This window comes from Onychomys torridus, chromosome 1 (genome assembly GCF_903995425.1).
Source record: "Onychomys torridus chromosome 1, mOncTor1.1, whole genome shotgun sequence".
Classification (NCBI taxonomy): Eukaryota; Metazoa; Chordata; class Mammalia; order Rodentia; family Cricetidae; genus Onychomys; species Onychomys torridus.
In genome coordinates, this window is record NC_050443.1 from 86,475,726 (window position 1) to 86,547,814 (window position 72,089).

A 72,089-nucleotide genomic window follows, 5' to 3' on the forward strand; every position below is an offset into this window, starting at 1 on the left:
ATGACTGCTCTTTCATGAACAAATACCATTAACCATTTTCCTAATTGATGCATTATTATAATTGACATTCATTTAAACTTTGCATCTGAAAGGTTTCTACAGAAAGCTGGCTGCTAGCTTTGGCAGGGAAAATAATAAATAAAAATATTATTTATTATAACAACTCTCAAATAAAACAGAATGACAGGAACAAGAGAAAAGACAGTCAGAGCAAAACAAAAGGCTTCTATGGGGATTAGGAGATGGGCCTGGCTCTCCCAGCTCCTTGCCAGACGTGAGACAATTGAGGTCATGGAACATCTTGAGCTTAGGTTTGCAAACCACTGGAGCCTGACTGAGTCACAACACCCAGTGCATCATCTGCAGTAAGGAGTGGAAACTGCAAGCTGATTGGTGTCCAGGGCCAGTGGTCAACACACTCAAACAAGGAATGGAAGCTTGTGGGAATAAAATTTTATTTTTTCAGATCAGGGAGAAAATCTTTTGGAAACTCTTCAAAGGCATAAAACAACTCGTATCATACAAATCCTTTCTCCAACTTGACCTATCTTACATGAGATAGAAATTCTGATTATTCATAAAATGTTCACATTTTTTTTTTATAGCAACCTGGATGGAAGAGCAGGATAAGTCTGTCACTGTCTCAGGAACCTGAACTCCCTAAGTTCTAAGCTCCTTGACTTCCTACCTCTGGTGGATGCACTGCTTAGTTGCAGGCAGATCCAGTTATCACATTGAGGTGCTAGTTCTTTCTTGCTCTGCCAGAGATGTACTTCCAGGACTCAGATGATAATATGGGCAGAGAACTTGAACATATAAATGTGTTAGAACTCGCACAGGTCAACTAATATGAAGGAAAGCAGAAAAGAGAAGTTGTTGACATTTTTGTGTTTCTTTTCTGTGCTTAACTTAAATAATAATTTTAATGTATTTCCAGGCATGGCAAATCAATGGAGAAGTAAATGTTGATAAATAAGAAAAACTACCTTTACTGAAAAGTTTAGTAATTTACGTGGGAAGGAGCAAGCATTCATATTTACACGAGCAGATGTAACACATCAGTTACAGGTTAGACAAGTCAGAGAAAGATGCTTATGTGGTAAATGGTGATAAATAAAAGTCATTTCAGAAGTACCATGAGAAAAAATGAACTTATATTTTGTCTATGTATATAAGAGCATTTTTTGTTTTCACTTTCAAGGAAATATTACACTCTTAAAATTCCAGGCAATTTCTGTCACCTTGGTAACATTTCTATTTTCAGAAGATATTTACTTGGGGCTTAGTGCAGTCTGGAGAGGTTTCAGGACATATCTGCAGTTTTCTTAGAACTTGTTTACACAGGATATTGCTTTGAAAAGATGAGTATAATTAATTTTCTGAGAGGCATGTATTAAAACATGTGATAAATACTTTTTTGCAGGTTAAATTGATTTGAAGATAGTTTGAAGGGAAAAATAACGTAGGAAATAAATGTAGCGTTTCCACCCTGCTGTTCATCTTTATTCCCACAAGTCAGGTCTTTCTTCAGCAAAGGCTCCTTGTGTGTCAAGGTTCATTGCTAGAAGCATCTCCTGGACCATGGTCCCAACATCAGCTTCTTGAGAGCTTCCTTCTCTGTGGTCAAGTTGTGTTGTTAACCATTTATGTCTTAATGTCTTTCAGACATTAGTCTTTCTGGGGATATTGAAGACCAGTCTTCCTGACTGAACTCCAACAACATCCTTTTCCATCTCAATTCCCGACCATGGACCTTTCTTTAGATTCAGGAAGACGTGCAGAACAGCTCAGGTGTACTTGTTCCTAGCCAGGAGCTGTGGTAGGGATGGGGGTGAAAAGTGAAGATTGCCCACCGCCTGTCTTCCAGGAGCTCCTGGCCTTCCACCCAGGCTCCTGTCACATTTCAGAACCACCAGGTGAGCCTTCTTGCTCCCTCCTTGTCGGCCTCTGTGCAGCCTCTCCCACCTGGTTGTGTCCTGCCCTTTCTCCTTGTGTTCTTTGTCATGTCAGTGTTTTTCTTTGTAACTAGCCAACACGTTCTCTACACTTAGGAATACAAGTAGACTTCTGAATTAAAGAAAAGCAATTTAAAATACTCAATTTTATTTTCCTAAATTACTCTGTCACAAGTAACAGTGGAACAGAGATCACATATACATATTAGTATCTGAGTGGTTAATTTGGGCACAACTAGGACCCCTTAGTTGCTTGATTAATTTAAACAATCACTTATAATTAATTGGTGAGTTATTTTTAACCTTGAAAGTTACATAATCATAATCATCTTTGAAAGCAGCACAGGGGACCATCTACAGGTTTGTGACAGATTTATGTGTCTTAAGAATTGTTTTGGAACAAGTATTAATGAAACTTAGAGCAATCATATTCTTGCCTAAGGAAAAAAAAGTTTTTTCACCTACCCCTAGAAACACCAAGGTTTCTTACAGTTTATCTGTAAAAAATTGGAATTTCATATCTGTGGAAAGAAAGAATACAGAAAATGTCATAAAAGTAAAATATTTTTCTTGATTAATACAATGATTTTATTCCTCAGAAACATGCACACCATAATGTAGTTTCATCAGGGAACTCTGCTTTTCTCTTTATCCATAATCCCTGACTCCCAAAGAAGGAAAGAAATCTAGAAAGAAAGTAAGGAAGAAAGAATGATAAAAGGAAAGAAAAATCTACTGTAGATGTGCTTTCAAGACACAAGAAAAATTAAACATTTATTTTTAAATAATGACTACTGTTAATAGCTTAAAAAGTACCTCAGTCCCCACCCTTATCTGCTCTAACTAAACTGCTTTTCCCAAACACATTCCACAATTGGCTGGGCCCTATCTTTCCTTTCCTTAGTAATACACTGATATTTTTAATAGCTTGTTTAAAGCACAGAGGATTGCAACTACATTTGGATTAAATAAGATTTTTTTTCTGAGATGTTCTTTGTAATTTAACCACCACCTACAGCAGTGTGTCATGAAAGAGTGCTTTTTAAGACTAACAAAGAGCTTGCTCAGATATAGACTGCATGAAACTAGAAAATGCTTGATAACAAGATGCTCATGTGGGGAGTTTACATCCATCATCATTAATGTACAGTTTTACTCAGAATATGGGCTTTGAGGATTTTATGACTGTAGATCTCAATTTGCTCTGAAGTGTTAGTCAGCCTTTCATCTTTAACTTATTGGCATAGTCGTCTTATTCATCTCTGATCGGCGCTGGCCAAATAAATTCTCTCTTAAGACTGGGACCTGGAATCGCATGACGACTCAAGTGTTCATGAAATCTTAAATATGCCAAACGTACTAGAGAAACTAGGTTAACATTTGAATCAGGTGGTATCGTTGATTCTTGGGTTACCTGAAAAGTCCATCAACCCTTCAAATTTAAACTAGTTCGCGTAACTCGAGACTACTGCAGTTAGACCACTGTCTACCGATATCTATCCTGTCTTAGGTGTTCGCTGTTAAACACTCTAGTGCATCCCACTATCACACTGATGAAGACTTTTGCTTCCTCTTACGATTTTTTTCCCGAGGGTATCTTATTTACTCTGTGTTTCTCAGGCTCACTAGAATGAGAGGGTTAAGTTCATAGGAACTATCGAGAGACTATAGAGACTGAGCCAACTGAGAGCATCACAATTTGACGCTATAGCACTTGGCGCTCTCCGTCATTCCCACTCGAATTTCTCACGCCAGTTCACTTTTAACGGCTTGCTGCCAAGTACATCTGCAATAGAAATATAAAATGTTCTGTAGAACGATGTGTGAGACGCATCGGAGTGATGGTGAGAAGGCAACACGCCGCATAGAGAATACTCTTGACCAATCTTCTTGCCTCTTGGCAGAGGACTGCAATTTTTATCATAAGTTAGACTGACAAGCTTGAGGGCAGATTGTCATGGTTAGATCGTTAGGGACTGGTCAGGCAGTGCTGTTATCCTGGTTTGAGATTCACGACCATGCACCGAGAAGGCCATCTACGCGCAGCTGCCTCTCTTTCCGACTTTGTGGTGCTCCAGATGCCATTGAGGAGTGCTGGAGGATGAGGTGGGGGCGAGGGCACAGTTAGACAGTTGGTCGGATCCACAGGTTGGCACCTGCTCGTGCCAACCCCAGACCATATGTAACAACGCTGTGTTATATAGTCATGAACTGGCCATCGGTGTAAGTTCCCAACAGAGCTTCAGGAATGCCATTCAGGTCGTACGACTCCTACCATCCAACATACCTTACAAACTGCTGTGTCACGGGAATGTGCTTGTGTAATCGGGAGGAGGAGTGCAGATGGGCGCACTGTAACGGTCATCTTAGAGTCCATTGGTAGCCGTGAGGAATGCATTTGGAGCTCAGTCCGGGAAGAGCTATCTTGGACAAGCTACCAGCGCCTAAGCGAACAATCGCGAACGGCTCTGATAAGGAGATGGTTTTTTTACTTCACCTAAGAATTTTTGCAGCATTTTTCGGTTGACTCTCATATAGGAACATCGTAAATATGACAGAATGACATCTTAATGAAAGCTCTAGGTGACTTGATGAAACATTGAGACTACAGCACTGTGGCTGCTGTGATAGCAACGTGAGTCTGCCTTGATGAGCAGGTTATCTATGCCCTCAATGTCTTCTTGTTTTTCCCTCTACCATAGGGTTTGCTTGAGAATATAATCACTCCATGTGTAATTATCATTCAAAGATGTTTGGTAGTCTGAAGGTTCAGCGGCGTGAAGGTCTCGTGAATCCACTCTGTAGGACTAAAACTCTGATCACACAGGTGAGGCTACGCGGGAGTTACCTTCGGTGCTATTTCTCGCTTCTTTTATTATCACCTGGTGAGGTAAGAAATATGACTTGATAAATGATTTAGATAACTTTGAAAGAACACATACATTATTTGTCTCTCAGGCCATATTTTACTTTTACATTTTCTGTTTCTTTCTTTCCACAGATATGATCCAATTTTACAAAAAAACTGTAAGAAACCTTGGTGTTTCTAGGGGTAGGTGAAAAAACTTTTTTTCCTTAGGCAAGAATATAATTGCTCTAAGTTTCATCTCTAATACATTGTTCCAAAACAATTCTTAAGACACATAAATCTGTCACAAACCTGTAGATGGTCCCCTGTGCTGCTTTCAAAAATGATTATGATTATGTCTTCTTTCAATAATAAATTAATTATAATATGATTGTTTAAATTAATCAAGCAACTAAGGGTCCTAGTTGTGCCCAAATTAACCACTCAGATACTAATATGTGATCTCTGTTCCTGTTACTTGTGACAGAGTAAATTTAGGAAAATAAAATTGGTATTTTAAATTGCTTTTCTTTAATTCAGAAGTCTACTTGTATTCCTAAGTGTAGAGAACGTGTTGGCTAGTTACAAGAAAAACACTGACATGACAAAGAACACAGAAGAAAGGGCAGGACACAACCAGGTGGGAGAGGCTGCACAGAGGCCGACAAGGAGGGAGCAAGAAGGTCACCTGGTGGTTCTGAAATGTGACAGGAGCCTGGGTGGAAAGGAGGAGCTCCTGGAAGACAGGCGGTGGGCAATCTTCACTTTATCACTACCGCATCTAGGAACAATACACCTGAGCTGTTCTGCACGTTTCATCATAAAGAAGAGGTCATGGGAATTGAGAGGAAAAGGATGTTGTTGAGTTCAGTCAGGAAGACTGGTCTTCAATATCCCAGAAAGACTAATGTCTGAAAGACTTAAGACATAAATGGTTAACAACACAACTTGACCACAGAGAAGGAAGCTCTCAAGAAGCTAGAGTGTGTGGGACCATGGTACCAGGAGATTCTAGGAATGACCTTAGAACAAAGGAGCCTTTGCTGAAGAAAGACCTGACTTGTGGGGATAAAGATGGGTGGAAACGCTACATTATATACGTTTTTTCCTTCAAACTATCTTCAAAATTTAACCTGCAAGATATTTATCACATGTTTTAATACATGCCTCTCAGAAAATTAATTATATCATTTTTCAAAGCAATATCCTGTGTAAACAAGTTCTAAGAAACTGCAGATATGTCCTGAAACCTCTCCAGACTGACTAAGCCCCAAGTAAATATCTTCTGAAAATAGAAATGTTACCAAGGTGACAGAAATTGCCTGGAATTTTAAGAGTGTAATATTTCCTTGAAAGTGAACAAAAAATGCTCTTATATACATAGACAAAATATAGTTCATTTTTTCTCATGGTACTTCTGAAATGACTTTTATTTATCACCATTTACCACATAAGCATCTTTCTCTGACTTGTCTAACCTGTAACTGATGTGTTACATCTGCTCGTGTAAATATGAATGCTTGCTCCTTCCCACGTAAATTACTAAACTTTTCAGTAAAGGTAGTTTTTCTTATTTATCAACATTTACTTCTCCATTGATTTGCCATGCCTGGAAATACATTAAAATTATTATTTAAGTTAAGCACAGAAAAGAAACACAAAAATGTCAACAACTTCTCTTTTCTGCTTTCCTTCATATTAGTTGACCTGTGCGAGTTCTAACACATTTATAGTTCAAGTTCTCTGCCCATATTATCATCTGAGTCCTGGAAGTACATCTCTGGCAGAGCAAGAAAGAACTAGCACCTCAATGTGATAACTGGATCTGCCTGCAACTAAGCAGTGCATCACCAGAGGTAGGAAGTCAAGGAGCTTAGAACTTAGGGAGTTCAGGTTCCTGAGACAGTGACAGACTTATCCTGCTCTTCCATCCAGGTTGCTATAAAAAAAAAAATGTGAACATTTTTATGAATAATCAGAATTTCTATCTCATGTAAGATAGGTCAAGTTGGAGAAAGGATTTGTATGATACGAGTTGTTTTATGCCTTTGAAGAGTTTCCAAAAGATTTTCTCCCTGATCTGAAAAAATAAAATTTTATTCCACAAGCTTCCATTCCTTGTTTGAGTGTGTTGACCACTGGCCCTGGACACCAATCAGCTTGCAGTTTCCACTCCTTACTGCAGATGATGCACTGGGTGTTGTGACTCAGTCAGGCTCCAGTGGTTTGCAAACCTAAGCTCAAGATGTTCCATGACCTCAATTGTCTCACGTCTGGCAAGGAGCTGGGAGAGCCAGGCCCATCTCCTAATCCCCATAGAAGCCTTTTGTTTTGCTCTGACTGTCTTTTCTCTTGTTCCTGTCATTCTGTTTTATTTGAGAGTTGTTATAATAAATAATATTTTTATTTATTATTTTCCCTGCCAAAGCTAGCAGCCAGCTTTCTGTAGAAACCTTTCAGATGCAAAGTTTAAATGAATGTCAATTATAATAATGCATCAATTAGGAAAATGGTTAATGGTATTTGTTCATGAAAGAGCAGTCATTTATATGGAGAAAGGTTGAAATTCACTTTTTAAAATGTGAGATTATCTTTCCTTCTTACATTTACTACAAATCATAAATGAGTCCAGAAGTGGCCACAGCACAAGCTAGCCGCTCTATCAACTTTAGTCTAGGGGTACAGTTCTTTGCTCTGTTTGAACTAATTGTCAAAACACTGGTAGATTTTTTGCTTCCTATGCACATTGCCCTGTACATTCAACCATTATCTTTATCAAGTGTCTAATACGCTCTCACCTAGTTCTCCATAGTCTACCAACCGAGTATTGACTTAACCTAGATTAGTCACATTGTGCCTATACAAAGAACCCATGGTTGGAACAATCGATTGTTATTTCTTTGAGAAGTTGTTGGGATACCAGTAATAGTAAGGCAATGAGACAGATCTCCACCTCGGCCATGCGAACTTAATCCAAGTCTCATAACAGCTACATAATATTTCTCAAAGTTTAAAATTCTAGGTTGATCGTGCCAACCATAAGGCCCTAGCAGAACACACAGAACATATTTGCTGGACGAGGAGAGAGTATGAGTTAAAGCATCTCACTCTCTTGCCAATAAATTGAGACATACTATATAAAAGCTTTTGCTGTGTGGCAACAGCTGGAAGGGAGCTGGGGAGACTGCTAACAATGGAGAGTAAAGAGAGAAATGTAAAGAAACTAGAGGGTTTGTATCGCATGGGCCTTCCTCAGATGATGCCACAGCACCTTGAAGTGGAGTAATCTTGTCGTCGTACCCATAACTTATCATGGCGCAAGGCATGATTGCAATCGGCATGTCTGAGTCTGTGAGCTAGTTCGGTTGGCAGGACACAGAACGCGCATAGGTAATAATATCGCTCCACTTTGATTTTTACCATGAAGCACAAATGCCCTCACTCACCCCACCTCCTTACATGGTTAGGAATTGATGAGCGCAACAACTTGAACACTTACAGGAACTGATAAACTATTAATATTGCCTAGAGGACCATTGTAGATAAGACAGACAAACAAGAAAATAAAAAGCTATTTAATCTAGCTTTCTGAGAGGCGTCGAGCCTCTGATACACAGGCAAGGCTAAGGAAATTATAGGACATAATGTATTGTTATATATATATAAATAATTAGAAGTCTCCACGAGAATTACTGTCAGGTCGCATTCGCGATTCCAAGTGTTTGTCATGATTTTTTTACGATTAACAATAGCCTGAGGGTCATTAAGAGGCTATAAGTAATTAATATACATGAATTAAAGGCTAAACATGACACAAGAGTGGAAGAATGAGTGGATGCTTAACAAAGAGAGAAGACTTTTTATCTTATTCTCCAGTGGCGTCTTAAAGGGGTACTGACAAGAATTCCTCATTCCACAGCTCCATTAAAGAAAGGTAAAGCGGCACGAGCAACTACAAAAATGGACCCTATGACCGTGCGCCCACAAGCTCATTGGAATTAGTATTTGTGTTACGTAATAGATCCGCATGTGCCTCGCATGAGCTTGTTTCTCAGTCTTGACTTTCCTTATACCATGGACCATGCATTCAGCTCCACTGTCGGCCACAAAACCGCCAATAAGTAGTTTGGTCTACTTGACCTGAGAAGTGGGGAACTTTGGCTCATTCACCACCAATATCTCTACATGAGCGGACTCCTATTATTCATCTTGAGAACGACATGTCATCAGGTAAGCTCTAAACTGAAAGACAAGAGAAATATGTGTAGCCTCTCTGACGAGATCGCAAACCAAACTGAGCCTACATGGACTGAGAAGTGTTGTGTCCAAAGTGGGTCGGAGTGAGGAGAGACTTCCTCGAATGTAAGATGACACAAAGACTACATATAGTCGGAGGCGCTGCAAAGCTATTTTACGCCCATTCCGGTACCTGTGACTAATTATAAACATTGAAACATTGGTGACTAAGCGTCTGCTGGCTCTTACATAAGGCAGAGCACCGGGCTTGATAGCCTATGAGGCTACGAGAAGATAGAGCAGAGGTAGGCACACAAAATAGCGCACCCAGAATAAACACAGAACCAAGGTCTGTTCTTTGTAAGCCATCTATGAAAGAGGTGATAACTCATCAAAAATCTCACTTTCATACCTCGACATCTGCTTTCTATCGTTGTGTGGCATTTATGCATGCTAGCGAGCACTAGAGCTGCATATACTAACTGTGAACGCGCTAATAGGAACACGTGCGATACTCACAAAATGACCACCCCTGTTTCCTTACCACACTCCAAATTGCGCTTCTCTTTCTATGCAATTCACAGCTCTGCTCGATACCTTTTATGAGTCCCTGGGCACAGAATGGCGCTGTAGTATACCTTTCATGAAACGCCCACACTGCATCGCATTCTGATGATTTTATTGACTATAGTCGAGCGCTCTGGCTTAATTACGGGAAGCACCTAGATAAGTGGGATTTTTTCCCAGTCTGGGCAAAGAGGATAAGGTTATCAGAGCTTACAGGAGAGTGACCAAGAGGAGGTATCATTGAAGAAGGCACACTTCTCGGTTGAGCTCTTCTAACACCTAGGATCGATGTGCATGCACCTAGAGCAGTGGGGATCACGTAGAAACTCGTTTTAAAATATTTGCTATAATGGTAGACAGAACGTAAAAATCTGCTCATCCTTTATTCCCACTATTGTTGATGATGACGTTTCCATAATACAGAGAATGAAATGGCAGATGTTCCCCACATTATTATATTATAGTTTATTCAGATGGAAGTTATAGCTCTTCATGTGCTAACTAAATATAATAAAAGCTTTATAACTACCTTTTATTGTTAATTCAGTTTATTTTTACTGCCATCTCTCTACTAATCTCTCCATGTTAAATTTTACACACTTGAGTGCCTTCTATTTAAGCCAAATCAATTTCATCCACTCTACATTTCAATGTGTAATTCTATCTCGCAGATTTGTAATCTATGAGACCCACGTGCACTCTTATAAATTACTAGGCACTTACTGCTTACTTGACTAGATATTATCATAAATATGAGTCAGTAATATTTATATTCTTCTTTGCGTCGGTTTATTGGGAGCGGGGTGAATAGGATTGGTGATTTTTAAGTCACGGAGAAGGTGTAGTGAAGCAAGGGATCTTATCGTATAAGAAAATGGATTTTGAAATGAAGCTTTCGCGCAAACTCTTCTAAAACTTTTGAACTATGACGAGAATGCGAGAGGTTGTATCAGGTTATGCACTACTGTTCACGTAGTAGACAATTTTCTGTTGAAAGTCAGGACTGATCCTCAAAATGGGCTGCTCTCCTTTAATCCACCAATACTGGTTATGACTTTAATGTCCGAATGGCCCCTTTTTTTTGAGACCTTCAGCACTCAATTCACTGTTGGTTCTTTGAGAAGAGACACAGTTTCAGACGTCTTCCATGTGAGTGAGATCATGAAACCCTCTCAAACACTATCACCACTTTTCCATTATTTAAGTATAGCATAATTAAAAAAATATACAAGAATTTCCATATTTTTTTTTGAACATATGAGTTATCATATCTGAAGAGTATCTATAGATCACATATTAAAATGATTCTAAATACTAAGCAGTTTTACTATTTTTGTGAGTTGTACGTCGCTATGTCATCACTCTTTCCTTCACTGGCTTGTGGTAACAGGGCACCTTCCCACCACAACTCAATCCATTCTTTACTTACATGTTTTATTTTCTTTCTCGAGCTCTTGAGAGGAATCAACACAGAAGACAAGGAAGGTGTATTTGAGCTACCTTGCCTAACTAGTGGTGCAGATCTAGACTCTACCACACTACTGAGAGAGCAGATTAATCTTAACCCTCCTTCTCCCTATATCCTACTTATTGAGCTAGTTGATATTTTTATCCCTTTGTTACAATAATGCTTGTTCCTGTCGACTGAGCTGTACCAACAGTTCTGACACTTGATCTGTGTTAAATCACCACTCAGTATTACTAAAACACTGTTTTTAGTACAAGAGTTGAGAGCTAGTTCTGCACGTTAATACTTGTATATAGAGGTAAATCAGCTCTCAATTTTTCTGAAGGGATCCAAGCCTTAAAAGAGATGCCTCTTAACATCGTAATACTTTAAACAAATCAACACTTCAATTATAACATAAAAGAATGTTTTGATAGTCTTATAACTAGGATTTCTACAGAACTTTCACAAAATATCTAATCCAACTATAGTATATAAACATTTCTTTCTAAAGAATTCTGATCATTTTATATATTGTAGTTGTGATCTATATATTTTACCTGGATACCTTTTAAAAGAAGCTGTGAAAACAAACCGCTACAAAGGATAATATGAAAAATCTTATTATCTGTTGGCATCTTCAGTTTTGGTTAAAAAGAGTATTAGGTCCAATTATAAGCATATAGGCCAACAAACTACAATCAATGATTTAAAATGTGGTTATGAGATGGACAATAACTATTATTAAAAAGCTACTCTTATCTCTTTGTTTAAACTCTATTCATTAAATTACATAAATCACAGAAAACTTAAATAGTTGTTCTCTATGATGTGAATTATTATCGGAATGTATTTCTGGAATATCAAGATAAACAACTATTCACATACTCATAAGATACAGTAATAAGTCCAGAGAAAAGTTATCCACTCAAGCGAATTTCATGTGGGGAGTAGTTCATACCATATTGGTTCACCCTGATAGTATACATATACTTAAGATAAAAAAAAGAAATATTTAATGGAATTAGCTCTACCAAAACTGATGATGAATATTCCACAACTTAGTTTTAAGTTGTTACTAATGGTTATCAAATAATTCCAATAGCCTCATTCCAAGATGTAATGTACTCAATAATTCAAAGAGTATACCAAAAGTGTATGTACCATTAACCCTTTTTTGGTAAACCTCTGGTAAAATAATAAGTGAAAGAACGATTTGAAGTTGGAACCACTTTACGGGGATATAAGAGACGCAACCAGAGAAAAGATAGCTGAGATGGTTATAGTGGATAAGGCAATGGTGAGCGACGATCATTACATTATAATATCACACATTATAATCAATCTCTAAGACATGATTAGGCAATAAATATTTAGGACTCGATGCTACTTTCCTGCGTAAAGCACAGCACGTATAGCATTTTAGTCTAGCTAGGAGTGTCAAGAGCATAACCTGCCAGAATGCCAAAGTGCCCTCACGTATCTTCTCAGGTGGATGATAGATATAATTATCTCCATGAAAAGATATATAAAAAATGCGAAATTACAGGACACACATAGATTAATTATAATACTAATGGTACTCTCTTAGTCAAATGCATTTCTCTTCTCAGTGCGACTATTACTTCCCTTTACCGTTCACATCATGTTCTTCTACCGCTACTTATATTAATCAGATATTCTGGCCGCGATTTGCTTTGTTCGATGTGGACCTTTGGCTTTTAAGATGTCAAAAGAGAGAGATATCACCTTCTTGCCCGAGAGACGAACAATTGCTCATTCCTACCTTCTACAGCTCCAGCATCCCACATACCATCAACGCCGCCATGTCACCACCAGACTGGCAGGTAGAGCGGGAGCTCTCTCCAATTCATACCAGTCCCATTCTCCCTATGGGCCCTCAACCATTCTGATCCTCAGCGTTCTCCAATTCACCAAGTGGCTCTAGTCATGACAAGCACTTCAAGCCACGCCGATGGTCTCAGCAGCTACACATACAAGGTGATCCACTCATGGAGAGTATCCTGGAACACTCCTGACTCAAGGAGAATTAGTTTCCATCTGCCAACTGTCGTTCCATGTTGCTTAGAAAGAGACTAATGTCTCACAAAAAGGTGACTATACAACAGACACTACGCGCATTTTCTATGTTCCCAGTTCGAATGATTTCCAGCAGAGCTAATAGAGGCTCGCGCTTTATCAATAATGAAACCATCATAACAGCCAGTCGGACTAAGCATTGATAACCAGGAACGCGACCAACGCTAGTATCGTTTGTCCTAATGCTAACCTTGGATCTAAGCACCGTCTAGGGTAGGTGATAGGAAATGTGGCTAAAAACTGTATGTGTAAGCTAGATAATTGAAGGCCTAGTATCCCATTTTAAAAAGATTTTAATTATTTATTTTAAATTTATCTCTCTCAGATAGTCCGGATGTATTAGTCCACTGCATTCCAACCTAAGTTAACCTTACTAATAAACTGAACGCTCTGGTCTGCAGCAGGCCACCGCCAGAAGCCTCGTCATCATTCAGAGGGACGCACTTCCCCTCGTCACCCACATGCCGAGTTCCTCCCTTTCCACACACGAAGAGCTGGTCTTGTTCCCGACAGACGACGAAATTACTCAATCCACCACCCTACATCCTGAAATGAGAGTCGCTGGGTGCTCGCAATCTCACCTGAGCCCAATATACATGTGAATGCAACGAGCAGTATAAGATCCATCTCACACCTTAAACCCCCGCCTCAAAAACCTATGCAGTGTTCTGCAGATGCGACATTGCTTGTTTAGAAAAGGGCCCTTTTTTCCCTCACAATTGCCACAAATAGCCATTCACCCATTTAATTTAGTTAGATAGAGTCTATTGGTTTTATAACCTGGAGGATTAGGAAGGCAAGATTTTAAAAATCTAAAAACTATGAGGTAATTGACATGTGAAGAATACAAAACTGAGAGGTCCATCGAATGAGCGAAGTGATGGAATTAAAAAGAGAGATGGTGAGTGATACTTAAAAGTAGAGAAGAAACTACCTGAAGAAAATCATTCTCTCTCTAAGTGAAGACAAGTGAATTCATCCTTCTTGGTAAAGAAATCTACATAAACTTATCGACCTGTACTTGAGCATTAGTAACCTTCTAATGGTGGTGTCAGAGTCATAAACTTGGATGTGTTGAGCGAATGAGTGTGACCCTAATTATTTCTATGAGTAAGTAGTAGGTCTGTAGATTGGTAAATTTCTCATACGGTGATAAAGACAACTGATCTTCAGTCCAGTTTAGTGAAGAATACCTATGGAGCACACAAACTAAAAAATAATGATATCTTATCAATGGGTTTAAATTGGGGACCTCTGAGGGAGCATTACCTTTACATGGAACCTCTCTACTCCGCTACGTGAGAATTCAGTCAGTGAATTTTCTGTGCCATCTGTCTTTAACTCACATCGCGCCATCACACGCCTTAAGTGGATTGGAAGGGCACGCGAGCAAACGCAAAGACGTACCGAAATTACAGCATGGACACAGCCTAGCAGGCAAACTACCTATTCCATGTAAGTGGTCAGAGGACCTTTAAAATGGGACGAAACATAGACAGAAGTTCAGGTCGACAGAAAGAACAGAAAAAAACAATGCGCGCAGACGAGTCGAAACATCTTGGATATGCGGAGATCTCTCCATCTGTGAGGTTCATAATGGCAACTTGGACTGATACTCTGTTAAAGTGTGGACCACCTTACTTTTCACTATCTGTCCTGACTTCACCGCGTAAGTGAGATTCTACATCATTCAATTGAGACGCACATCGTAATACATAATAGAATAACATGCAACAAAGCTACCAACGACACCACACAACATCACAAACAACGCATCACTCCCATCAAACAGTGTCTGCGTCCTTTGGATCATAGCCCTCCCATGCACTCTAGAACCCGAACCCACACGCGAGGCAGCACACTACCACCCTCACTATACACACAATCGCTTGAGCATACTACAAAATTTCACAATATCAGCAATCGTCAAACACCATTAACTTTTTATTATCCGTAGTCGCTAACAGACCGCTCCGTAGAACATGACACCTATACACACAATGAAAAGAAAATTGAAAAAGGAAAAAGAGGCGAAGTTACACATGTAGCCCCAGAGTATTGGTCTAAAAAATTCCATCCGCTCTATGGAAAAAGCAATAGTGAATGCAAAAAATTTTAAGCTCAAGATTAAGTAATGACAAAGCCATACCTTCGTGCTCAGCAGTGAACTTCCAAGAGAGAGAACCAAAACACCCTAGACTGCATGGCCTCACGGAGTACAAATCAGGTATTCATCAGACATGCAGGGCAATGTGTGCAATCACTACATAAACATTGATCGCGCAACTCATGGTTAGAATGCAGGCCATATGAGTGCCAAGAGCACCAATTCTCTAGCAGCATAAATAAGCTGGTCTCACCTGAGTCATCAGGTGCAACTTGTCAATCTTCCTTTCGCATGTTCTAAGTAAAAGAAGACTCTCTGTTATCATAATCACTAGTCTCCACACATCACAACACATAGCGAGGATAAGAATTAGATGGAGAGGGAACAACTAGGGAATATCAGAATTGTTGTGAACAAAGTTTCACGCATAAAGAGGCAATTGGTAGGTCCAGTGATAATTCTAAGCAATATACAAAGCACCCAAGTATGGGTGTGAGTACCCTGAGAGCCAAGCAATCATAAATATTTAGGTCCCAGAATAGATACATGAGTATATCTCACTATCTCTGAATGAATTCCAGCAATTGTTATCTTTATAATATTAATAATTCAATGTCAAAGTATATCTCTTATAAAAAGGTCTCATGCGTTTCTCTAACTCGCCATTCTATATCACAATTAATAGCATGACTTTGAAGGATGGACTTCATATAAACGACATAATTCTAGGAGAGAGTTATATGTCATCTATTACTATGTTGTAGTATACTACAAATTGACAACACATAAAGCATGCTGGATCATGTTATATGTGTGAGAGGTGTATGCAATACTCGCGTTGAGAGATTAATGGGAAGCATTTATGTACTGAAACAGACTAAACTAGCGCGTGTGCTGAGATATAACTCTGATCAGGAGAAATACTTTCATGAGCCTCATTAGTAGGGAGAGAGAGGCAGTGAAACCACCACATTTGGAGCATCTCTCTTAGCACTAGCTCAAATCTTTCATCTTCTGAGAGATCTTTGCTACGGGCTGATATTAAATATTCGAGCGCGTATTGCTGTATATCCTTGAGAGAGATCTTTAGGTACATGAGCAGATCATCGCTGAGAGCCTAAAAATTGGATCATCCTCACTATAATAAATAATACACACTCACTAATATTAAAAATATAGTATAGATTATATAAGTGAGTGAATATAATGTAAGTGAGAATAAGGAAGAGAGAACCGCGCAGGAGTAACGCTACATTATTAGCGGGAGAAGAAATGAGAGAGAGGGGAATACTACCAGAAATCTATTGCCACTTACATGCTAAATTATTACGCTGCGCATATGTGAACTAACAAAGAATGCACTCATGCCTATACTACAAAGTAGCCCGAAAGCAACCAACAGCGTGTTTGCTCCCTTAGCTTGCTTATACATGCTTATTCTACCTATGAGCGTTCACATCTTGAATGGGTCGAGAATAAAGTACAAAGCTTAACCAAGCGACTCATGCTCAGCAACAGTTAACAGGGTGGCCTTCCCACCATGCCCGTAGGAGAGTGAGTGCCCTACGAAATGTATCTTTATATTATCAGCCAACACACAACAGTCACGCTGTCCATCGAGTTTGGGATGCTCACTTCTATAGGGAACAGCTTGGTGTCTGTAAAATCTGCCACGTACTCAGCTAGCTATGAGCCTCGGTTTATAAATAACACGCTGCAGTGAAGTCCATTATCTCTTGTTCATTTTCTGCGAGAATGTTTACTAATGGTCGTCAACTAGCGGCCACAGTTTGTCTGTCGATTACTTGATTGAACATAATGAATCGGAAAATATATCATCCCTGAGTGAGGAAATCCCTGCCCAGAAAACTAACCTGAGAGTACAGTGTCTAGCAATTGGCTCAATCTGCAATCTTCCTCCAGGGTTGACCACTCTAGGTGACTCATTGCCACAGTTCGAAGAACGCCCTCCTTCAACGCGGAGATAGCTTGCTTCGTCAGGACCTAGACGATGCCAGAACGTCGTTCGGTGTAGGATGCAGAGCTGAAATCGAGCCTTCTATTCCACCTTAGCACTGAGGATGTACCGACAGTAGGGAATGCTATGAAGTTAGCCAGCCTGACACTTAAATGAGGACCCATGGTGAACAGGCATTTGTGGAGAGGTAGTATCAAGAGTATGCAATTAAATGTGACATGTAGGTTAAAAATCACGATGGTGTGTGAATATCCCTTAGATCTAGCGTTTTGGTCTATCTAAAGGATCAGTTCTCTTTAGGTTTGGTTTAATGATCTCTAATCCACTCTTAATGTTATGAGTCACACTCTTATCTGAGCGTTTACAACATATGATGTCATACATTTTCACTCAGATTTCTTAGCAGAATTATCTCCATTGGAAAAGACTAAACTATTCTGTGAAATAAATTTCACTTTAGGGAGAGAATATGAGGATATCAGAGAGTCAATTAAACACATCTACAATAGATGTGGCTTCTAGTCTGTTAACACTCATCAGTGGTACAACACAGAGATATACCTTCAAGAAAGGCTATCAAATGAAGAGAGGGCTCTTCACAGGAATGTGTAGGTATGTAATGAGTTGCGCGCGAGAGAGATAAAGATGAGTTTGAGTATAACAGAATGATATTGTAATGATATCTTATTAACTCTGTATCTAGTTGTATCAAAAAGAGAGAAAAATCATAAAACTAGAAGAGAGTACACTATATCAATACGAAGACTATAGTACTGTTAAAACAGGTACATTATGCTCCGGATGTCACAGACATCATGCTTTGTCGCGTTGATGTGTCGAGTCAGTCGGAGAAGGTCTCAGGTACATATTCTTATGAGAAGAGTGGTAAGTGTGCTTGGTGCACTCAGCACTTACATGTGATTGATGAACCTCCCTTATAATTTGATGTCTCGAGATTAGGTGAAGGGCCGCTCTGCTACTAAAGGAAGACCACCAAGCGAACAAATGCGGAGATATCAAACGATGGCCACTAAATTATCACTCTATAGAAGAAAGAAATGGTCTTCACACCAATGATGAGAGGATGCACGTGGCAGTGACCATTAACTTCTCCTTGTATAGGTTGGTGGCGAAGGAGCCACTCATAGGACAGAGATGACCAAGCGCGAGAACCTCGCTGCCACCCGATCAACTTAGAGAGAGAGCTACTCACCCACTAGTACGCTCGATGTAGGTTCGTATTGCACTCTCAGGGTTTCCCACAAACGTGCACTAGGATAATGCCACAAGCGTGTGACCGAGCTTGAAGGGCGCGTGGGTGTTCTGAGTATTGGACATACATAGTGTGAGTTCGTTGTTACTTACCTTGACACATTATAGAGATATTTCCGAATTCTGCTATAAGTATAAGTGATTCTCTAAGCATATGTGTTAAATCTGTATTAGTCACTCTCTCCACAGGAACGCCTATCTCTTTCTCCGACGCAGACGAATTTTTTTCAACAAAGACATTTGCAAGATGTTTAAGGAAACACGATTATTGTCTTATCAAGAGAATTGGAACCGCGGGAGATAGTGGTCATTCCCTGAGACACACCTCTGAGTTTGAGAGTAAGTTCACTTAGGTTTTCCTACGGTAACTTTATGTAACTTGCGGTTTACTAACATATACTTCAACACTTTTCGAAGTCACATTGTATAGCACAAATGAATTGGACTGCACACAATAAGGCTTAACCTACATGAAGAACTTGGCACGAGCGGCTGGCTACGCTGTGACTATAAGAATTATACCAGTGTTCCTTTATCTTCCTGTGTCACCTCTACTTCACTTTACTTCTCTCGAGAGAGCATTCATGAGTTCTTTATACACACAACAGTCAACATCGCTCTTAGTCTCCTAACAACAATACACCATGACATAAAAGCATATAACAGTGAGCGTGCATCAGTTTACAAACACTAATTTAAAATTATACAATAAGTGACAAATCAAAAATTCACACTTAAATTACGATTCTTATTACCTTAGTTTATTTTCTGGTGCTCCTCACCGACGTATTTGAATCAAAGAATGATATATATATACTAGCACAACTTATGCTTTACATCTCCACCCTTACTCATTACGTTTAGAATTCGTTCTTAAGTTCTTACTCCTCACACTATCATTCTGCTTTGCACTCAGTCAAATGTGGATTCGTATAACCTTCTTCTCGAGGCGCGGATATGGCACTGTCTTCCTATTTGCTAGTGAGAACTATATAACTACCTCATGAATAACTCTTTTCCCAGTTGCGATAATAAGAGCATAATAAAAGTCTTACTTACGATCAAATTATGTACTCAATAGACACATATGTCCATTTTATGAAAAGAGTCTTCATAAAGTATCAAGAAAAGGATACTGTCAACTTGACTCTTAGACAAGAATGTGTAATTAATGGGAACCCAGAGATAAAAAAGATATTGTTTTTATCACTGAATGTATAAAGAGTGAGTCATGTTAGTTGCAGTGCGCCCCAAGGTGGGAGTGTAGAGGATATCTTTTTCCTAATAGTTCTTATCTATCATAATTTATTGTGTGTGATGTTGAGGTACTGTCTGAGGCTGTAGATGATGTGCTATTTGTTTTGGTTAGAAACTAAGTGTGATTATCAACATTAAGTGTGGTGTAACTTCACTTCTATGTTACACATTTGGTGTTATTATAATGAGACTTTACTATTCTCCATTCTGCACTATGAATTTTATACATGTATAAGATGGTCTAACATATGAAAGTATTTAGTATTTCTAGCGATAAAAGACACTTATATACTTGTCATCTATATTGATATTTCTGTAATGGTTGCGAGCACCTCTCAAATGGTCTCATCCATATAGTAGTCAATAGCGTAGTATGTGTAATTTATAGCACAATCTCTCACAGGCATTCTAGTTTGTTATATTTCTATTTGAGTATTACAATCATCCCATCGTTAAATCACAAAATGTTTGGAGATGACACACTTTTGAATATTTTTCATTGTACTCTCTGCACTCAGGTATGACAGCACAGGTTAGAGTATTTCCATCCACTATCTCATCTAGGAAACAAAATTGAGTATTTCTTTATCATCTTTTGAGCGAATTAAGGATATGTATAGTGTGTCGTAAGTCTTGTGCCATAGCTATTGCTGAGATGTGTAGCTTAATGACTGTGCTTGCGTATAGCATTTAATTCTATAGAGTCACAACAGCGCCATGAGGTGCTATTGGTATAGACATTGTATGTGTACTAGAACTGAGTAGTATGTGCATAGCTAAGATCCGTAGTACTATCGTAGTGTCAGCTATGTCCACATATATTCTATCTGAGTATTAACTATTGAAGTGGTACTAATGGAATCAATACCTCTGAGATACGGACATTGGGTTCAGATCTTACATACATCTAATCTCTGTCTAGTTTTTGTCTGTTCATGAGTTGTTGAGCTATGTTGAAAGAATGTACTCGTCAACATACTTGGAATGATGAAGTTATAAAGAGAATAATAACATTACTACACCCCTATGAGCCCTACTGGGCATTTAGGTTCCAATTCTGTTTCATTTTCCAAGCTTCTATAATATACATGGCACTAATAATTACAAGGCCTATATTCTATTTTTATATATTCACGTGTTAGTCGATTATGGTAGTGTGTGTGTTTGTGGTGTGTTGTTCTGATTGTACTGTATCATGCTTATGTCTATGAAGTATAGTACGGGTAGTAGGACAGCTTAAGTGGATTGCCTTATACTGTCACCTTAAAATGAGAGCTTAATTTTACTTATTACACGATTTTGAAATAACAGGACACATGATCCGAATTTGTGACTATATATGAATGTTATTTCTTCTCTTACAGCACTATGACCAACAGCACACAGTTACATACTTGCACACATATGCATCTACAATTATGCAACTACCTTCATGAAGGCTTTATCCTCCGAGCGTGCGAGGAGTCCGAGCAGCGGATGCGATAGTCGATGCTATCAGAGGCTGAGCTCGCGTCTATTGAGGTGTATTTTTCATCATTCCTCCACTCTCCACACGAAATCAGTGTACTTGCTTCCTCCTGTCACATGAGGAAGCAAGCTCAGTCTTCCCTCCTATTCATGTCTCCTACATCATTGTTTGACCCTGACTTCTTCAGATCTATCTACAGTATAGACTACCCACGCGGCCAACGTCAGCAATTAGCATGGAGGCGATTCCATGGAATTCAACTCATGATAAGGGCTAGATTGGCAATGGAGATGTCTTGGAAGTGAGTCTCTACCAAGAGTCAATTATTAGGTGTACAAGAGAAAGACATTTGCACACAGGAAGACCAGGAATTTATCAAATTAGTCCGTAGCGAGGAGAACCTGGGTTGCGGACTTTCGTCCTGAGTGTCTTAAATACTATGTTTGAGGCTATAATCATAAGGCGTAATTCTTAAACGCCATTTAGTCCTCTCTAAAAAACTAGACTAGGAAGCAAATAGCTTGTCTAGTTTCCCCAAAGAGCCATTATAGGCATCATACACTCTGTTGCCAAACATGTCAAACCCTAGGAAAGGACTAGTTGTGCAGATAAACAAAACAAAAATGCGCGAGATGAGAACTTAATTCAAGGTCAGATAGGAGGAAAGTAATACGAACCTGAGTATGGTCTTCGAGTAATAATGTAGTTTAAGTGTTATGCAAAACAGTTGCAATATGTAACCAGCCCCTTTAAGATCATAGTCAGTCATGACTCGGTAAACACTGAAATAGCACTGTCTAATAAAAAACAATAAAGAGAGCCATACAATACAGTATGGTAACCACATGGAAACATAAATACATCTAAATAGCTTGAGAGTATTTACCTGGTTACAGGTGAAAATAGAATCCACAACGCACTAAGCTTGACGTGCCCACATCGGAGGTCTCTTTTGCATACTTCTCAGGGGTTTGTCAGACACATTAAATTAATTAAAAACCCAGATATTCTTCTTCTTTTCTTTCATGACACTGTTTATTGAATTATAATCGAGCACATTTTCATGAGTGTGTTAAGACATTAGTTACTATAATTCATTCAATAGACATTATATACATTCAATAGCAAATATTCCCTTACTAAGTCTACATTATAAACATAGTGACTAGGGAACTTGACTAATTTTGACCAAATGGTATACAAGGTGAGTAAGTGAGTTGATGAAATGAGGATTTGAACAAGGCAGCCTGACAGTTCGAAGAGCTTGTCTATCCATTAAATACTGTATGTGTCATCTTAGCAACTACTGAAGATGCTTTTAAGAATACGCTGTCATTTTCTCTCATATGTCTTACTCTATACCATCATTCCTTAAAATACATTTTCAACACCATCTAATAAAATAAGCTATGTCTAAATCATAAAAAAAGATAAATGTGTACAAGGAGTAATATATGAGTCCAAAATTTGAAAAAATAATTCAATATCTCTCATCTAATAGGGTATGGTCCATGCCCTCATATTATCTAAATTTTACGCCTATTACTGTCGTGCCTTGTGACTTCTTAATTAGAGAGTAAATAAAGAAACATTAATAGCTGAATTTCAGTAGATGTAAACATAGGAAAGAAGTTACGAGGCAGCCATTAAGAGCACACCTTAATACCAGCACTCAGGATTGGGGACAAGTAAATAAGTCCAAGGACAGGCTGAGCCACACAGCATAAGTTTGAGGCCAGCTTAGCCAAACAGTCATACCTTATCTCAAAGAAAAAAAAAATATTGTCCATATATAGAAGGAATGCTTCCTGCTGCTGTAACCATCAGGAAATGAAATTAAGCTTCATCTCAACCAAACTTGATTTATGTATCAAAAATAAATATATAACAAATGCTGGTGAGATAGTTGTAAAAAAACTCCCCCTTAAATAATGTTGATAGGAATGTAATGTTTGCGCAACCATTACAGAATAATAAATGAGAGTCTCTGTATTTTCTGCTATCTATATACACTATCAAGATATTTATTTCAGAGAGAAGAGTCATCATGTAATAGCCATTTACATAAGTACCCTTTATTGTACCAGCTATTCAGCAAAAATACAAGTCTTCAGCCTAGGTCTCATCAACAAAAATGAGATAAAGAAAAGGATGCTCTACATACCCACAAGCTTACATATTATTCAGGTCTTAAAATTCTTGTCATTACTTCATTGGCCCAAGGTCAAAGTGTAGTATCTGTTCTTTATCAGAAATATAAATATGGAGTTTTGAAAGAATTGAAAGGAGACTATTATGTATTGGAAGAGCAATTGAGGTAGCGGCAGAATAGAAGAGGGGCCACAGAGTAGAAGGCCATGAGGATATACCAGCATGAGATATGTTTATATAGGAAATGCAACTTATGAAGGCTCTAATATTTTTCAGTTGATTAACTACATTTGGGAAAAACATGATGTGTGTTTGATGTACTATGTTTAATTTACTGTTATACTGACAGCCCTTATACTTTCAAGTTATTTAGAATAATTGCATTGCTGTTTATGCTGTAAATCTAAGTTATGAGAATATATACTATGAGAAAGATGTTGATTGATAGTGAGACCCAAGGCTCCGCGCCATCTTGTAAGCTTTCCAAATTCGCCAATGTATTTGTAACAGACTTAGGTTTCTGAGTCTAAGATTGCTTTACATAAATTCCGGAAACCAGAAAGTAAAAGTCGGATGTCTAGAATTGGCATTCTGGCCATCTGTGGCAACTGATCAAACCACCAGAATGGTCCCAACCTGGAGACAAAGCTCACGAAGGGCCTTAACAATGATTACAGTAATTGGACATGAGATAACAGCAGAATTCTGGAAATATCCCTAAGCAGGAGCCGATTAGGATTGTACCCTCATACTGAACCCCCCATATGGTAACCTTGTGTTTTTTTGCCTTTAAAAAAACTATGCCAGTACTTCAGGGAGGGATAGCTCTCTAGCACTGCGTCGGTGTGTTGATGAGGTCCCTGCCAAGCTTGAACTGCTCCCAATAATTATTTTGCATTTTGGTGAGTTTTGGTGGCCCTGGTGGTCTCTTGGGGGCCTTGCAAATTGGGCAACAACATTTGGGTGATCATCTGGATCCCCAGAAGGACACCTCCCCAGATAGACAACCTCCCATGAGACCCTCAAACCCCAAAAGGTTTAACACCGCGTGACCCAGGTCAAGTCTCCCTGCTTTGCTTGTTTTGTTGTTTCTAGTTTTCGTGTTCTCTCCTTTTTTCCAAGAAGTTAAAAATATTTATTATTATAACATTTTCAGAAAATAAACGATTTTGTGTGTGAAGACTCTGAAACTTTTAAAACTATATTAGATAAGATTGATTAATGATTTCCTTTCCAATCCAGAAATACTTGCAAGTTAGATCTACAAAAGATATCTAAATTGTTTCACAGAGGAAGCCAGTGAGCATATAAAAAATATGTGACCCAATAAAACAAACCCACCAAGAAACAATTCCACAAAGTCTGTTAATCCGCCAATTTTAATCTGTTTCCTCCTTATGCTATTTCTGATTGCTGCTGAGCTAGCTGTCCATTTCTGAGAGGTCTGCTTTTGGCAGATGTGAACTGGAAGGAGTTGGGAAGATGTCCTTATTTCTAATAACCACTCCTTGTCCACGGATCGTTTGAAAAAAGCATCTTCAGTTACAAGCAGAAAAGTAGAGATTTTTGGAAATATTTTTATGAGGACCAGAAGTTCAATGTGAAGGTACATCGTGAAGAAACCGGCAGCAGTGTCTGTCCTTTGCGGCTGTGAAAAGGCTCTTCGACGGTTCGCTTAAAGAATGAACTGGTTTAGTTAATGAGGTAATCCCATCAGGCAGCGACCTACTGAGGACTCAGTGGCCATAAGGATCATTACTATCAAGGGCTGTAGCTATGATAGACACCCGTCCGAGGACACTGCAGATCAGCCCTAAAGTCTCTGCTACATGTAAGCCAATGCTGCTAATTAGTCTTAAATCGTGTGTCATCTAATGGAGAGTTGACAAATATCACATATACCAGTATGATGAGATTTTCTTAGTGTCTTTGAGAATGCTCAAAGTACATCATAACCAATTGTGTTTTGAATCATTACTCACTCCTCTCTAACTTTCCCCCACATTCTCGCTGCACATTTCACCTTCACAATTTTTTCTTCTTAATGCTAAATGCCTGAGAGCTCCCCAGATAATGTGCTGCAACCCATATGTGCACCGGTGTGGGACATCATCGTGATGGATTATGATTTTTAGGATTCTAACTTCCCCAAAGGAACAGTACTTCTTTGATTTTACACCTATTGTCTATGGACAGTACATGTAATATGAGTTATCTATCTTCGAGAGGATAGGCATGACACCCCTAACGAGGAGCGCGTAGAGCGTCTGGTGGTCTAGCTTGACCACCTTTTATTTCAATTGAGCGCATTATCCTGACTGAGACTATTCAGCGGAGGACTTTGCCATTGAAAGGTAAAATGTTCGTGCTTACAAGCAGATTCCTGTAAGCTCCATCTCTCCTTTGGTGTGTGGAGTGCGTAGTAGGTCTCTCAATCAGGTAATTGTTAGCCCAGAACAAGTGTATAATAATTCCTAAATGCCTTTCTGAGCTTGTGTCTCTCGAATACAAATAATGTGCGCTTAAAGAGGAAAAAATGGCCTTCATAGTGCAATCATTTTGAATTAAATATGTAGGATTTGATATACAAACTCACAGTCAAGAACATATTCTCTTATTCATTTTTTGCGAACTGCTAAATCGGTTTTCCCACTCAGTTTTACAAATCTTAGCTTTCATGATTAAATATAATACTCATGGGATCTGTAGAAGGCTACTAAGAGAGCTCAGTTAGGGTTGGATTGATAGATGTTTATCAATGATATCATCTGGTGACTTTATAGTTTCGATCATAGCCTGTGATCTCATGTTTATCTTCTAACAGCTCTACACAGATATATCTATCAACAACTTAAGACTATAGTCATTAAGGTTCAATCTCTAACAGGATGTCCCCGCATCTGTGTTTCTGAGGAAATGTCTTACCCTTCATATGAGAGAGGTGTTTTATCAGCTGAGGTATCCTCTGGTTCTACATTGGCAGTATATTTAAATACTGTGGGGTATGCACTTTATGTCGATTGTGTAACAAACCTTAGGATCTCAGGATTTTAGGTCAACACTACCTAGTGTAGATATGCTAAATTCTCTCTGGACAGCTAGTATAGTGAATGACTTTTCCTAAAGGGCGGTTTTAAAGTGAGGAGTGAAAAGCCTGCCCTGAGTGTGTAGCGCCAATCCTACTGGAATGCGGTCCTGGAAAATTAATAAGAAAAACACAAGAAGGAACAAGTAAAAATTGCTGAGTACATTGTGCTCTTGATATGTTGACTGTTTTATTTTTTTTTATTTTTTTTTTTTTTTTTTCTCCCTCTGACTTACACTGACTGCTAGCCTGACCTGCGATGCACTCCACCACTGTCGAGCTTTATCGGATTCTTCCTTAATATCCATGTTATACATAAGTAAACCCTATCTCCCTCCTAAACTAAAATTTTGTTATCAGTTAGATCTGGTCACTACTCTAAATGAGAAACCTAATTATCAGTAACTACTATTTCCATGTATAATAGATTGAGCTATAGCTATGGAGGACCAATGGGCTACGATGATCTGTGTGTCCATTTAAAGCGAGCTATCATAGATGATTTATGTGGTAACACTCGAGCGTTTTTTAGGTTAGTTCTTATGTGTCATTCAATATCAGTATCTCAGCTATTAGATTGGTGTGTTTTTGGACCACTCTTAGTATTGCTCCTAGGCTCACCATTGACTATACAGCTTGCTGGCTATTTCTAAGTACTTTCTTAGAAAGCAGCGTTTATTGGTCTTTACACTAGTTTTCTCTCTACCGATGCTCAGTACTTATGAGATGCTGTGGAGTCCCTGCGTTTTCTGAATGCATATTTGGGCATATCCTCATACATGCAATGTGCACATGTCAACCTACAGAAAAAGATTTTATTACTTTTAATTTCATCTCTCTCTCTCCCCAACAAAATAACAAACCTTTGTATAGGAGGTTTATTTTGGATGTATATAATACAATATGACATATTTCTTTTCTTCTATGTTCATTAGTCTTATTTTCGTGAGTGGGGGTATTTAATATTTTGTACGGCTATCTTGTTAGACAATGATCTGTGTTTCACCTGTGATAGTTTGCTGAGGGCTTTGAGAGATTCATAGGTTGAGAGGCTAGCAATGCAATCCGTAAGATTCTAACTCACTAGACCACCAGTGGAGGCGTGAAAAAATCATCCTAGAGTGTATGATGAAGCACCTCTATGACTCAAAAAGACAGAGATCCACTGGTATGATACTTCACTGACCAAAATTAGTGATGTATGTTATGAAAATATAAACACAACAAAGACTAGACTAGGCTGCTACTCACAACCTCTCAGGGAGGCTAACCACAGGACGCTCTCATGACAGAGAACGATACCTAAGCTTATCACTATTGACCCAATGACAAGAGAGGAATGTGGAGGTGAAATTACTTTTATCATGTAAGCATTCATGCTTGGAGGACTGATTGTGGGTCATGTACAAGCATGTAATGTGGCAAGATAGTTCAGGAGGGAAATATTGCAATAAAGTAGCTGTCAAAGGGGATAATCGGCCATCTATGGAGGAAGATGTAGTGTCCCAGTGCAGTGAATCAACCCCGAACCAGCCAAGGGTCTATGTGTTGACTCCAAGTATGAATATATTGTATACGTAGGCTTCGCGAGGTAATATCAGAGATGATGTAGAAGCACCTGACCGGTATGAGACCTAGCTGTCAAGATTAGACAAAGAGAAAAAGGCGGTGAAATAACATGCTGGGCACGTAGGTACCCAGAAAATCCACATTGAACGCTAGGCTGGACTCCTCCCCATAGTTAGAAACTACTGGCAATCTCCAACAGGTTTGTGAGATGAGACAGAAGAGTGACCTGGATCTTTGACCCCCGATGAGTTCTCAGTGATACAATGGAGGGGAATGGCCAACTGATAATGATTCCACAACGCAGGACCAGAACAGCGTAATTAGAGGATTTAGTGTTGTGACTAGATACGTAGCCTGGCGTTCAGCACTTTATACTGTGGGGTCGATAGCGTATGCTATTTGAAGAAGACGCAGTGGCAGATTAGATAGCCTTAAGAGCAACATCTCAGAGCTAGCAATCCTACATGGGGAGCACACTTTGCGGAAAGATAGATAGAAGGTAATCGGGTCTTAAGAAGTAGTGTGAGGTAAATGGTAGACACGCAATCTCCCGCATAACTGGTCGTTCTTCCCTAATGTACATGTTCCCGGGCATGTTTTCATGCATTATTTTCTAAGTAACAATGCTATTTTATACCCTTGACTATAAAAAATTATGAGTGCCTCAAATAATTATTCAACTTTGAATCTCATCCCTCCCTGTATTCACCAAAGTACCTAATAGAGAATGTTATATCAACTACTAAAACACTAAAAGGAAAATTAATGCACATTAGTGAAAGAAGTAAAAACTAGTGCATTTTACTGATTCATTTAAAATCTTCTAATGTGAACTAAACTAAATCAAACATCAACTTGCAGGAATATTTACCTATGATAATTGATTATCATGTACTTCCCATTAATGACCAAGTGAAAGAGCACCAATACTAACATGAACAGGAAAACAAGAGTTCACTGGAGATTGACAGACCCCTTGAAAATTAATTGTGTTTGTGTGAAGAGAACTGCTCAGCACTCACTGGGTACAAGGTAATGATCCCTGGTGATTTAAATTTGCACTGGAATCCAGATCTTCACCAGGGACTTATCCTCAGTGACAGACAATGGCAATGGGGACAGCTTTGTAGCTATAAAATAGTAGTCATAGTGACTTTGAAATTCTTACTTTCAAATGAATTCTTATTTCAAGAGGTAAGATTGTGACTTTATTGGTAAATGGAGATATTTATTCTTTGAAAATGTACGGTATCTATGAAGCATGTTGGAGAAATGAGTCAAATGGAGTCAGGCAATCATGTACCAGAAGGGAAATAAACAAACTTTTATAGAAATTACCATATGTTTCCATAGACAAACTATTCAGAATGATTGAGCATAAAACTAAGTTTTCTTTTTTATTTTATTGAAAATTGATTCTTCTCTCATATGGAGTTTCCCCTCCATACCCTCTTCCCTGCTACCCCCAAGTTTTCAAAGATTCCTTGTTTATGCATGTATTGGTAAGACCAGAAACTAACATGAACTTCAAATTTGTACACACATAGCATTCAGCCAAAAGGCTAACAAATTCACTAGCTTTGAAATGCCTTGTGATTTACTGTCAGTGACTATCATGTGCAAAGACATTCTTTGTTTATGGACTGAATGCTCCAGCATCACAGGCATCACTGTGGACAAATGAGGATGTAAATGTAGAATGTGGGGGATGAGAGTCATTCTGTGCCATGCTAGATGAACCTCCATAAACCTCTTATTTGAATACTAATAGAAAAGTTTCCTCTGTTAAAAATTATGTGAAATTATTCCATCATGCTCCTGTTACAAAACACTGTGGCACTGGGAAAAGATTTGGTGTGCTTTAATAAAAATATAAGTAATAATGTGCCAAATTGTTATTATTATTCATATTTTACATGATGAAATTAATATTTCAAGGTACTTTAAAGAGTTATGATCTACTTAGAAGTATTTAAAATATTTAATGAGTTTACCACAGGAAGTTGCATTTGTAATTTCAGTGTGACTGCTCTTCTATGTCTTCTCAATTGTAACAAGAAAATTCATATTCCTTTTAGAAGTTGATCAAGACATGACCTTACTTACAGAAATGATAGCTGTTGTGACCAGTATCATTTACAAAGGACCCCTCTATGTCTTAACTACCAGAAAGCTGAAATGCCACCCTGATGTCTGTCACTAATTCTTATGTGGCCTCAATTGCATGGCCACACATTATTTATAGTATAGAATTCTCTGAGTTAGTTCAACCCACCTGGTGTTCAGATCTATTCATTTTTTTAAAGATTTGTCATTTTTATTTTATGTTTATGAATGTTGCTTGAATATATATATGTACACATCACATACATGCCTGGTGCCTGTGAAGACCAGAAAAGGTCATTGGATCCACAGAACTAGAACCTCAGATTGCTATGAGAAACCATATGGGTGCTGGGGAATCAAACCCTGGTCCTTTGCAAGTGCAGCAAGCTCTCTTAACTACTGAATCAACTCCGAAGCCCCATAATTTTGTTATTTATTATATGTACATGCAAACATATTTACACACACACACACACACACACACACACACACACACACATATATGTGTGTGTGTTACATAGTTTAAAACATTTTTCTGCTGAAAATGGAAAGATAAAAATGCTATTTAATAGAAAGAAAAATAGAAAAATATACAAGTTTTTAAAAATCCTGTGCTGGTGATATAGTGAGCATTTAATAAAAGTTAGCAATTATTTAACTCTTTAAATATAATTCTCTGCTTTTACATTTTGGTCTTTTGTTACACTTATAATAACAATATTGTTATTTTCTTAAGAATCACATTATTTTATATTTATTTCTATGAGGGAGTGGTGCAGGTAACAGATATGCTTTACTATAAAAAATGTAAATAAAAGTTATTTATTATTTGTAACAAATTTCTAGCATTTCTGCTTAAATTATTTGGAAGGAATTATTACACACAAATGTACAAATAATGATAACCCTAGTAAAATGTTCGTTGTTGGTCTATTTTTTAAAAAATATATTAGTCGGTAATGCTCTCCATGTCTATATCAAATAAAATGAAGTGACCTATTTGTAAATCCCTTACTATTATGTCTCCATCACAGCCTTGTTCTGGCAGCAGCTACACTGTCTCATGGCTTTCCTGGAGGATGGGAACCACACTGCAGTGACAGAGTTCATTTTATTGGGCCTAACAGATGACCCAGTCCTTAAAGTCGTCCTCTTCATCATCATCCTTTGTATCTATCTGGTGACTGTGTGTGGGAACCTCAGCACTATCCTTCTCATCAGAGTCTCTTCCCAGCTCCATCATCCCATGTACTTTTTTCTAAGTCACTTGGCTTCTACTGACATAGGCTATTCATCTTCTGTCACACCCAATATGCTTGTCAACTTTCTGGTAAATCAAAATACCATCTCATACCTTGGATGTTCTATACAGCTTGGCTCTGGTGCTTTTTTTGGGACAGTTGAATGCTTCCTTCTGGCTGCCCATGGCTTATGATCGCTTTGTAGCAATTTGTAACCCACTGCTTTATTCAACCAAAATGTCTACACAAGTCTGTATCCAGTTAGTTGTAGGATCATACATAGGGGGTTTTCTTAATGCTTCCTCCTTCACTCTTTCCTTTATTTCTTTTCTCTTTTGTGGACCAAACAGAATCAATCACTTTTTCTGTGATTTTGCTCCTTTAGCTGAACTCTCCTGTTCTGATGTCAGTGTCTCTGCAGTTGTTACCTCTCTTTCTACTGGATCAGTAACCATGATCACAGTGTTTGTCATAGCTGTCTCCTACACCTACATCCTCATCACCATCCTGAAGATGCGCTCCACTGAGGGCTGCCACAAGGCCTTCTCCACCTGCACCTCCCACCTCACTACAGTCACTCTGTTCTATGGGATTGTCACATTCACTTATGTGATGCCCAAGTCCAGCTACTCCACAGACCAGAACAAGGTGGTGTCTGTATTCTACCTGGTGCTGATCCCCATGTTGAACCCCTTCATCTACAGCCTCAGGAACAATAAGATTAAGAGTGCTCTCAAGAGACAGCTTGGTAAGAAAATATTTTCTTAGGGCAATCTATTGTTTTATAAAACTTAATATAATAATGATAATTACCCAAGACCAATGGGACCATTATCTCAGGTTTGGTTATGAGGCTTCTTGTTATACCTTTTGTCCTCATCTCCTTTTTATCCCAGTATATATATACTCTATTTACTGTATTTCTCTTTTTTATATTTTAACACATCTTTGAAAATATTATACAATGTATTTTGATCATGTTCATACCCTCTCCCAACTCCTCTCATTACAACGCCCTTTCCTGCACACCCAACCATTCTTTTTATCAAAACCAACTTGTGCTATCCATACATTCTTAGGTGTATATTCTTCCACTGAAGCATGTAGGTCCACACTCTTTAAAAAACTGACCCACCTCCTGGAAGATATCAATTGTCAACTCCTCGGCTACAGATGGACTTCATGCTCATGTCCCCTCTCCATGCTGGGGCTTTGTATGATTTTATCTTCTGCATACTGACACAGGTAACAAGAGTTCATATCTGCAATCATTCTGTTTTTTCCAAGAAGGATGGAGTCCACTATGTTATGCAGTGGGTTACAGCTGGTATTTAGAAGTTTCATCCAGCAGAAGTATACATATCCGTTGGAGGGCAAACTCATACACAGGGCAATGAGAATCATCACCTTTTGAGTCGATGACTGCTTCTTTCTGTAGATTTCTTGTGTGATGCCATGGACTTCCCCCTGTAACAGCTTTGGAATTTGTCCCACAATCTTAGCAGTGTATTCCTCATTTGTTGGGCACAATTGTTCCTGTGTGCTAATAGAAGGATAACTTCCACCCACACTGTGTAATTCTGGTGAGAAAAGTAAGTCACACATTGTTCCGCATTCCAACAGACTTAGAGGTCTGTTCTTTGCAATTATCTTTATGACAGGACAACTTGGCCAGGCAAGGTATTTATGTAAAAAGATCACAAATGGGACTTTCACAGATAGACTCAAGGATAGAATTGCAGCATTTGTTGAATCAAAGCCCTTCAGAGATGAGAAGAACAGAGCGCCATAAAGTCACCCACCAATAATAGGAAGTGCAACTCAGGTGCCCCTGCTTTGACCTCAGAAGACTATTAACACTTTCACCTTGGTTTATTGATGCAAAATTTTAGCTTAGGAGACTAACTGTTTATGTTTTAGCCCTGAAATTTGTGTGACTAACTGAAAGAGGTTGTTAACTGAATTGAACAGCTCCAGAGAGAGGTAATCTTCTCACATAGTCACTGTGGCAATGAATGCAGCAGATGACCAGAGCAGCTTGGAGGTGTCAGGTCCAGATTTTGTACTAAATAGTTATAGGTCTTTACTTTGTTCTAACCAGTTAGGGTAAAAGATGTGGGTTTTTTTGGTTTCTTTGTTGTTGTTTTGTTTTGTTTTGTTTTGTTTTAGATCTAAAAGGTTCTTCACTGCCAGTTAACATTTGGGTAATATGCTGATCCAAATCAAACTCTGCACGCTTCCCTATGGTTTACATGGGTTGCATGGTTACACTGACACAGCCTCCTGGGCAGAGCTGCATTCCCTGCACACCAGAAGAGAAGCAGTATCTGCTGCATTTTGCCTTTTTCATGTTTTATCAGTCACAAACTTTTAGCTTATATATCTAGTCACACTTAAGGAATGTAGAATAATATACTATTCCCTTTTTCCTTCTTAGATTTCTATATTGGTTTTGTTTTTCCCCTTTATGGTATCTTCCCCTTTAAGAGTTAAACAGAACTTCTTACAGCCACACCTGCCACCAGCCATTAAAAAAAGAAGTGACAAGTTATCACTTTGTATAACTATTATCTGCTTTATGACCCTGAGGGGGAAAAAACCTTATAACCTTTTTATTGCCAAAGAATTGCTGTTGTATGTGTATATAAACTGGAAACATTTGAAACTCGAGGCAGAACAATAAGGAGATATGACTGGAACAGCACACATGTGAGTTTTTCCATAAGCCCTCAGATTATAACTATCCTAAGATCCCTTTGCTTCTCTGTGGCTTCTTACCTGAACCCTGGAGGTGGCCTTGCAGAGATGCACTCCAAGGCTACCAATATGAAAGCATTGTTTATTTGTAGTCATCTACCTTCTCTGGCTTTTACAATCTTTCCAAACACTCTTTCACAAGGATTTCTGACCTTGGAGAGCAGGGGGTATGATACAGATATAGTGCTGAGACTTTCACAGTCTCTAATTCTCTGCATGGTCACAAGTTGTATGTTAACCATCTACTGCAAAAAGAAGCTGTGTTGATGAAGGCTGGGAGATGAACTAATCTCTAGGTGTAATGATAAGTCATTGCAAATTAGTTTAATATTATGTCCATTTAGGGGAATAATAATGGTGGGTTCTCCTCTATGGCCTATGACCTGTCTAGTACAGGTTTTGGCCCTGAGAGTCATGTTAGTTATGAATTTCATCTTGTGGAGTTAGACTTAGATCCAGTAAGAAAAGTAATGTTTATTCCCATGATATTTGTGCCACTATAGCACCAGACTGGTGGCTATTGTACGAAAATGTCCACAAGACAAGTTGTCTGCACAACACTTTAAAAATATAGTTATATTAGGCTACTTCTATGTTAAAATTTTAATTCTTTCCGTTCACTTTAGAAGAAACTCCAGATACTTACTGTGACTTTTTCCCTTGTTTCTTGAGGTTATAAGGATGAGTGAACTTGCAGTTTTCCATCTGGAAGCTATTTGCCCACTCTCCATACTTACATTCCCTTCTTAGTTTCCTGCTCAAATATCATTTGCCCCATGGGATTTCATTCCTAACCTACACAAGCTAATGCCACACTGCCCTGCCACAGCTAACACCAACCATCCCTCAGCTAATATCATCCAGCCCTGCCACAGCTACCTTTACCATTCATACAAGCTCCATTTGTTCTTCTCCACCAACTTCTAAATGTCAAAGGTTAATTCTCTAGTCTACTCCGCACTGTAGTATCAATTTCATGAGAATTGTTTTATTCAGAAATATATCTTTAATGTCTACTTGGTTCTACAATACAATAAATACTCAACAAAAATATCTAGATGGAGTTAATACCTCAATGGTTTTCCTGTATCTCCCTGTAAAATAATTCCAAAACTGATACAATGTTCCAGAAATAATTTTAATTCATGAAGAAACACACTACTAATTTTTGATACCTTCTCTCAGCTGTCTTCAAATATGAAAAGAATAAGGCTGAAATCTTCATTAATATGTAATTTAATGTTTCTTACTGGTCATTAATTTATTATTTCTCAGCTATCCATGCTCAGTTAATGCCTAATGCAAAATTCAGAAAACAGTTGGACATTCTGACCTCAGAGATGTGGATTCAGTGTTTATGGGGAAGCTAAACTTTATGTTCAGTAATTTGGGGTTTACATGACTAAAGTTCTAAGGAATAATGTAGTCAGATGCTTAAATTTTCACCAAATATTTTGAGATGATTGTGGAGTGATAAAAACTGGAAAAGTTGACATAAAGCTCCCAACTTGAGAGTTGTTAAGATGAAAAAACAAATGCTTAGCAGATAAAGTCATTGCCACCATACATGATAATGTGGCTTTGATCCCAAGGATCTAAATGGTGGGAAGAAAGAATCAATTCACATAATTTGTGCTCTTAATCACACACACACACACACACACACACACACACACACACACACACACACTGAAACAGTAAAAAATAAAGGAGCAGGCTAGACAGACACAAAAATACTACAAGACAAGGGGATACAGATTAGAATTTAGAGGAGACTGGATGGAATAGAGAGATGGCTTAGTGATTAAGAGTACATACTACTCTTGGAGAAGACTTGGATTCTTTTTCCATAATTCACATTGTGGCACACAGCCATCTATAATTCCAAATCTAGTAGATTCAGCCCACTCTTTTTGCCTTCTGTAGGTAATAGGCATATATGCATGGTGTATATCCATGCTGGCAAAGCACACATATACATAAATAGATAATAATAATAATAATAATAATAATAATAATAATAATAATAGAAAAATAACTTTTCAAAAGAAAAATGATAGTGGAGAAAGCTTATCTATGTGAACGAAAGGAATCTCTCTCATTTACCTGGGTCTTGAATCTTACAAAGTCTATTCCTATGATAGCAATGGCCACAGTATTAGTAGCAGATTTTACTGCTGTATATATTAGCCTCTACTTTCTTACTTGATTTTGGAACCTTAACAGAAGAATAGTACTCCACAATCTCGGCACCCCAGGAACACTGTGTCTTTGATTCCCCAAACTCTGTGATCCTCTGGAGCACTGGATCCTCCAGATATACAGGTTCCAGAAGTCCTGGGAGTTTTTGGAGCTTGCAAGAAAGGTTTTGCCTCAGAGTCCTAGGCAAGCAGCTTCTCTCTGGCTTCAGAAAGAGCAATAGGATTCTTCAAAGTTATGATGTTCCTGCCTCATCCTCCTGAGGGCTATGGTTACAGAAGTGTATCATCATGTCAAGCATTTTATTATCATATTTAGTCAGTATGTGCTTTCAACATTTTTTTCATTGCAGTCTCATTTTTATAACTTACTGGAATCAAGGTAAACCAAAAGGTTTCTTAAAATCCTTTGAAATTCTTCTGTGTGGTGATCATTTCCTCTTTTGAATTCTACATTTATAGGTGATAATATACATATATTAATAATTGTGATCTCTCTACTTTCCCTCTCCTCTCCTCACTCCCTCCTCCTCTTTCTTTCTTCCTCTCTCCCTCTTCCCCTTCCTCTCCCTCTTCTAGTTGTCCTCATGGTTTTTCAGTTAAACACCCTTTTTCTTCCAAAGTCAATAACATGAAAATATGGCATAACAAAATGTGTTTTGTATGTCTAGCATGTATATGTATGTAAGTTTCTACATATACAATATATACATATAAATATGTGGGTTTTTAGCATTTCTTTGAAGAAGAGTGAGAATTGATTAGATCAGGCATTAGAAAATAATGGATAAAATCTGGATATGATGGTTCAGGCCTTTAATCCTAGCAATACTAGGCAATCTCTGTCAGCCTGGTTTACACAGTGAGTTTCAGGCCAGCTGGAGCTATATAGTGAAACACTGTCTCAAAAATTAAAAAAAATAATGAAATAGAAAACTATTGCTTTTTTTTCACTAAATAACCATTTTAATCATTAAGTGCCCTATTTCCCCCTAACAACATACACATTTTCAAGCCTTTTGGGATCTTTTATTTATAATTTTAGGGAAAAAGTTGATTATATTGCCTAGGTCTTTTCTCAGAGCTATCTGCATGTCTTTATTCCTTAAACTGTAAATGATGGGGTTGAGCAGAGGTGTCAGAACAGTGTAAGTCACTGCTAGCAGTGTATCATCCCTGAAAGTGTCACTGTTCTTGGGTCTCAGATAGATAAAACCAGCAAACCCATAATGTATGAACACCACAGTGAAATGGGAGGAGCAAGTTGAAAAGGTCTTATACCTTCCCTTGGCAGAGGGCAACTTCACAACCACTGTCACGATGAAGACATAAGATACCATGATCAAAATAAAGCTGCCCACCAACACAAAGGCAGTGAATGCAAGAAGAATCATTTTCTGATAAAAGGTGTAATTACAGGCAAGGGAGACCACAGGCTCAATATCACAAAAGAAGTGCTGAATGACATTGGAGTTACAAAAGGACAAGTTGAATATTATGATGACAATGCACAGAGAAACTGAGAAGCCAAGCACAGCAGAGGCCATGATAAGATGAAAGCAGATCTTTTGAGTCATCAGGATTGGATAATGCAGGGGGTTGTGGATGGCAGTGTAACGGTCATAGGACATAGCAGATAAGATGAAGCAATTATTACCTCCCAATCAAAAGAAGAAAAACATCTGTGTGGCACACTCAGGGAGAGAAATGGTCTTGCTCTCTGATACCAAGTCCACTAACATTCGCGGTAGGATCACCATAGTGGTGCAGGTTTCTGAAAAGGACAGGGCAAAGAGGAAAAAGTACATGGGGGTGTGAAGGTTGTGGTTGAGCTTGATGGCCACCATGATGGATGCATTTGCTAGGAGGATGGTCACATGGGAGAGGAGAATCACAATGAAGAGCAGATTTTGCAGTGCTGGGAAGCTGGAAAATCCCCACAGAAGGAATGTGGTCACTGTGGTGTGATTGTCCATTCTCATGGCAGCAGTGATTTTGACCATGGCAGAATGTATTCTTAAGGTGAAGACTCAGAAATGTTTGTGAAGAGATTCTGCACTGATATCACCAGATTTTAATCAAGATCACCTAGGTTAATGATTTCCATAACCAAAGGAGAGACCTGGATGCCTGTGACTGGGAGAAAAATTAGGAGTCTAAGTGGTAAGAATATTTCTAGTATGTAAATTCATTCAGATTACATAGGTTAGGGCTAAGGCTTGTTGTCTGTTTTTCATCTAGTCCAACAGTGGCTGCCTCGTGTTATGTTGGAAAGTCCAAGAATCTGAGAGTTGTTCAGTCTGTGACATCTTGGATGACTCAACTGGTCATCAGTCTACATTGGAATCCCAGAGGAGCTGGTTCTAACACCAGTGAAGGAATGCCTCAGCAGCAGGATATATGAACTCGTTTGTGAGAATGAGGACAAGCAGTCAAAGCTTCCTTCTCCCATGTCTTTTCACATAGCCTGCTGCCAGAAGTTATAGTCCAGATTTAGGATGTGTCTTCCCACCTCAAATGATCCAATCAAGAAAAATCCTCACAAGTGTGCCCAGCTGCTTGGGTGTTAGTTGATGCCAGTTGTAGTCAAGTTGACAACCAACATTACCCATCACAGTGACAATGTTGAAAGTAACCAGATAAACAATTTACCAGGTAATTTCAGCCTGTTTTAAATATACAATAATGCTACTATTAGTACTTCTTAGTGAGATAGTTCTTAGAACAAATCAATGACTTTGAAGTTGTTCAGAATGTCACATTGAATTTACATGGAGTTGAAGTGAGTTCTGAAAACAGTGGCATTTCAGACTGTCAAATTTGGTCATAATTGTTTGATTAACATTTCCCCCCAGCTGGTATATTTCAGTGGTTTTGCAGTAGAGGCTTGAAGGAACCACTTTGATTTTCTGAGATCAATTTTCACATCATATTTCTAATTCATTTATTAATTTTCCATCCACACAGAAATTGATGGGCAAGAATGACATGAGGACTGTGCATATTATTTGGATTTTAATTTCAGTCACTTTTAAGTCATACAAGGCAGGGATAGCAAACGAAGTTGTGGAGACAGATAAAGAGATACTAGCAAAGAGGGGGGACTGTAAGAGTGTGAATTGTTGACCCCAAGATTGGAAAAAGCACAGGGACAAATAGCCAAACGAATGGAAGCACATGAATTATGAACCAAAGGATGTGGAGCCCCCAGCTGGAGCAGGCCCTCTTTTTAAGTGAGACAATTGAATAGCTTGAACTGTTTGGGAGGTATCCAGGCTGTGGGACCAGGATCTGTCCTTAGTGCATGAGCTGGCTGTTTGGAACCTTGGGTTTACACAGGGACACTTTGCTCAGCCTGGATTAGAGGACTGGAACTGCCTGTACTGAATCCACCAGGTTTAAATGAATCCCCAGAGGAGTCTTGGCCCTGGAGGAGATGGGAATGGAGGGGAGGTGGGAGTGGGGGCAGGAGGGAGGAGGACAGGGGAACCCATGCTGATGTGTAAAATTAAAACACAAATATAATAATAATTAAAAAAAGAAAAAAGTTACTGTTTATAAGTGTATGTAGACTGGTTCCCCTAGAGAACTGGTGAATAATGTATTGGAAGAAAAAAAAAGAATATTTTTGATATTAAACTTTATCACATGAGAAAATTTTGTTTTTCTGAATTCTAGTGTTATATATATATGGTTTTGATATTAGATTTTCATCAGATAAAAATTTGTGGTTTATTTGTCAGATTTCCTGTGATCAAAATGTGTGTTTTAGATATTAGACTTTTTGTTTACTTATCTAATTATGTCCAATATGTTTATTTCAGGTATTAAACCTGTATTAGATGAGAATTTTTGTTTTATTCATATGATTTCTTATGTTCAAAATGTATATTTTGGATATTAGTATGTTCCCATTAAAAATATTTGTTTTATTTAAGAAAAAGAAATATTGCTGGAAATTAATCTGTAGAATTCACAGGGATTAATAAAAAGATGATATATGTCTTACGGCAATTTGAGGAGTTGCTGTTTTCTAATTATTAATGAAGATTCACTAACAGAATATAATAAGAGTTCAGCCATGTGACCAGCATCCATTCAGTATAGATGGTGAACTACAAAATATGCTTGGCTTATACAGTGCTCACATAACCCTCAAAAATATATGTGATGGGGATCATGATTTACAAAGAGTGGCTGAGTGACTGGTAACAGTCATGACTTCATTCAGCTTATATTGACTAAATACCCACCCTGTGCATTTCATTGCCCAAGAAACACAGTGTGGATCCAGATATACAGATATCTATGATGTAGTAGTGCACAGCCATTGTCTGTTCAATCAACAAAGGCCTGTGTGAGGAGGATAGGTACTTAAATGGATTGTAGAATGATATGTGAAGATCAGGAGAGAATATTACAGGTGTGACTAACAAAGGGTTTCCTGTGAGCATCAGAAGTTTTCCAGCAATCTCCACTGAAACTCTTGTGGTTCATCTTTAAGATCAGTTTTTTTTTTCTCTGAAGGTTTCTCAGTCTAGTTATCTCTAGAGGAAAGTTCTTTCCATGAAAATTCCTTCAACTACTGGTTACCTTTTGTGACTATAAGTCTTCAGTTTCCTTTGGAACATGATTCAGCACCTTCCAAGCATTGAAAGTAGAATTTTGAGGATTAATCTGGCCACATCATGCCTCTTGTATTTATTTTTAAATTTATTTATAGATGTTAGAGATATATAATGAGACCATTTTAAACTTGTTTATCATCTTTATACCCAACAAGTTACTTCCTTTATTCCAAATTGCATTTTAAATACAAGATCTTCTGTTAATTGCATTGGTTATTTCCTATGGAGTGAAATTGCATCTTTTAGGCTTATTAATCTCTCTCTGTCCCACCCTCCTCTCTTCTTCTCCCTCTCCCCCCCCCCAACTTCATTCACCACACTGTGACTTGATGTCAGATTTCTAAGGACAGGATATATTAATCAAGCCATTAATAGTGTCATAGAAGAAAACTACTGTTCATAGAAGAAAACACAAATATTCAGCATGAATTTCAATATTGTTTACAAACAAACAGAAAAGATTCTTGGTTCTCTTCCCTCTCTATTCCTACCTATCCTACACTTAAACCAGATGATGCACTCTGTATTATAAATGCAACCAAATCTTGTTTCTTTGTATATGGTATTGTTTTTGCTCAATTTCCCCCTCTTTTATTAGAGTTTTACACATTTTCATTTCATTTCCTTTTTACTCATTTGACATTCTCTGGGCTCTGGACTCCTAGCTAAAAAGGCCTCCTCCATTTTATTTTATCACTCATTTCAATTTTTGCAGTAGTCTCTGGTCTCTGTTTCCCTGTTCCTACACTCTTTCATATCAAATCTTTCATCATGGTACTTCTCTTCTTTGTAGAAACTGCTGTTTCTGCGATTTCTGTGTTAGTTATCTTTTCATAACTGGGACCCGAATACCAAAGGGAACTCTAAAAGGGAGGACTCTTTATTTGGATCATAGTTTCAGCTTACTGTTGTCAGATTCCATTGCATAGGGCCCGAGGGGATGGTGACATGGGAGCTCATTCTAGAGGAGGCTGCTTGCCTCATGGAAACAGAGAATGCCTTTGCTTTCTAGGTTCTTTTCACTTTGTCCTTCTTATTCCATCCATGCCTGTCCAGCCTGGGATGATCCCACACATCCCACAGGTCATGTTCCTCCACCTTATCCAGTCCTTTCTGGACAGCCTTCACAGATACACCCAGTGGTGTGCTTTCCTAGTTTCTTAGTTTCTTCTAAACTTTATTGAATATTTCTGTTGTCCAGTACTCTGTATCCTCACAGCTACTATAAGAAATAAGTTCTACAGCAGTGGTCCTCCCTGTGATAAGGAAACTATGGCTCAGATAGGTATTTTTTCTGCATGTGGTTAGTGCGCCTGTGTGGCATATCTATAGCAAGGCAACGGGAGTTTGGAGAACTTCTGCTTGTCTATTTAACTTTTTAAGTGTAAAGTTCAAGGTCTTGCCTGTCCATCCCATCCTCATTTCCTGCTGCCAAGCTCCCCTATGTGAGAAACCCTCTAAGATTCACAGTTGTAGCAACTTGTTTCTTGATTGTCTACTGTGTGTTGTTGCTACCACCTGCAATGCCCTTTCTGACAGAATGTTCAAATGTTACTTGCCTGGGAAAACTTCCTAAATCTCTCTGCCTCTATTAATTATTTCTTTTGGGTTTATACACCACTTTATTTTTTAAAGGTGTGTGTGTGTGTGTGTGTGTGTGTGTGTGTGTGTGTGTGTGTGTGTGTGTGTGTACTTAAAAAAAGCTTAACTTTGTCATTGGTAGGAAAGTGACTCATTTTAAAATGCTATGTCCCCCATCCTAGAGTGTCAGTCTAGTGAAGACAGGTTTTTGATCATGGTTAGCTCAGTGGCTGCAGGAAAAAGCTCTTTTGCTCTCCAGACACTTTTCCATAACTAATGTTTATGTGCATGCACTAATTCCTTTACAGTGCAGTTTTTTAAAACAGATTTGTATTTGCTTCATTTTGGCAATTGACAGTTCCAAAGTATCTCAGGACTCTGCACACTCAGCACTGTGAATGAATGTGCAGGTGTTTTACTCTTTCATGCTTAACTGCATTTATGAATAATGAACAAGCTAACAAGGTAACAAAAATCTCAAGTGCAGGAGTAAATTCCTAGAGCCTGGGAGAAAGAAATCATCTGTACATTCCTAGCCACTGCCTCTACTTGATGCAGTATGAATTCACACCTGACATACACAAGTGGTCTTCTACTAAGGGAATGTCAAATTTTCTAGATTTTGTGAAAAAAACACCAAACCCCCAACCCTTTCCTCTCATACTCACTACAAGCTCTTGGTGTTTTCAAGAGGGTAATATTAGCATATCAGGGTATGTCTAGTTTCTACATACTTCAACAATGACTTTCGCTGATGGTCTCACAATGATTTTTTTTTGAAACTTTTCATGTATGTGATGATAAATTCCCCAATCTATTGAAATAGAGTGGAATAATGTCAGTGTGAGGCCATTTCAATCCTCCCTTATCCTTGACTGCCACTGGACAACAAGATACTTACAATATTGCAACAACAGATATTTTCTCTTCCAGACCTTATCTAGACCTACATCTGGTTTTTCCCATCCTGTTCTCTGCTATCAGCCCATCACTTCTCTGTGCATTTTTTTTGGCTTCATCTCTACAAGGAACAAGAAAATGGCACCATTATTAATTTACAGGTCATTGGTGCCCACATTTCCCTTAAGACATTCTACCAGGCAATACACAGTCATTGGCTCTTGATTATAAAAAAACAAACAAATGTTCAGTGCACGAAACAAATTAAGAAGAAACAACAACAACCCACAAACCCCTACCTTCTCAAGGAGGAGAGTCACCTTCTACTCTCTTAAAACCAAGAAGAAATAAGAGCATCTGAAGAATTTCATCTCTCACTTCAGCGGTGGCTTTCTGCTGCTCTTTCTGGAATTTCTTTTATATCTAATAATGCAGAGACTAATGAAGCTACTTCTGTGAGTTGGATGTCTGTGACAAGTCTCAGAAACTGTCTCATAATTTAAGGAGGTATCTTCTGCATTCCTTAAGGGTGGGGCTTAGAACACTCATGGTTTTAATGAGAGTCCTGGGGCCACTGGAGATGATTGTCTTGAGACTGCTTCAAATACTAGAAATTATGTGTTTATGGGGCTCTCATCCAATGTCCTATCCACCCAGGGTGCTCTAATTCCTAAGATGTAGTGGGGACATCTTTTGTTTATTATTATTTCTATGAATATCTGGAAATGGCTGAAGATGAACTTGTTAAAAAAAATCTTGGGGTGCAATGGGTTCTGTGGAGCAGAATTTTTACCTCTTACATAACACCATTTATTTTATGACTTTGGAAATTTTCCAAGTTCTTCAGTCTTCTGCTACTGTATTTACATAGTAAAAAATGAGTGTTATGAGATTATTGTCTGGGAAAACAGAAGAAGCCAGGCAGGAAAACAAGAAACAAGTAATATAATCTGTGCCATTCATTTCTCATAAGACAACTTTCTTGAGAAGATATTGATTACAGAAAACATTCACTTTCATACAAATCCCTGCTTATTGCCCTGATTTATTTTTCCTGTAAATGGCTTTAAATGCCCATTTCAGCATCAAATTCTTTACCACTTATGGTACGGTAAATCACATCTTATCTTCAATATTTATTCTCATAACTTCAGATCTTAGAGGGCATTTCTCTGCCCTACCTTAATACTCTTCTCAATGCCTAGTAGTTCCTTTTCTATTTTCAGGACACTTTTTAAAATAGTTTCTGAATATGAAAGAGAACAGGGGATGTTTTATATGATATATTTGGCTCATTAAGATTCCTCTTATTGCATATATTTTCCCTCTACACCACAGTTTTTTTAAAGACAGAATGATAGCCCATGATGTATGTCCAGCATCTTTTCTTTACCCATTTTTCTCCTAATGGGTACCTAGGCTGAAGATGTATTTTGGCTAGGTAATGGTACAATAGAGGTACTTATGCAAATGGCTCTTACGTGATGTCTCCATTACTTTTGGATATGTGTCTTGAATTGGTATAGCTAGGTCATACAGTAGTTTAGTAAATATTGAGAACTGCACATTATTTTCTGTAATGGTTATGCAAATTTACATACCTACTAACAGTACTAAGGGCTTCTTTTTCTGCACAGCCTCACCAGCACTTGTTACTATTATTAATTTTGATAATAGACTTCCAAGTTTGGTGAGATGATGTGTTGATTTCCATTTCCTGATGGTTATACAAGGAAGTATCTACATATATATTCTTTTATCCTTTTATCCTTTAAGTTATATATCCATGTATCCTTTTCTTTGAGAAAAGGTATTTTTGTGTGGCCTAAGCTAGTCTCAAAGTTGCTGTGAGGCTCAGCCTGGCCTTGGATTTAAAATCTTCTTGCCTCAACCTCCTGAGTGCTGATATTACAGGTGTACAATACAATGACTGTCTCTGTACTTCTTTCCTATGATTACATTTTTATTATTTTTAAGTTAATATATAAATTCACTGTGGCATTTTCATACATATATATCCTTATATTTTGTTCTATATGACATTAAATATAGTCAAATATATATATTTCCAGGTATAGGATAAAACATGATTTTTTGAGTAGCTTATTTTCCTGAATACAATATTCTTAAGTACAATCCATTTTCTAATTATTAACTAATTTCTTTCTCCTTTACAGAGGAATAAAATTCTACTATGTATATATATCATGCTTTCATAATTCACTTATTTGTTAATAAACTTCCAAGCTGCTCCATGTCTAGTCTACTGTGCATAGTTTAACAATAAACATGAGCATGCAAATATCTCTGTAGTTATCTGATTTAGAATCCTTCAGTTTGTACTGGAGAGTAGTATGGATGAATCATTTGGTAGTTCTATTTTTTTTCAAATTTGTGTGTGTGTGTGTGTGTGTGTGTGTGTGTGTGTGTGTGTGTGACAGAGAGACAGAGACAGAAAGGCAGAGAGACCTACAAAGTGTTTAATAATTCCTTTTCCCACATCCTCTCCAATATTTGTGGTCATTTATTTCCTTCATAATGGACCCCCAATATCATTTTAATTTTTATTTCCCTAATGGCTAAGTCTACTGAACACATTTTTTCCTTTGTTTTACACATGTGTTTGCAGTTTTTATTATTATTTCAAGATTGTTAATTCATTAATGTGTGGAGTCTGTTTTGTGTTTGCATTTGTTTTGGTCTGTTTTCAGTTCTTTATAGACATGAAAGATATGAATCCACTGTTAAATGTATATGGGTCAGAATCACAGTACACAAATTCTTTGAACTCCAGTCTCTGCTCTAATGAAAAATGATAATAATAAAATCATTTACACCCTAACATATTGTGAACATTCACTGTGTGTAAAATGCTTAGCATAATTATTAGTATAAAGGGACTTTGATACGAATATTGGATGTAATTATTCTAGTGTTTGTCAACCGAACCCTGCAATAACAGGGCTACAAGGGATTCTGAAATTAGGGTTAGCAAGAGAACTAAAGTACCACTGAGTCTTCAGGCTGAAGAGTTAGTTTTCTGCTGAGCTCTACGCTTAGGGAACAGTCAAGAGGTGATACTTTGCCTCTATTTCTATTCTTCAAGGCACCCAGGTCATTTAACAATTCTAATTGTTCATGAAATTTTAAGACTTTCATGTTGTGTCTTCTTACAATATTGGAAACATGTAAAACTTTTTTTGTTATTTAAAATTCAACTTCATATGAAGTCCCACCTCATGTTCCCCTGGGGTACTTGATGGCATATGTTAAAGATGGCACTTCAAAGGACTTAGTTATAAAGATATTGAATGGATAAAACTAGGTTTAAGTTTGATATTTGAAGTTCAGCATTATTTACTTCTTACAAATATCCAAGTAAACTTGGAACTAATTGTTCATAAGAAAATTTGTTATATATTATGATGTTGCAAATAAGAAGCAAATCCTACATGACTATGCATGAACACCTAGAGAGAACAAAATAATGAATTAACCACTTGAGAATTGACAGGATCTTGGAAGTTTAATTGTTTTTGCCCATGAATTGAATCACTCAATGTCCACAACAGAAAATAATGTTCCATGATACTTCTGAATTCACAGCTGAATTTTTAGCATCTTCAGAGATTTATCCCCGAAGGAGGCAAAAGGTAAAAGATGACTACATAACCACCACAACTTTGACTTTTTACTGAAAGATGAATGTATTCTCACTTGAAGAGGTAGGACTTTGGCTTTTGGCAATAAATCTGGCTCACTGGTTTTCATTCATCATCTGAGAAAAAAACGTTTATGTACACAGTCAGTCACAGTGCTAAAAAAACAGGTGTAATCAAGCAGTCAGTCCGTGAGTCATCTTGGCTGGCTCTGTTCCTACTATAAGTTTAATGAGATCAAGCAGTCATAATCAGAGTACCAGGTTCCCTGTTTACCTCCACGCAAAACTGTAAGTCATATTTTTCAACATTATCTAAATGTGTCACTGTTAAAAGAGCTGAGTGGCTTTGGGTCTTTCCTGAAATTTAAGAATTCAAGTATAATATTTAAAGGTTGTTAAAAATTGTGCACAAAGACTGAACTTTGCTTAGAAATAGCATACTATATTGTGTGCCACTGCACGTATGTGGAAAACAACATTATTACATGCTATAAAAGCCCAATTAGAAACCAGTGTTATAGCAGGAAGTCATTCAATTTGAATAAACCTGTTTTAATTATGTGTGGAGTATCTAGTGTGATTTTCATAGTGATTGCATAGATATTTCAAATTATTAATTGAAACATTTTCTGTTTCAAATATATAAAAAAAGTCTAATAAATTCATAGTATATAATTGTATTGATAATTTGAAATTTCTGTCTAGTAGATTGGTGAGTAATAATTTAATTTATATAGGGAACTCATACATTATCTATTAAAAACCTTAAAAAACAGCTTTTCATCAATTCTGGTGTATAGGAGTCAAAGATTTTTATTAATTGACTTTTTTATTATTTAGGTGTTAAACAGGGGGGTTCAAACAGCTTGGGGCTCTAACTCTGATTTTACTGGCTGCTATGTACCACATTCAAGTTAAAGAATCCCTTTCAAAGTTGTTAAAATAATATTTTGTGAAATTGTAATAATTTATGTAAAACCAAAACATATTTATGAAAATATCACAATTTCATAAATTGCCAATTTGCATTTATGCATAATTCCTAGATTAATGCTTCTTTTTTAAAGAAGCATATAAATATTAGCTGCTATCTGAGTATTTCCTCCAAAGCTCTTTGCTTTTATCTTCATCAGTATACCCAGAATTTATTTCTGTTAGTCTCATCTATCTTCTATTTTTATATTTTGCTTTAAGGTATACTTGGTTAAACAACATAACATGTAAAGAAACGAGAGGGAATATTACATGAGGGAAAGTTTTTAGCTGATTGTGGTAAAGAACTTAAAAATTATAGAGTGATCCATCCCTGCATTAAATAAACATGGATGTTTGGACATCTTTAAATGTAATTGTATTGTTCGTGTATTAATGAAAGTGAAACTACCCATTTACACACCTCTTCCTGTAATGTCTCCATCACAGCCTTGCTTTGGCAGCAGCTACACTGTCTCATGGCTTTCCTGGAGGATGGGAACCACACTGCAGTGACAGAGTTCATTTTATTGGGCTTAACAGATGACCCAGTCCTTAAAGTCGTCCTCTTCATCATCATCCTGTGCATCTACCTGGTGACTGTGTGTGGGAACCTCAGTACCATCCTCCTTATCAGAGTCTCTTCCCAGCTCCATCACCCGATGTACTTTTTTCTCAGTCACTTGGCTTCTGCTGACATAGGATATTCATCTTCTGTCACACCCAATATGCTTGTCAACTTTCTGGTGGAGAAAAATACTATCTCCTATCTTGGATGTGCCATCCAGCTTGGTTCAGCTGTTTTCTTTGGGACAGTTGAATGTTTCCTTCTGGCTGCCATGGCTTATGATCGCTTTATAGCAATCTGCAACCCACTGCTTTACTCAACCAAAATGTCGACACAAGTTTGTGTCCAGTTGCTTGTAGGATCATATATTGGTGGTTTCCTTAATGCTTCCTTCTTCACCAATTCCTTCTTTTCTTTTCTCTTCTGTGGACCAAATAGAATCAATCACTTTTTCTGTGATTTTACTCCTTTAGTTGAACTCTCCTGTTCTGATAACAGCATCCTTACAGTTCTAGATTCATCTTTTGCTGGCTCCATCATTTTGATCACAGTGCTTGTCATTGCTGTCTCCTATATCTACATCCTCATCACTATCCTGAAGATGCACTCCACTGAAGGCCGCCAAAAGGCCTTCTCCACCTGCACCTCCCACCTCACTGCAGTCACTCTGTTCTATGGGACCATTACATTCATTTATGTGATGCCCAAGTCCAGCTACTCCACAGACCAGAACAAGGTGGTGTCTGTGTTCTACATGGTGGTGATCCCCATGTTGAACCCCCTCATCTACAGCCTCAGGAATAATGAGATTAAGGGTGCTCTGAAGAGACAACTTGCTAGGAAAATACTTTCTTAGAGACATATGTTATTTTGAAAGACTTGCTATAGTTATAATGCCTAATTGATACAATACTAATGTGAGTGTCCTGAATGAAGAAGCTGATGACAGTGTTAGCATGTGAGGAGATTTTCAACAAATATGGGCATTCAAATTTCATACTGGATAAGAAACTAGATATTTCTTTAATAAAAATCAAATTAATTTTATAATTGAATGCATTATAAATTAATCATACTAATATAAATTGCTAAAAATACCTTTGAAGTTACATAAATATTTTTCAAACTTGTTCATCATTAACCATGTTACAGATTGGATGTTAATTGTTTCCAAAGTCTCATGTCATTGGCTAAAACCTGTTCCATATTGTGGTGCTTGTGGGGTATGCTAGAAACATTTAGAAATTGAGACTAGTTGTGGTATTTACTTTACTCAAGGCATGCCATAAACACGATATATCACTCAGAACTTTGTCTATTTTCCTTATTGGCCAGGAGGTGAGTGTCTTTGTTCAACCACCCATTCCTACCATGAATTGCAAACACAGACCATATCAATGGCCTCAACTCACCACGGACCGAGACCTCTCAAATTCTGTTCCAGGAATAACAGTTTTCTTTTTGTAAGTTGATTATCTTATCTATTTGTCATAGTAACAGAAACCTGGTTAATACAGACTTCAATCCTTTGGGCTGTGTTTTTTTAAACATTAAGCTACTTTGAGATAAATCGTTAACTATATCCATCCTATTACATGATAAGAAGCAACAAGAGACCTCAATTTCTAGGAATATTATAGAAAGACTATCTGTAAGGTTGAACTGTGTAGACACATAAAGCTTCTGATCTGTGGTCCTGGCCTTTGGTCATAGCCTAATTGTGGATGTCTGTAGAGAAAAATAGGGAATCCACCTCTAATTAATCTGCAAATTTCTATTTGTAAAAATTTTTTCTATTTTGAAAGTTTCATATATTATAGTATGTATATTGATCAAATCCACTATCTTCCCCAAACTTCATATAGTGCCCCTAGTCAAAGAATCCTTAATTTAATATCCTTTTATAAATATTTTGAATTATTTCCTTATTGGGGGATTATAATATAATTATATTCCCCCTTCTTTACACCAAACCCTCCCATATGCCCCTTCTTGCTCTTTCAAATTCATAGCTTCCGTTTTTCACTTTATTAATAACTCCTGAGTCCAATTAGTCCTGCATATATGCACATGGGTATGTGGACATCCACAGGGTAAGTAACATACTATCAGCTATGTTCACAAAAGAGAGTGACTCTCCATTACTATCAACTTCCAGTAGCTCCTTTGACAGGGGTGAGACAGAGCTGTTTTTCAAATTTTGCTGGAATTTTGATTGGCTTGATCTTGCACAAGTAACTGTATTAACTGGGCAACAGCCACATTCTATATAGAAGTAAGAATTGTATAGCACTTCTCTCCATCGGCCAGCTCTTACATTCTTCCCAGTCCCCTTCTGCAAAGTTCTCTGGGACTATTAAGGTGGATATTGGTATTGATGACCCATGTTCAGATGAGCACAGAGAGTACTTTGATCAGCTATAGGCCTCTTCATTAATCACTACACTCTGCATAAAGAAGCACGTCTCACCAAGGTTAAAAGCCATAGCTTCTTCCCTGGCTTCATGATTCCTGCCTTCATGAACTCCTGGCCTTTGTGTCCCTGCTAAGCTCTGGCCTTTTGCCTGGGCTAACATGTGGTGTTTCAATGCCAGGTACAAAGTGTGAGTTCTTGTGCTAGAATGTGCAGGTTCCCAAGTTTCCAAGAGCTAAGAGAAACAAACCAAAACAGGTTTCCAGAAGACTCAAGCTTCTAACTTCAACCGAGAGACTGAGAAAAGGAAAGTTTTAGAAAGACTTCATGGCCAGAGACACACCCTGCTCTGCATGCTGGGGCTGCCCTGGCTGTCTTTCCCTTGAAACTGTGGTTACCTTCAGTGGAGATTCAGGCAGTCTTCAGATGATGATGGCTATCACACTTGTTTTTTCTTTTCCTCTCTCTGCCTGATTGCTTCAGAAAAAATTCCATCTTTGAATATATTTTAGAATTACTGTTTGTGATTCCTACAGGTAAGGGCTCTATTCCATATCACTGGGTTTATGATAGAGAAAGAGTCAAAATAGAATTTATCTTCTATGACAGGATTATAGAATGAAAATTAATAGTTTGTGGACTATGAATTTGGGTTGAGTACTTTGAGGGAACAAGACAAAACAAAACAAAAACAAACAAAAGAAAACCAACTGAGTATAGGAAGTTGATGTGCTAGGGTACAGAGTGTTCAGCATAGTTATCTCTCAGAACTCAATACCCAAGCAAGAACTGCAGAATGTTCTTCCACTCATCTTGGATGGGGTGCTCTTTCTGTACAGTTAGTTGTGTGAATTCAGTATTCACACATGAGAATGAGATTTCCTTTTGAATTTTCATGTGCAACAGTGACAGAATTGGTCATTTTAATCAACCTCATAGGGACCACAACTAGAACAAGTAATAAGTGGTATGTTATATATCAAATTAGGGTTTATAGGATAAGAATTCTGTAAACATCTCTTGAAAGTATAAGAACATGGGTAGGTGACTTTACATTCAAATATTCTCTCTTAACCTTAGGGATTTGATAATTTAGAAGAAAGTACTACCAACATTCACCGTAGGTTTAATGTTCTTTGGGAATGGGTGGGGAAAAAGCCAAAACTAGGTTATTTCCCTAGGAGATATGCTACTGATAGTCTTTACACATATTCTCAGGAGAACAGAAAATGTAAGTAAGCAAACCATTCACAGACAGCAGTCACATAGCTCTGGGTTTGAACTTCTATGCAATGTGGTCAAAAACAGGAGATATCTCAAGGTAAGTTGAATAAATCAACAAACAACTTGAAGCTCAAGTTTTCCTATCAAGTGCAGAGAACAATTGATAAGCCAATAGGAACACAGGAGTACTAAATGTGGAAGTTAATGAAAGCAATATATAAAAGAAATGAAACACTTGGTTGAATTTGGGAAGAATAAGTCCAGGTCATATTATATTATTTTTATGAAAATTTTCACAGATACTTCAAATGTATATAATCACAGAAAATAAAAAATAATGTGAAGATGAGATAAAAAATGTTCAGGGTGGCATGGCCGTATAATAACAGCCAGGAAAGTATGTCCTTACTGGAGTCCAGCAACATTACTACTGTAGGTCCTGAGAAATGTAATATAGCTGATGCATGTGACAAAGACCTTAAATAATCTTTGTGAATATTATATGAAATATGAAAGAAGAAATTAATAAATCCCTTAAAGAAATTTATGAAAAACAGTGGAAGGAGGTGAACAAAACAATCCAAGATCCAAAAAATAGAATTAGAATCAATAAAGAAAAGCACAACTGAGAGAAATTTGCAAATGAAAAATTTAAGCATTTGAACCAGAAACTCAGAGGCAAGTCCCACCAACAAAGTACAAGAGGTGAAAGGGAGAATTTCAGGCACTGAAAACCTGATAGAAAAAAAATGGATACCTCAGTCAAAGAAAATGTTAGATCTAAAAATCTTCCAGCAGAAAACATCCAGGAAATCTGGGACACTATGAAAAGACAAAACCTAAGGTTAATAATAAGCATAGATAAAGAAGAGAAAACAGCTCAATATTTTCAACAAAATCATAGAAGACAACTTGCCAAGCATACAGAACACCAAACAGACTAGTCCAGGAAAGAAATGCCCTTGGGCACATAATAATCAAAACACTAAACACACAGAACAAAGAAAAATATGAAAAGCTTAAAGGGAAAAAAGACCAAGCAACATATTGTAATGCCTTGTTTTGTGTGTCAACATGACACAAATTAGAGTCATCAGAGAGGAAGGAGCCTCAGTTGAGGAAATGCCTCCATGAGATTAGCTGTAAGGCATTTTCTCAATTACTGATCAATGGAGGAGGACTATGCCCATGGTGGGCTGCTGGTCCTGAGTTCTATAAGAAAGCAGGCTGAGCAAGCCATGAGAACTAAGACAGTAAGCAGCACCCTTCCATGACCTCTGCATCAGCTCTTGCCTCCAGGGTCCTTCCTTTAATATGAACAGCAAGATGTGAGTGTAAGCCAAATAAACCTGGCACAGTCATATCTGAATGAAATGGCAGAAGTCATAAGGCTGGCACAGCCACTTGACAATTTTTGAGCAAAGCTGAGCCACATGATGGCTGCCATGCCACTTTTGGTTTTCATCTCCACCTGTTGCATACTTGGGGCACCTTTAATATTCATACAATTTGGGGATATTGGATTGATGAAAAATTTTGTATGAATCATTTAAACCTTCTCCCAGGAATATTGCTTCTAAGCTTCCCCAGAAAGTCCTGAACATACTACCCCTCCCACTTTTAGGCATATATTCTTATCTACTTGAAGGTCTTACTTATGCCTTGGAGGTTGTGACATATAAAGAAGCCAGAGGTCTCTTCATGAGGCTATGTGACATTTTTAAAACATCTGTTCCTGTACTTACTTAGGGATAAGATAATCAAAACAAAGTAAACTTAAAAAGGTCACCAAGACTCAGTGGGCTAGAATAGTTGTCTACAGTTCAGATTACAAGCCTCTTCCCACTCTACACTCAGACAATTATGTGGCACATACCTCTGCCCTACACAGAGACATATTGATGAGCCAAGTTAGGAGTGGAAAGATGACAAAAGAATGAGATGTCAAGACCTCCCTTTCTTAGAAAAGTTAGCTCTGTCCAGGACCTTCTGGGTTTTAGAGTCTCCATTGAGAAATCAGATGTTATTCTTATGGGTCTGACTTTATATGTTACTTGGCCTTTTTCCTTTGCAGCTCTTAATATTTTTTCTTTATTCTGTATGTTTAATGGTTTGATTATTATGTGGTGGTGGGGACTTTTTTTTTGGATCCAGTCTTTTTGGTGTTCTGCCACCTTGTATTTTTATAGGCATTTCTTTCGTACTTTAGGTTGGGAAAATTTCCTTCTATGATTTTGTTGAATAGATTTTTCTGTGCCCTTGAGTTTGTATTCTTCTCCTCCTTCTATCCCCTATTATTCTTAGTTTGGGCCTTTTCATGGTGTCCCAAATTTTCTGGACAGTTTGCGTCATGACTTTGTTGGCTTTAGTGTTTTCTATGACTCATCAATCTATTTCCTCTACTGTATCTTCAACGCCAGAGCTCTGCTCTTTCATCTCTTGCATTGTGTTAGTTATTCTTGCATCTGTAGTTCCTGTTTGTTTAGTCAGATTTTCTACTGCCAGTATAACTTCAGTTTGTGTCTTTTTTATTGTCTCCATTTCACTTTTGAAATCTTGAGCTGTTTCCCTTACTTGTTTAATTGCTTTCTCTTGGCTTTCAAGGGATTTACTGATTTCTTCCCATTTTTTTGTTTGACATTTTCTCAATTTTTTAAGGAAATTTTTCATTTCCTCTTTTAGAGTCTTTAATATCTTCTTAAAGTCATTTTTATGGTAGATATCTTCTGTTTCTTCTGTGTTGGGATGTTCAGGTCTTGCTGATGAGGTTCTGATGGAGCCATATTGGTTTTTATGTTGTTGACTGTATTTCTGCACTGGTGTCTACCTATCTCTTTCTCCACTTGGTGCAAGCAGTGTCTGTGTCCAATGGAGCCTCTCTTGGTCTGATTGATACTCTTGATCCAGTGGGAGCTCTTGGTCCTGTCGATGATGATAGATTCTTTGTCTCAGGTAGAAGCTCTTAGTCCAACTGGTGCTTGTGGGCTCTGCCTTAGGGAGTAGCTGCAGTCTTAGTGCGTGGTAGATGGTGGTAGTCTGACCTGTCTGCAGGAGGTCTGCCTGCCAACTGGCCTCTTAGTTGTTCCCTGTTTCAGGGAACTGTTGCAGTCTCCAAGGGTATGTGTGATTTGGGGCAGGTGGGGGTTAGGTTACAGGGTCTGCTGGGGGATGGTGGTGTAGAGGAGGTTTGCCAAATGGCCTGAAACTGGAACTGCAATGGGTGGTGGTGTAGGGGCACAGGGTTGTGCCCCTGGGCCCAAAGCCTAAGGGCTGGAGTGTTAGGGTATGAGGATAAAGACTCACCTCTTAGTCCATTTGGTTGCTGGCAGGCTCTGTCTCAGGGTGAAAATTTTTTCTTAATTAAAAAAAAAATCTATTCATTTACTAAGAAAAAAATTTCCAAGCAAATATACCTTATAAGTAAGTTGGTGTAGTCAATTTAATATTTGACAAAATAGAGTTCAAACCAAATCTAGTCAGAAGAGACAAGAGAGGGTTTAAGAGCCAGCCAAAGAAACACACCCTGACCCTGAGACCAGAGCCAATTCACTGGCCTGAAATCAGAACCAAAATATTAAAAAGGGCCAGTGAAACACACTTTGCTTGAACCACAATAAAACACACCTTGGCCTGAAACCAGAACCAAAGTAATAACCCTGCCCCTGAGTAACTCAGCATGAAAACTAATCAATCCCCGAGTATGAAAGCAACTAGTCCCTGAGTATGAAATCCAGACAATGTCTGAGCTTGTCCAAGCTCAGGGATTGAAATCTGGCCAATTCCCACCCTGAAAATCTTCACCTTGGAAAAACTCCATCCCTAAGAAACCCTATATAAGCCCTTTGCCTGTTCAGTTTGGGGTTGTGTTTTCCCATCCTGGAGGCAACTACTCTCCTGGATTCCTCCCTCCCAATGAATCTCCTGAGTGAGGTTTGGGTAACAACCTTCTTTTTCTGGAGTTGAGCAGAACAGAGAAATAATAACTTTTGCCAGATCAGAGCTGTGATGGCTCTCACTAGAGCAGGAGCAGATACTCACACTGATAGTGGGAGACTTCAATACTCCATTCTCACCAATAGAAAATCATCCAGACAAAATAAACAGAGAAATACTGGAGTTATCAGACATCATAAACCAAATGGACCTACCAGATATTTACAGAACATTCCACCCAAATGCAAAAGACTGTATCTTTTTCTCAGCATCTTATCGAACTTGCTCCAAAATTGACTCCATGCTTGGAAGCAAAAGGCAAGGTTCAATAGATACAAGAAAATTAAAATAATACCCTGTGTACTATCTGAGCACCACAGACTAAAGAACAACAGAAACAACAGAAAGCTTACAAACTCATGGATAAATGAACAACTCACTACTGAATGAAAACTGGGTCAAGATAGAAATTAAGAAAAAAAAGACTTTCTAGAATTGAATGAAAATGAACAACACAAAATACTGAAACTCGTGGGTTATAAGTAAGGCAGTTCTAGAGGCAAGTTCATAGCATTAACTGCCTTCATTAAAAAATTGGGGAGATTTCATACTTGTAACTTGATAGCACACTTGAAAGCTCTAAAACAAAAAGAAGAAATCACATCCAAAACGAGAAGATGGAAAGAAATAATCAATTGAGAGCTAGAATCAATAAAATATAAAAAGATGCTGCTTCTCTTTATAAGTTTTTATTATTTTCATCATATTTCATCACTTCTTATGAATTACTTTAATTTAATTTAATTTTTCTATTGTCACTTTAAGCAAAAAATCTTTGCATTGTTTTAAAAATGTTATCAGTATTATAATATGCATTCAGAGAACTTCATACTTATCTCTGAAGTAATTTTGACAAAATATAAAAATACCTAAGACTTTATATGTTTAATATTCTAACACTAGTCTGCATCTTATATATAGTCATATAAAGGCACCATGAGGTAACTTTAAATTTTTTATTTAGTGTGATTTATGGATTCTGAATTATAATGAATACATATTTATATTAAGCTAGGTATTTACAAGTTAAATTCCTTTTCTATGTTCCTGCAAAGAATATATTCCCCTTGTCCCCAAAAGTCCATATTTCTGATGGTATAATCCAGGTCACTGCTGGGACAAGAGCAACCACTGGGACATGTAGGAATCTCAGGCAGTATATTCTGGAATTTTCCATCTGGAAGTTAAGAGAATAATGAGTATGCACTGAATTCCCGCTTTCCTTATTTGGGGCTGCTTCCCTGCGTTTGTACATGGAAGTGAGCAAGCATGGGCTCCCAGAGGACCTTTGTCTTCAGAGAAAGAGAGTCAACATTAATATGGAGACTTTAGTGGGTAGCACTGGAAGAGGGAAAGTCACTGTTCTCTCATGTGAAAATGAAAATGATATAAACAACTGCATTCTAAAATTACATTGAAGGTTCAATATGTATAAAATGTTCTGCTTAATTTTGTGTGTGAAGGAGGACTGAAGGGATATTACTTCTAACTACTGTAGTGGTTTTTAGCACATTCTCTCATATGTGGGTCTACAAGGGCTTCTGAAGTTAGGATTAGCAAGAGAAACAGAGTAAGACTGAGCCTTTGGGCTGTAGATTTGACGTTCTGCTGTGATCTACCTCCATCAACACACTGCTTGAGAGATGACATTGGCACTGTTGCCATTCTAGAAGACACACAAACTCCCATATTTTTTTTAACACATGTAAAGTAAATTATTTTACTTTCAAGGCACTGATGTTTTCCCTTCTGATATGTGATAAAAGTTTTGTTATATAAAACAACTTTGCATACAGATCCCCTCATGTTTTTCCAAGGTACTTAATAGTGTACATTACAGATAGCAATATAAAGTATTTATCCTCAAATACATGTTGGAGGGTTGAAACTAGATTCAGTGTAAACTTGGAACTAATGCTTCTTAAGAAAAGTTATTACATTTTGCTGTAGTAAATATTAAACAAGTCTTAGAGAGAAGCCTTAAAGAGCCATCTGGTTCCATAAGTCATTCATGTACAAGTCCATGGATTTTATCTCAAAGGGACAAATATCAGTAGCTTCAGAGTATTTGTCATGTTGACATTTGCCTTCTCTTCTCCCCCACCATCATACAAGCTCCTGACATCATCCTCACCACAGGTATGTAAGTATGTTCCTAAACAAGATGGTGCAGTCTATGGTTCCAAGTGTGGTTTTCAACTATAAGAATAAATGGGATACATCTACTTTATAGAGTCTTCTTTCAAATTGAGCATCAATAATTCTGCTTCTAATAGGTAAGTGTGACATTCATATACCTTAAGATGAATTTTTTTCCAAGACAGGGTTTCTCTGTGTAGCCCTGGCTGTCCTAGAACTTGCTCTGTACTAGGCTGTCCTTGAACTCACAGAGAACCTCTGCCCCCCCTAGTGCTGGGATCAAAGATGTGTGCCACACCACCTACCCTTAAAATTAATTTTTATTAGTGCAAGAAGAATTTTAAAGGAACAGAACTACTTTAGTAATTTTAGCTCTTGACTCTGGTGGAAAGCTTGTGCAATGGCCATCCTGGTATAGTTGGACCACTCTTCCTAGGGTGCCCAGAGTAATGTGAATGTTCTGTAGCAAAACCATTGCTAAGTTTGAGCAGAAGAGTCTATGAAAAGTAAATCAGAGGAAAAAGCCAAGTATTTAGATGTATTAAGCACTCACTTCTATACACACTATTTTTCTAAACAAGTGGCTAATAGATCCAGGGAAAAGATGGAGGGTCACTGACCTGTGTCAACCAGCAAGTGTGCCAGTGAGAGCTCTAGACTTTCTGTGTCCAATGGAGAGGAAAAGAGGGGCAAAACACAGTACATGCAAAGGAATAGTTTAGTTAAGAATGGAGAAAACATCAAATTCTGTTCTTCCTGTTTTCCTTTAGATTTATGGTGAAAATTCCCAGAAATGTAGAATGAATAAAATAATATATCTCATCAAAACACTGAATAAGTAAAAGCCCAGGAGTATTTTATTTCAATTTAATTTGTTTTGAGACAGGGTCTCACTGTGTAGCCCTGACTGTCTTTGAACTCACTAGGCAGACCAGGCTGACTTCGAACTCACAGAGATCCACTTACCCCTGTCTTCTGAGTGCTAGGATTAAAGGTGAGTGCCACCACACATGGCTATTCTTATTTAATATTAAAAGCTACTTAATTCTAGCAAGTGACCAAATACATCTGGGAATTTTAGAGATAGTATTTCTTTTAATTTTATAAAACATTTATTTTAATTTTACAAATAATTATCTTGTATGGGAAGCAATCCCATTGTACAGGTAAAAAACCTAAGAGCCAAAATAAAATAGAGTGATGTGTCAAGCATGTATCTTGTCTGACTACAGTTCCTGAGTTTTTGGTATTTTGCATATTCATTTTCATTCAATTCTAGAAAGTCTTTAATTTTTTTCTTAATTTTTGTCTTGACACATTTTCATTCATTAGTGAGTTGTTCATTTTCCATGAGGTTTTAGTCATTTAGTTGTTTCTGTTGTTGTTGATATCCAGCTTTAGTCTGTGGTGCACAGATAGGATGCAGGGTGTTGTTTTAATTTTCTTGTATCTGTTGAATCTTGCTTTTTTGCGACTGAGTATGTCGTCAATTTTGGAGAAAGTTCCATGAGATGCTGAGAAAAAGACATAGTCTTTTGTGTTTGGGTCAATATTTGACAAATATCTATTAGATCCATTTGGTTTATAGTATTGGTTAGCTCTAGCATGTCTCTATTTTTTTGTCTGGATGACCTCTATTGGTGAGAGTGGGATGTTGATGTCTCCCACTATCAGTATGTGATGGTCAGTATGTGATTTACACTATAGTAGTGTTAGTGTTTCTCTTACAAACTTAGTTTTTAGCTCTTGTTTTGGGGCATAGATGTTAAGAATTGAAGTGTCCTCTTGGTGGATTTTTCTCCCTGTGATGAGTATGTAGTTTCCTTCCCTATCTCTTCTGACTAGTTTTGGTTTGAACTCTATTTTGTCAAACATTGAATTGGCTACACCAGCTTGCTTCTAAGGTACATTTGCTTGGAATATTCTTTTCATCCTTTTACCTTGAAGCAATGTCTATCCTTGATGATAAGGTGTGCTTCTTGGATGCAGCTGAAGGATAGATCCTGTTTTAGAAACCATCTTGTTAGTCTGTCTTTTTACTAGGGATTTGATACTATTGATGTTGAGAGTTATCAACATCAGTGTTTGTTGATTCCGGTTATTTTGTTGTTGTTGCTGTGGTCGTAGTGGTGGTGATGGTGGTGGTGGTGGTGGTGGTGGTGGTGGTGGTGGTGGTTGTGGTGGTGGTGTGTATGTATGTTTCCCCTCTTTTGATTTGCTGATCTGGGATTTTTTTCTTCCTTGTGTTTTCTTGCTTGTAGTTAACCTCTTTTAGTTGGAGTTTTCCAAGCACCTTTTGTTTGGCTAGATTTGTAGATAGATAATTGCTTAAATTTTTTTTTTAATCACAGAATGTCTTATTTTTCTCCATTGATTGTGACAGAAAATTTGCCTGGTATCTGTGCTTTCTTAGAATCTGTAGAACATATGTCTAGGGCCTTCTACCTCTCAGAGACTCTACTGAAATACTGTGTGTTATTTTAACAGGTCTGCTTTCATGTGTTACTTTGCCTCTTTCCCTTGCAGCTTTTAATAATCTTTCTTTGGTTTGTATGTTTAATACTTTGATTTTATGTACTGAGGGTCTTTTCTTTTCTGGTCTAGTCTATTTGGTGTTCTGTATGCTTGGGAAATTGTCTTCTATGATTTTGTTGAAAATATTGAGCTGTGTCTTTTTTCCTTCCTCTATGCTTATTATTATTCTTAGATTTTTATCTTTTCATAGTGTCCCAGATTTCCTGGATGTTTTGTACTGGGAGGTTTTTACATTTAACATTTTCTGAGGTATCCATTTCTTTTATCAGGTCATCAATGCCTGAGATTATCTCTTCCATCTCTTATACTTTGTTGGTGAGACTTGCCTCTGAGGTTTCTCTTAAAGTTCCTAAATTTTTCATTTACAGATTTCTCACAGTTTTGATTTTCTTTATTGATTCTATTTCTATTTTCAGCTCTTAGATTTTTTTATTTACTTCTTACCACTGTTTGTTTTTCATAGTTTTCTTTAAGAGATGTCTTTGGGTTTCTATTGCTGTGAGGAGACACCATGACCATGGCAACTCTTACAAAGGAAAAACATTTAGTTGGGGTGACTTATATTTTTAGAGGTTTATTCCATTATTATCATGGTGTGACATGGTGGAATGCAGGCAGACATGGTGATATTCCTACATCTTGACCCACAGGCAACAGAAAATGCTCTGAATGTCACACTGAGTTAAGCTTGAGCGAAATGTCAAAGCCTACTCCCAAAGTGAAACACTCCTTCCACAAGGCCATACTTACTCCTACAAGGCCACATCCCCCTAATAGTGTCACTAACTTTGGGCAACATTTTCTTTCAAACCATCACATTTCCCTCCCTGGCCAACAAAGGCTTATAGCCATATTACAATGCAAAAATGCATCCAATCCAACTTCAAAATCCCCATAGTCTATAACAGTCTGAAAGTTATTTAAAAGTCTAAAGTTCAAAGTCTCTTCTGAGATTCATGTAATTCTCAATTATATTCCCCTGTAGAGTCAAAATAAAAAAGCAGATTGTTATCTTCCAACATAATGGCACAGGGTATACATTACCATTCCATAACATAGGGAAGGGTCATAGTGAAGAAATACTGGACTAAAACAAGACTGAAAACCAGCTGGGCAAACTCCAAACATTGCTGCATCTCCATGTCTGATGTCAAAGGGCTCTTCAGATTTTACTCTTTCCAGTTTTGTTAACTGCAACACTTCTCTCTCTTGGGCTGGTTTTACTACCTGTTAGCAACTCTCCTCAGCAGGTATCCCATGGCTTTGGCATCTCCAATATCTTTGGGACTCACAAGTAATCCAGGCTTCACCTTCACAGCTTCACACAGTGGCCTTTCTAGACCTCCATTCAGGGACACCCCTGACACATGCCTGGCCTTAGTGGCTTTCCTTAGTCAAGGAGGAATATTCCATCAACCCTTTCATCTGTCCTTGACTCTACAGACAGAATCACATTGCCACAGCTGCCAAGTTCTGTTGCTTGCTGGAGCTGGAACATGGCCTCTTCAATTACATCTTCACCATCTTTCTGTTTTGGGTGGTTTCCTTCACTGTCCAAATTTGGCTGTCCTGAAATGGATCTGTAGATCAGGCTGGCCTCAAACTAAGAGATCCACCAGCCTCTGCCTCTGGAGTGCTGTGATTAAAGGCACATGCCACCTCACATGGCTCTAAGTTTTTCTTTAGTTGTTTTTCTCAAGTTGGAAACTTAGCTGGGTGGGATCTTGTTCTGAGATAACCACTCCCTTTATTCCGTCTTATGATCTGTTTATCTCACTGAAAACAGGATGTAGTTTTGGTTCACTTTTTTCTCCTCAAATTTTACATTTTGTGTTTTTCCTTGCTCAGCTTATTCCTTTTCCTTATATATATGTGGCAACCACATAACAGAGTCTATACTAGGCTGTTCTGAGATTTCCACAGCCAATGGAATTAATCCAAATCTCTTCACTCTAGTCTCAGGCATGCTTTCCAGAGAAGGGCAAAAAGCAGCCACATTCTTTACCAAAATATCACAAGAATGATCTCTAGGTCATCGTTTAATATTCCTCTCCTCTGAAACCTTTTGAGCCATGCCCACACAGTTTATAAAATCACACTCAGCACCATAGTTGTCCATGATCCTATTAGGATGGCCCATTAAGTAGCACTTAAAGTGTTCAACTGCTTTTCTAATCCATAGTCCCAAGGTCCATATTCCTTCAAACAAAAACATGATCACGCCTATTACAACAATACCCCAGTATCTGTTACCAACTTTTGTCTTAGTTAGGGTTTCTTTTGCTGTGGATAGACACCATGACCACAGAGACTCTTATAAAGGAAATGTTATATTGGGGTGGCTTACATTTCCAGATATTTAGGACATTATCATCATGATATGTAGCTGTAAGTTTCTCTGGTCCCCTCAACTCCATGGTTCCACAGCTGTTTATAAAATAATCATTCAGAGGCTTAATATTAATTGTAAATTATATGGCCTATAAGTTAGGCTCCTTGCTAGCTAACTCTTATAAATTTATTCAACCTATTTCTATTAATTTATGTGTTGTCATGTGGTTGTTGCATTACTGGTCTGCTGGCATCTTCTTGCTCCTTTGGTGGTGGGCAGGCATGTCCTCTGACTCCACACTTCTTCATCTTATCTTTAGTTTGAATGTACCACCTAACCTTATCCTGCTCTGCCATAGGCCAATGCAGCTTTATTTATTAACAAATCAGAGTAACACATATTCACAGCATAAAGAAAGATATCCCAGAGCAATGGAATATAGGCAGACATAGTGCTGAAGGAGCTGAGAAACCTATATCTTGGTCTGTAGTCAACAGGAAGTGGTCTGAGAACCACTTTGAATGAAGATTGAGAGAATGAGACCTCAAAGTCCATGCCAACAAATGACACACTTCCTCCAACAAGGCCACACCTACTTCAATAAGGTCACACCTCTTAATAGTGCCATTTCCTCTGGGGGCTATTTTCTTTCAAATGACAAGTGATTTATTAATTTATTTTTAAGGACCTCTATCATTTTCATAAAGGATATTTTAAGATTTTTGTCTTATGCTTCTGCTATGTTGCAATTCTCAGGACCTGAGGTAGGGTTACTGGGCTGTAGTAGAGACATATCATCCTTGATGTTATTATATGGCCATGTCACCCTGAATACTCCTGATGTTGTCTGCACATTACTTTTTATTTTCTGTGATTATGTGTGTGTGTATATATATTCTAAGTACCTCTGATATTTTTAATAAAAATAATATATTATGGTCTGTGTTGATTCATCACAGTATCAACCAAATGTTACTGGTTTCATTTCTTTCATATATTGCTTTCACTGACTTTCATACTTAGTATTTCTGGATTAATTTTGTCTTGGCAATCTTTCTGTGCACTTGATAGAAAAACTTGGGCCTCAAGTTGTTTGTTCCTTTATTCCATTTACCTTTAGATATCTCTTGTTTTTGACCATATTGAATACAAGTTTAAGGCTAGAGTTCATGCTATCTGTGCATGGCCTGCTTATTTATATTTCCTGTTTTCCTGGGAATATATGTGATGTCTATCAATAACATGTCTCCCAGGGACATACCCTAGTTTTAGCTTTGCTACCAACCATCCCTAAAGAACATTAAACCTACAGTACATGCTGGTAGTACTTTCTTCTGAATTATCAGATCGCTCATGTTGGGAGAATATTTGAATCTTAGATTCCCCCCCCCCCACTTTTGGTTCTCATAATTTCTAGGAATGTTCACAGAATTCTTATTTTGTAAACCAAATTTTGATATTGAACTTAACATTTATACATGTTCTAGTTGTGGTTCCCATGTGTTACATTAAAATGCTGCCATTGTTGCAACTAAAAACTCAAAAGTAAATTGCATTTGCATGTGTGAGTATTGAATTCACATAGCTAACTGCATAAAGATAGCACCCCATCTACGATGAATGGGAGAGCATTCTTCAGTCCTTGTGAGGGTATTGGGTTCCCAGTGATTACTTAGTTGAACATTCCATGCAAAAGCATTTCAAACTCCTGTACTCAGTTGGTTTTCTTTCTTTCTTTCTTTCTTTCTTCCTTCCTTCCTTCCTTCCTTTCTTCCTTCCTTCCTTTCTTTCTTTCTTTCTTTTTTTGGTTGTTTATATTTGTCTTGTTTTGCCTATTTCCCCTCAAAATACTCAAGCCAAACTCATAGTCTATATCATTCACTTTTAATTTTCATTCTTGGAATCCTATCATAGAAGATAAATTCTATTTTGACTCTTTCTCATTTACAACCCCAGTATTGTAAAATAGAGCCCTGACCTTTAAGAATTGCAAACTGTAATTCTAAAATATATTCAAAGATGGAATTCTTTCTGAAGCAATCAGGCAGAGATAGGAAAAGAAAAAAAAATAGTGTGATAGCCATCATCATCTGAAGACTGCCTGAATCTCCACTGAAGGTAACCACAGTTTCAAGGGAAAGACAGCCAGGGCAGCCCCAGCATGCAGAGCAGGGTGTGTCTCTGGCCATGAAGTCTTTCTAAAACTTTCCTTTTCTCAGTCTCATGGTTGAAGTTAGAAGCTTGAGTCTTCTGAGAACCTGTTTTGGTTTGTTTCTCTTAGTTCTTGGAAACTTGGGAACCTGCACATTCTAGCACAAGAACTCACACTTTGTACCTGGCATTGAAACACCACACATTAGCCCAGGCAGAAGGCTAGAACGTAGCAGGGCACAAAGGCTAGGAGTTCATGGAGGCAGGAATCATGAACCTTGGTGAGACATGCTTCTTTATGCAGATTGTAGTGATTAATGAAGAGGAATATAGCTCTGTGTGCTCATCTGAACATGGGTCATCAATACCAATATCCACCTTAATAGTCCCAGAGAACTTTGCAGAAGGGGAGTTAGGAAAAATGTAAGAGCTGGCTGATGGAGAGAAGTACTATGATATATCATGACTATTACACAACTAATACAGTGACCTGCACAAGATCAAGCCAATCAAACTTCCAGCAGAATTTGAAGAAGAGCTTGGTCTTACCCTTGTCAAAAGAGCTACTGGCAGCTGATGGTTCTTGAAGATGGAGAATCACTCTCCTTTTGTGAACACAGCTGCTGGTATGTTACTTACCCTGTGGATGTCCACACACCCATGTGTGTATGTGCCGCACTAATTGGACTCAGAAGTTATTAATAAAAGTGAAAAATAGAAGCTATGAATTTGAAAGAGCAAGGAGGGTCATATGGGAGGATTTGGAGTGAAGAAAGGGGAGTGTAATTATAATATAATCCCCCAAATAAGGGAAATAATTTAAAATATTTAAAAGAGGATATGAAGTTGGGGTGCATGGAGCAGGAACACTGTGAATTTACGGGGAGATAGCAGTGGGTATATATGATCATTATACATACTATAATATATGAAACTTTCAAAATAGAAAAAATATTAGAAATAGAAATTCACATATTAATTAGAAGTAGATTCCTTACTCTTCTCTACAGACCCCACAATTAGACTATGACTAGAAGCTGGGACTAGAGATCAGAAGTTTTATGAGTGTACATGGTAACAGATAACCTTTCTACAGCATTCCTAAGAATTTTAGTCTCTTGTTGCTTCTTATCACTCAATAGGACAGATATAGTTAACAGATTCATCTCAAGAGAATGTAGTGTTGAAAAAGAAAAAAAAACACAGCCTAAAAGATTGAACACTGTATTAAACAGCTTTCTTCTAATATAACAAATAACTAAGACAATCAACTTACAAAAAGAAAAGGATTATTCCTGGAACAGAATTTTAGAGGCCTCAGGCCCTAGTGAGTTGAGGCCATTGGTGTGGTCTGTGTTTGCACCTCATGGTAGGGATGGGTGGTTGAACAAAGACTCTCACCTCCTGGCCAATAAAGAAGATAGACAAAGCTCTGAGTGACATGCCATGTTTATTGCATGCCTTGGGTAAAGTAAATATCACAGCTAGTCTCAGTTTCCAAATATTTCTAGCATCCCCATGAGCACCACAACATGGAACAGGATTTTGCCAATGAGAAGAGACTTGTGGGACAATTAAGATCCAATGTGTAACTTGGTTAATGATGAACAAGTTTGAAGAATATTTATGTGATTACAAAAGTATGTTTAGCAATTTGTGTTGGTCTGCTTAGATTTGTGCCCTCAATTTTAAAAAGTATTTGATTTTATTAAAGAAATATCTAGTTTCCTATCCAGTATGAAATTTGAATGCCCATATTTATTGAAAAGCTCCTCACATGCTAACACTGTTATCAAGTTCTTTCAAACAGGACACTCACTTTAATAATATATCAATTAGACATTATTACTATAGCAAGTATTTAAAACTAACATATGTCTCTAAGAAAGTATTTTCCTAGCAAGTTGTCTCTTCAGAGCACCCTTAATCTCATTATTCCTGAGGCTGTAGATGAGGGGGTTCAACATGGGGATCACCACCATGTAGAACACAGACACCACCTTGTTCTGGTCTGTGGAGTAGCTGGACTTGGGCATCACATAAATGAATGTAATGGTCCCATAGAACAGAGTGACTGCAGTGAGGTGGGAGGTGCAGGTGGAGAAGGCCTTTTGGCGGCCCTCAGTGGAGCGCATCTTCAGGATGGTAATGAGGATATAGATGTAGGAGACAGCAATGACAAACACTGTCACCACAATGATGGAGCCAGCTGTGAATGAGGGAACAACTGCAGGGACACTGACATCAGAGCAAGAGAGTTTTACTAGTGGAGCAAAATCACAGAAAAAGTGATTGATTCTATTTGGTCCACAGAAGAGAAGTGAAAAGAAGGAAAGGGTAAAGGAGGAAGCATTAAGAAAACCACCAACATAGGATCCTACAAGGCACCAAACAAAAACTTGTGTGGACATTTTGGACGAATAAAGCAGTGGGCTACAGATTGCTACAAAGCGATCATAAGCCATGGCAGCCAGAAGGAAACATTCAACTGTCCCAAAGAAAACAGCTGAACCAAGCTGGATGGCACATCCAACGTAGGAGATAGGATTTCTCTCCACCAGGAAGTTGACAAGCATATTGGGAGTGACAGAAGATGAGTAGCCTATGTCAGCAGAAGCCAAGTGGCTGAGAAAAAAGTACATGGGGTGATGGAGCTGGGAAGAGACTCTGATAAGGAGGATGGTACTGAGGTTCCCACACACAGTCACCAGGTAGATGCTCAGGATGATGATGAAGAGGATGACTCTAAGGACTGGGTCATCTGTTAAGCCCAATAAAATGAACTCTGTCACTGCAGTATGGTTCCCATCCTCCAGGAAATCCATGGGTCAGCGTAGCTGCTGCCAGAACATAGCTATGCTGGAGACATTACAGGAAGTGATTTGTAAATGGATAGATTCACTTTCATTAATACACAATCAATACAATTATGTTTAAAGATGTCCTAGAATCCATGTTTATTTTCCTGCATGGATGAATCGTTCTATGATTTTTAAGTTCTTTAGCACAATCACCTAAAAACTTTTTCTCAAGTAATATTCCCTTTCTTTACATGTTATGTTGTTTAACCAAGCATACCTTAAAGCAAAATATAAAAATAGAAAATAGATGAGAATAACAGAAATAAATTCTGGGTATATCAATGAAGATAAATGCAAGGATCTTTGGAGGAAATATTCTGATAGTGGCTAATATTTTATATGCTTCCTAAAAAATAAGCATTAATCTAAAAATTGTACATAGATGCAAATAGGTAACTTATGAAATTGTGATATTCTCATAAATATGTTTTGGTTTATATAAATTATTACAATTTCACAATATATTATTTTAATAACTTTATATTTAACAGCTTTGAATGAGATTCTCTAACTTGAATGTGGTACTTAACAGCCAGTAAAATCAGAATTAGAGCCCCAATCTGTCTGAACCCCTCTACTTACCATCTACATAATATTATAATGAAATAATAAAAACCCTAGTAATGGGAAGTCAGGTTTTTAATCGCTCTTAAATAGATATTATATAAGAGTTTCTTAAATAAATAAAATTAATATTCACATACTACACAGACAGGAATTTTAAATTATCAATAAAATTCATAGTATTAATTTGTTAGATTTTAAAAATATATTTGAAACAGAAAATGTTTTAACAAATAATTTGGGATACATATGCAATTATGAAAAAAACCATACTAGATACTCAACCCATAACTAAAACAGGCTTATTCAAATAAATGACTTCTTGCTATAACACTGGTTTCTACTTGGAATTTTGGCAGATGGAATAATCTTATATTCACCAAACTTTGTATATATATATAATATAATAAACTTTCTCCAAGCAAAGGTAAATCTTTGTGCACAATTTTTAACAACTTTCAAATCTTTTATTTGAGTCCTTAAATTTCAGTAAAGACCCAAAGCCACTCAACTCTTTTAACAGTGACACATTTAGATAATGTTGAAAAATTATGACTTGCTGTGTTGTGTGGAAGTAAACAGGGATCCTGGTACTCTGATTATGACTGTTTGATCTCATTAAACTTATGGTAGATACAGCCAGCCAAGGTGGCTCACAGGCTAACTGCTTGATAACATCTGCCATTTTAGCATTGTGACTGAATGCATACATGTTTTTCTCAGATGATAAATGAAAATCAGTGAGCCAGATTCATTGTCACAAGCAAAGTCTTACCTCTTGATGTGAGAATGCATTCATCTTTCGGTAAAAAGTCCAAGTTGTGGCGGTTATGTAGTCATCTTTTGCCTCCTTTGGGGACAAATCTCTGAAGACACTAAAAATTCAAATATGAATCCTGAAGTATCATGGAGCATTATTTTCTGTGGTGGATCCTGAGTGACTCAATTCACAGGCAAAAACAACTAAGCTCCCAAGATCCTGTCAATTCTCAAGTGGTCAATTCATTATTTTGTTCTCTCTAGGTGTTCATGCATAGTCATGTAGGATTTGTTTGTTATTTACTACATCATAATATAACAATTTTTCCTATGAACAATTAGTTCCAAGTTTACTTGGATATTTGTAAGAGGTAAATAATGCTAAACTTCAAATATCAAACTTAAACCTAGTTTCATCCATTCAATATCTTTATCACTAAGTCATTCGTAGTGCCATCTTTAACATATGCCATCAAGTACCCCAGGGGAACATGAGGTAGGACTTCATATGAAGTTGAATTTTAAATAACAAAAAAGTTTTACACGTTTCCTATATTGTATAAAAAGACAGAACATGAAAGTCTTAAAATTGCATGAACAATTAGAATTGTTAAATGACCTGGGTGCTTCAAAGAATGGAAATAGAGGCAAAATACCACCTCTTAACTCATTCCCTTGGTGTGGTTAGGTCTCAGCAGAACACCAACTCTTCAGCCTGAAGACTCAGTGGTACTTTAGTTCTCTTGCTAACTCTGACTTCAGAATCCCTTGTAGCCCTGAAATTGCAGGTTTGGGTTGTCAAACACTACAATAATTACAACCAATATTCCTATCAACATCCCTTTATACTAATAATTATGCTAAGCATTTTAGTGAATGTTCACAATATGTTAGGGTGTAGATGATTTTATTATTATCATTTTTCATTAGATAGAGCACAGACTGGAGTTCAAAGAATTTGTGTACTGTGATTCTTACCTCTATACAATCTAGTAGTTGATTGATATCCACAATCCATAAAGAACTGGAAACAAACCAAAACAAACACAAACACAAAACAGATGATCTACACATTAATGTATTAAGCATTTCTCAAAATTATAATAAAAATCACAAGCAAGAATGTGAAAAAATATATGTTCAGTAGTATTAGCCATTAGGGAAATAGGAATTAAAATGATATTTGGGGTCCATTATGAAGGAAATAAATGACCACAATTGTTAAAGAGGATGTGGGAAAAGGAATTATTATACTCTTTGTAGCTCTCTCTCTCTGTATCCCCCTCTTACACACACACACACACACACACACACACACACACACACACACACACACACGCATTATTTAAAAAATAGAACTACCAGCCAGGCTGTGGTGGCGCATGCCTTTAATCCCAGCACTCAGGAGGCAGAGCCATGCAGGTCTCTGTGAGTTCAAGGCCAGCCTGGTCTACAGAGCAAGATCTAGGATAGGCACCAAAACTACACAGAGAAACCCTGTTTCAAAAGACCAAAAAAAAAAAAATAGAACCACCATATGATCCATCATACCACTCTCTGGTATAATCTGAAATGATGCTAAGTCAGAAGGCCACAGAGATACTTGCATGCTTATGTTTATTGTTGAACTATGCACAGTAGCCTAAACATGGAACAGCCTGGAGGTTTATCAACAGGTGAGTAAATTAAGAAAGCATGATACATTTGCACAGTAGAACTTTATTGATCTGTAAAGAAGAAAGAAATTAATTTATAGGAAAATGGATCATTGTGTTAAGTAAAATAAGCCACTTAGAAAAACAAATACCATGTTTACTCCTATACACACACACACACACACACACACACACACACACACACACACACATATATATATTTGACATACATTTCATGTCATATAAGAAAAAATACAAGGGTATTTATGTATGAAAATTTCACCAAGTAGTTATATATTAACATAAAATAGTGAAAATATAAACATAGGAAAGAAGTATGGAGGCAGACATCATACCATACACCTGTAATACCAGCACTCAGGAGGTTGGGACAAGATTATAAGTCCAAGGACAGGCTGAGCCACACAGCAAGTTTGAGGCCAGCTTAGGCCAAACAGTCATACCTTATCTCAAAGAAAAGAATAATTGGTCCATATATAGAAGGGAATGCTTCCTGTGTGTAACCATCAGGAAATGAAATTAAAGCTTCATCTCACCAAACTTAGATTTCTATTATCAAAAATAATAATAGTAACAAATGCTGGTGAGGATGTGTAGAAAAACTCCTTAATAATGTTGATAGGAATGTAAGTTTGCGCAACCATTACAGAAAATAATATGGAGTTCTCTGTATTTGCTGATCTATCTGTACCACTTCAAGATATTTATTCAGAGAGAATGAAGTCATCATGTAATAGCCATTTACATAAGTACCTTTATTGTACCACTATTCAGCAAAAATACATCTTCA

The 72,089-nt window shown here is 37.7% G+C and overlaps 3 protein-coding genes and 1 pseudogene across 3 annotated transcripts; 2 read left to right on the top strand and 2 right to left on the bottom strand.

Annotated features, from left to right (window-relative positions):
* Window positions 1-31,209: 31,209 nt before the first annotated feature.
* Window positions 31,210-32,155, top strand: LOC118593969 (annotated as a pseudogene).
* A 5,197-nt stretch (window positions 32,156-37,352) lies between these two features.
* On the bottom strand, window positions 37,353-38,318 carry LOC118577118 (olfactory receptor 10K1-like). The gene is given in 1 exon segment (XM_036177176.1): window positions 37,353-38,318. A coding segment is annotated over 1 exon segment (966 nt).
* Window positions 38,319-48,563: 10,245 nt separating this feature from the next.
* Window positions 48,564-49,508, top strand: LOC118593977 (olfactory receptor 502-like). Its single transcript, XM_036203669.1, has one exon. It carries the CDS (start codon window positions 48,564-48,566, stop codon window positions 49,506-49,508), a length of 945 nt encoding a protein of 314 aa, XP_036059562.1.
* Window positions 49,509-67,319: 17,811 nt separating this feature from the next.
* Window positions 67,320-68,264, bottom strand: LOC118593788 (olfactory receptor 502-like). The gene has a single exon (XM_036203350.1). It carries the CDS (start codon window positions 68,262-68,264, stop codon window positions 67,320-67,322), a length of 945 nt encoding a protein of 314 aa, XP_036059243.1.
* Window positions 68,265-72,089: the final 3,825 nt, after the last annotated feature.

Excerpts from the sequence above, each read along its gene's own strand:
- LOC118593788 (XM_036203350.1), bottom strand. The coding sequence starts at position 68,264 with ATGGATTTCCTGGAGGATGGGAACCATACTGCAGTGACAGAGTTCATT.
- LOC118593977 (XM_036203669.1), top strand. The coding sequence starts at position 48,564 with ATGGCTTTCCTGGAGGATGGGAACCACACTGCAGTGACAGAGTTCATT.